This window comes from Brassica rapa, chromosome A09 (assembly GCF_000309985.2).
Source record: "Brassica rapa cultivar Chiifu-401-42 chromosome A09, CAAS_Brap_v3.01, whole genome shotgun sequence".
In the NCBI taxonomy this organism is placed as follows: Eukaryota; Viridiplantae; Streptophyta; class Magnoliopsida; order Brassicales; family Brassicaceae; genus Brassica; species Brassica rapa.
Window position 1 is genome coordinate 24570704 of NC_024803.2, and position 61983 is coordinate 24632686.

Consider the following 61983-nt stretch of genomic DNA (forward strand, 5'->3'; position numbering starts at 1 on the left):
TAAAAATATAATAAATGTTAAATAATATATATGAATTCTCTGTGCTACTCATAATAAAGCTTATTATAGTTAAGGTTCACTCTCATAATAGTAAAAATCAATAGATTTTTTTTAAAGTATATTTACAGCAAATTCAAAAACAAAATTTATAAGAAAGAAATAATCTATATTTTATGTGCAGAATCTCACTCATAATTCCAAATAATTTTGTTTGTTTATTATTATAATTAAAAAGTATTAAAATTTAAAATAATTACATGATTAAAATTAAAAGTTCTTTTTAATTGGTTTCAAACATTACTGTAAGAGTAAAAAAATATATTTTTTAAAAAATATATTAAAAGTCACTTGCATACCCGCCCGTAGGGCGGGTTTTACCTAGTTTGTTATATATTTTAGTACACGATACATGATTCAAAGAAGAAAAGATGCCCAAGCAAAGGAATATCTTCTTAAAAAGAAATTCATGTAGGTATTGTGTTGTTGTACTCTTCGTGAACGACATCATTTTTGTTCGGACAGTATGTTAGGCTTGGATTGGTAAGACTTGAGTGATCGCGGAAACATGGAAAAATTGTTAAGCTGCAAAAAAAAAAAAATTTAACTACGGAAAAATTAAAAAAATTATGGAATGACGGAATATAAATTATATTAATTAAAATTTTATATGATATTTACTTTATTATAACAAAAAACAAACCCCAATAGTTAAACTAATTATTAAAAATGCGAAATAAAAATACTTTGCTTTTTATTATAAATATTTAGCTTATTTTCAATATTGACATCTTCTAATATTTTAAAAGAAATTTTAGCAATATTATAAAACAAATTATAGTATAATTTTATTTACAACATTACTATTTATCATTAAAAAATTATTGATATTTATTTAAACTTTTAAAATGATATTTATCATATCATTGGTAAATAATCTACTAAAACTCACTTTTCCACTTAATGAATTTTTTTTTTTGTATTTGTAGCTCTGATTGGTAACCTTGCGGAATAGCGAAATGATGTTTCAAACGAGATTCCGCAAGGTTTTTTCCAATAAAAAATAGTTGCGGAATGAAGAAAAAAAACGCAATGTGGTATTATCATATAATTTAAAATGTGAAAGTGTTGATGTTGTAAATAATGTATTAAGACTCACTTTTCTACTTAATAGTTTTTTTCTTTATATTTTTGTCAGTGAAAAAATAACTTTTGTTGATTGGTAAAAAACTTGTAAAATCGCGATTAAATGTCATTATGCAATTCTGCAAAGTTAGCAATCATGGCCTAAGTTTCCTTTTCTTCTCTGAGAACAGAGCAATGGTTCATCAACCGATTTAGCTGATGAAAATGCCGTTTAACGTAAAGTGTTCGATATCGCAACCGGACCAAAATTCTCAAATATCCGAATGGTTACTATATTTCTGTATCCGAATAATCGAACCGAAATCAGAACCGAACCAAAAATCGAACGGGTACCCGAATATTTGAAAATCCAATTTTCATCTTTTTTATAGAAGATAAAATATTATCAACTCCACTCAAACCGGGGTTGGACAGGAAAAGTGAGAACATTGTAACCATCAGACCACGTTATCTTTAATTTACTCTCTTATATTATTAATATATATCTTATTTATAAATTAAAATACAATAAAACTTATAAAATTAGCACCTTAGTAATTCGTACATTGGTTGGATTGGTGAATATGTAAATATGTAACCAATATATTATATATATATATATATATATATATATATATATATATATATATATATATATATATATATATTAAATGGTTATCCGAAACCAACTCGAAATAGAACCGGAGTCAAACTGAAACTAAACTGAATTTCATAAGTATCTATTGGATATATAAATGATTTATCCGATACATCCGAAACCAAATGGTTCCTATCCGAAACCAAATGGTTCCTATCCGAAACCATTTGGGTTAACCAGAGCTATAAGGTACGAACCAGTTTTTCTCATGAGTGCTAATGTGTTTGATGATATTTTCAGTGCTGCTTTCTCATGAGTGCTAATGTGTTTGATGATATTTTCAGTGCTGCTTCTTACCCACGGCAATATGAACATTTGACATGGATCCACAAATGTTTTTAGTGTTATTTTATAGGTTATAAAAAGCTATTTCATTATATTAGTTTATCAAATAGGTTGTGAAATTATAATAAAAAGATCCATAATAATTAAACATGATACAAAGACAACAAAACAAATTATGTATAGTTTACCATTCCTAATTTTCCCATTTATAAAACCTAATTTTCATATAAAGATCTATTTTTCTAAAACAAATTCTTTTAATATCAAAATTTTTTTGTGGTTCAATTTTTTTTAAATGCAATGAAAAATGTTAGACAAAAATATCGGTAAAAAGTTCATAATTTATGTTTCGCCCAATGCTATTAAATTTTTTAAGCCGGCACTAGATACTTAGTTTATCTTCTCTGATTACCTGATTACCGTCTTTGCTATCGAACTGTCAAACCTTGTTTTTGCTATCGAACTAACGTCTTTTAAGTCTTTTAACTTCCCAAACATTAATAGATCATCTGATTACCGAATTTAAACCTTGGTTTTATGCAGAACCTCTAAGAAATCCCATTCCAAGAAGAGCATATTGTGAAGTTCGATAGCAAAAACAATAGCAAGCTTGATTAGTCAAACAAATGGATCACGGAAGCTTCTAATATTTCCACTAACATTAACATAAACATTTATATTCATCTCTACATCCTGTACAATTCGAATCCGTTATTAATTGTATCCCGAAACAATCCATCAAAAAACCCAAGACTCATAGCGTCTCTGTTTAAGGTTCTTAGGCTTTCGATTTCACCGACATAGACACAACCTGTCGGATCCAATCGATGGCAAATATAATAAAAGTCTTAGATCTGTCTTCATCAATTAGGACCCCAACAGCTCAAGTACATGACTGTCCTGAGAGAGTCCTCAGCTTGCTTGGCCTTGTCACCATCTTTACCGGAAGACACGACGGTGGTGGACGAAGAAGAGAACCTGTTCGCCTGAGTAGCAGATCTCACATTATTTCGGATACGTTGATTCACCGATCGGATCATGTAATTCCACCTGCATAGACCTAATTGGTCTTTGGAGGCCTCCACAGCTCCAATAGTTGCTGCCACTAACCATGCTTTGCTCCTTGAACTCATCTTTTCTCTGTGTTTATTTTTCTTAATCGCAAAAACTCTTGCTTTGTTTTTTGTTGTGTAAATAGATAATTGCTTTGTGAAAGTTGTCGATGAAGAATATGAGATTTGATGAGTTCGTTTATATAATAGAGAAGACGAGGATTAGATTTTGCCGCTTGTTAGTGCAAAACCAGACGCTGTCTTCCCCTGGTTTTCCCAAGTTTTGTCGTTTAAGTTCGGTGAATTGACTAGTCGAATTACCATTGTACCCAACTCAGAACAAGTCGGACGAGGGTCAATATTGTCTTTTAAGAGGTCTTTGATTACGGCAAGTGTGGCTTCGCGCACCTGGTTTTCCTGTACTTTATTTGGCGCTCGTGCAAATATACTCGATTGATTATTTTTTTTAAACTCAACTTCATACTTTGTATTAACCAAGCTGTTTACTCACTTTTTTTTTTGTTTTTTTTTTTAATTAAAAGTTTCATTTATTAATTCTTCCATAGAAGATATCACACAGTTACAAGAAAAAAGGAATTAAGCAAAATTGGTGGAACCTAAGAATTAATAGTTTTGATTCCTTAGCCACACTGCCAAGTTGTTGGGCACCAACTCCGGAGCTTCCGTCATCATCACTATTAGATATGGGCCTCGCTAAGTGCCAATGCCCAGAAGCTGACACGGCCCGATCCTAAAACTGAGCCTAAGACAGGAGCGACACGATGAAGCCCATAAAAGGAAGCAAGGTCCGCGCCGAATGCCATCATCACATCAGGGTGAGCAGTTCACCAACTCCCTGAGACGACCTGACAACACGCCACCGAACGATAGGAAGGAATAGGCCGAGGCTCCTACCGCGGCGCCGAACCTACTCACTGACAATCCACCGATCACTGTAGCGTGTCAGAAAGTAATCACGACGCACCCACAAAACCACGCAACTAAAATCTATAAAAGAAGGAAAAAGGATTACGGAGAGGGGAGGGAAAAATAGAGAGAAAAAGACTAGGGAGATAAAAGTAACGAGAATCCCAAGTTCGTCTTTACGACTAGGAGTTCTTCTTTTATTCTTCGCTTTGGCTTTTTGTAAACACTTCCTTAAACGAAACCTTTGGCCCCCATTAATTATACTTATATCTTTGTTTAGTCTATAAATTCCCTGTTACCGGATTTAGGATTCAACAATTGGCGCCCACCGTGAGGCTGAAAGGTTTCTAACGCACGAAATAGAGTCCACTAAAAAGCCGAAATATGCCGTCCTTACCGACGTCATACGAGTCATTTAAAAACGAATTGCATACTGGACCAAAAATTTTTTTTTTGGCTAAATCCCGTACTCAGCCGTGAGGCGGAGACAACCTCTCTCTCATGTAAAGTGTAAACCTTTGAATATTTTAGGAGTAGCAACATATACAGTAGAATCTCTATAAATTAATAATATTGAGACTATAAAATTTTAATAATTTATAAAGATATTAATTTACAAAAGTTTTCTTATTTAGATTTTTTATTTTAAAATACATTTATTTTAAGATAAGAAAAATATTTGATTTTAGTGTATTTTATTTTTTGAAATTTGACATTTATATTAATTTTATTATATTATTTGGTATATTTAATATATATTGCATATAACTTAACTGTCGGTTTAGATATTGATATCACTCAAATTACCTTAATGAGTGAATTACTCTCTCAAATAAGAGGTTCAGATGTAGTACTTAGTGATCAAATCCACATAGACTCTAGGGTTACATAATAGATTTACAGTCTTCGAAATAAAGTTAGATTAATAGGTATTAAGCAGTAAATGAAGTGGTGAGCAAGGCCGTTGCTCGATTGGTTTGATTTGAGGTTGTTAACAGTTGAGAAAATAGCTAGATTCAGGTATATTCTCATTTATGATAAGTAAGCAACTTAATTTGGGTTTTTAGGGTTTTATGGATATTAATTGTTCTCGAACTCAAACTTAAGTAAAATCAATTAGATTATATACAGTGAAACCTCTATAAATTAATAATGTTGTGACTACACCAAAACTATATTTTTTTTATTAATTTATAGAGATATTAATTTATCGATATACTAATTGAACCAAAAACTCAATTTGGGACTATAAAATTATAGTATTTTATAGATATTTTTAGTGTATATTAATTTATAGATTAATAATTTAAAGAGGTTATATTGTATGTCTGCAGCTCTGATTTCAACTTTCGTGTATTAATCACGAGAAAGTGTCGATCTATGATTCTTAAAGAATATCGATCAATACACCTTTCAAAATATTGATCGACACAACGATTATCGCGTCGATCGATGCTTTCTTCCAGAAAGCTTTACGAGCGGGTTTGATTAGTGTTCTCTAATTTATTAGACTAGTTCTCGTGTGTATCTAGTCAGTCAAATCATACGAGTTTAGTTTCAGATATTGAGTCAAGCTATGTTTTTTTTCAATTAATCCTAGGATCTAAGTTAAAGGATGATCAATCCTAAACTTAGCATTAAGAATAACTAAGTGAAGAACTATATTTTAAACATCCTAGCAACAGTTCAAGTTAGCGATACATATATCAATCTAATGAGAAACCTAAATCTAACAGTAAGACTACTTAGACATATTCATAAGAAACATAGTTTTGATGGTCTGAATAATACTTAAATAAATGAATAGCAAGAGAAACAATAAATAGAGTAATGAAAGCAAGGGAGTTCAAGATATTCTCTGTTATGCAGTTCTGATCTCTCTCTCCAATGGTAAGTTATCTCTCTCTCCAATGGTGGTTGGTTACTTCTCTCCAAAACTAGGTCTAAAAGGTCTATAGGTAAGTTTGCCTCTAAAATGGTACAAAAGCATAATAATATAGCCTAAAAGACGGTCAAGTACTTAAAATGTAATTATTGGAACTTTTGTAAGACTTGCAATCTTTTAATTTGTCATTAACTCACGGATGGCTTCGATGTCGACCGATGGTAGCAATCCACTGTCGATCGATTATTCTTGGTGATCGTCGGTCGACATTCTGACTCAATAATCGACTATTTCTCTGTTTCTAGCAAAGCTCTCAAAAATCTTCAAATTGCCCCAATTACATCATTTTCTTCAAGTAAGTACTTGAACCTTTAATTACCCTAAAAATGATCCAAATACATATAAAAGATTCTATAAACCTATATAAATCATGGCTAAAAATGTGTAAAATTCATGGCCTATCAGATATAATATTATTTAATTTCATCAAAAATATATTAAGTGTTAAAAAAATATAAAGATAATTTTATTGTGAATATAAAAAATAATATAATAATAAGTTTTTTACTTATATAAAATATGTATATATATATATAATTTATTAATTTTATAATTAGACCATATATTTACATAGAATTTTCTAAAAAAATATTATCTTATTATTTTAATAATTTGTGTCAAATTTTGAACCAGCCCAAGTTGGGAGTAGCAAAATTTATTAATTTATAGAAATTATTAATTTATTTAGTATTAATTTATAAAAGTTCTACTGTATCTACAAAAAATGTTTTTGGGTCAAAAACATATATATATATAAATAAAAATAAGAAAAATAAGTTCAATTACCCGATGTGACACTTTTTTAAACTGTGTTTAAAACTAAGTTCCTCACTTCATTGTTTCATTTCTCATTTAATTTTTTTTTTTTGACGATTGAATATACTAGATTCTAGTGCTAGTTACAATTTTTTCAAAAGAGTAATGGGAGTGGGCACTTTACCCGATATCCAAAGTGGTATCCGAACCCGATCCGAAAAACCCAAACCGAAATCCAAATCGAAGTAGTAAAATACCCGAACGGGTATTGAATAAAGAGAGATTGGATACCCGAACCCGAACCCGAATGGATATCCGAAGATAACCGAACATATGTATAATTAACCTTATATTTCTAGTTTACATCTCTCAGTTTATATAAAATATTTATATTGATACTAAACATACTTTAAGTTTATATGATATACATACAATTACGAAAAAAATGATTTGGCTACTCATTTAAAATGCATGTCAAGTTTTTTATTTCAAAAATTAACAAAAAGTTACATCCAAAAAAATAACTAAATTAATGCCTTTTTAGTTTTAAAATGTTATGTCCAAATCTATTAACCATTCAATCTATTAAAAATAAAAAAATTAGTTAACCGAAAGTTATATTTTTAAATACGAGAAACTTGAGAAATGAAAATTTTTTTTTTTTCAAAATCTAAATATCCGAACCCGATCCGAAATAACCGAATCCGAACTAAAAATATCCGAACCCGACCCGAAGTATAGAAATACCCGAACGGGTTCTACACCTCTATACCGAAATACCCGAAAATCCGAAATACCCGATCCGAACCTGAACGGGTATCCGAACACCCACCCCTAAAGAGTAATACAACCAACGACCACCGAATTAGCCGGAAAATCTACCAGAAAAGTCTAACAAATCATAATTCTGTGTTTTTTTTTTCCTTTTGTCAAAAAGTTAGTTCCAACAGTTAGTCCTTAGATACCTAAGATTGCTAGATGTGGGTACAATTAAGAAGGTAGAGTAATAAGAAAACAAAACTGAGGCTATACAATAAAACAAACGCCAATAACAACAAGAACTAGCTAACTGTTCTTATAATTCTAGTCATTGCTGTAGTTCTTTAAATATACTCCATCTGTTCTTTAATGATAGTTTTTTTAAAAAAAAAAGTTGGTTTCATAAAGATATATTTTTTGTATGTTTCTATGAAAAAATTGTATACTTCAAGAAAATTATTTGATTTTATTGAATTACTATTAATTAAAAATTATTAAAAATTAAAAATTACTCAAAACGATACATTTATTATAGTAATTTAATGTGTTTTTTAATATGTGTAAAAATATTAAAAAATTTGTTTTGTGGAGCAGAGAGAGTATTATTTTGGGCTTTTTTGCTAAATAACCAAAAAAAAGAGAAATTAGATTTTGGGAGAGAGAGTAGAAAGAGTTAGGAAGAGAAAGTAAGAGAAAGAAAAAAATTTTGGTTAGATTTTTAATTTTGTTTTTTTCTTAGCTATTTAGCCTAATTTCCCTATTATTTTCTTCCAGAGCTATAAGGTACGAACCAGTATTTCTCGTTGGTACTGATGTGTTTGATCGTAGTGTAGTTAATCTTCTCCTTGTGACTAATGTCTTTCAGTTATTTTAACTTCCCAAACATTAATAGATCATGTGATTATCGTATTTAAGGCTTGGTTTAATGCAGAACCTCTAAGAAAGGAAAATTAGATGATATAATCAAACAAAAACTCATAACCGAAACTTGAGAAATACCAGATCCTTGAGAAATGAAAATTTTTTTTTTTCAAAATCTAAATATCCGAACCCGATCCGAAATAACCGAATCCGAACTAAAAATATCCGAACCCGACCCGAAGTATAGAAATACCCGAACGGGTTCTACACCTCTATACCGAAATACCCGAAAATCCGAAATACCCGATCCGAACCTGAACGGGTATCCGAACACCCACCCCTAAAGAGTAATACAACCAACGACCACCGAATTAGCCGGAAAATCTACCAGAAAAGTCTAACAAATCATAATTCTGTGTTTTTTTTTTCCTTTTGTCAAAAAGTTAGTTCCAACAGTTAGTCCTTAGATACCTAAGATTGCTAGATGTGGGTACAATTAAGAAGGTAGAGTAATAAGAAAACAAAACTGAGGCTATACAATAAAACAAACGCCAATAACAACAAGAACTAGCTAACTGTTCTTATAATTCTAGTCATTGCTGTAGTTCTTTAAATATACTCCATCTGTTCTTTAATGATAGTTTTTTTTTTTTAAAAAGTTGGTTTCATAAAGATATATTTTTGTATGTTTCTATGAAAAAATTGTATACTTCAAGAAAATTATTTGATTTTATTGAATTACTATTAATTAAAAATTATTAAAAATTATTAAAAATTACTCAAAACGATACATTTATTATAGTAATTTAATGTGTTTTTTTAATATGTGTAAAAATATTAAAAAATTTGTTTTGTGGAGCAGAGAGAGTATTATTTTGGGCTTTTTTGCTAAATAACCAAAAAAAAAGAGAAATTAGATTTTGGGAGAGAGAGTAGAAAGAGATAGGAAGAGAAAGTAAGAGAAAAAAGAAAATTTTGGTTAGATTTTTAATTTTGTTTTTTTCTTAGCTATTTAACCTAATTTCCCTATTATTTTCTTCCAGAGCTATAAGGTACGAACCAGTATTTCTCGTTGGTACTGATGTGTTTGATCGTAGTGTAGTTAATCTTCTCTGTGTGACTAATGTCTTTCAGTTATTTTAACTTCCCAAACATTAATAGATCATGTGATTATCGTATTTAAGGCTTGGTTTAATGCAGAACCTCTAAGAAAGGAAAATTAGATGATATAATCAAACAAAAACTCATAATTCATTTTTTTTTTAACTTCATTATAATCTTATTCAATCGATGAAATTACAAAGTCATAATGTAACAGGGTTGTGATGAATCTAGGAACATAATTATAACAACAGAACAAATTTCCATATGGAATATGGGTCTTTGATAAGATATCTGCAACTTTATTTCCTTGTCTTCGGGTCCAAGTAATCTCCACAGCTTCAAATTTATTCATCCACCATTTTATCTCCCTTTTCCAATTATAAGAATCAAACTGTAGCACCTGCGAATTAAGGATGTTCACGACCTTGCTATTATCTCCTTCCATCTGGACCTTTTTATAACCCCTTATCCAACAATGTTGTAATGCTAGTAGAAAAGCTTGAAACTCGGCTTCAATAGGTGAATTTACTTTATGTCCAATCGCATGAGCTGCTTCAAGATATATACCTTTAGAGTCTCGGAGAATCCATCCTGCTTTCGCTGGTGTGTCTGTATTGGTGAAAGACCCATCATAGTTGCATTTAAAATATCCCTCTTGTGGTCTTTTCCAACGAGTAGCCGCATTTTCATTTACTACTGATATTCCTCCAAACGTAGAACCATATGTAGTCCATTCAACAGCATCAGCTCGTGCTTGTTTAAGAACTACCCCCCATTCTAGTGATTTTTGTTGGAAGACGAGTGCATTTCTGCTTTTCCATATTCTCCATAAGATACTAATTGGCAAATCTTTGATGTGTTGTAACATGGTCGAGGTATTGCATGTGAGACAGACTTCTATCTTTTCCTCTAAAGTTCTTGTCGGATCATAGAGAGTTGGATGAGCTATTCCTGACGCTCGCCATATACGTTGAGCATATGGACAATCAAATAAGAGGTGTTTCTCTGTCTCAGGACCTAGGCAGCATCGCAAACACTGATCATTTGGAGTGATGTGTCTTCTTCGTAGATTACTTCCCACTGCAAGGGATTTTGATAGAGTCTTCCATAGGAAATGTTTTACTTTTGGTGGTGAACTGCATTTCCATAGTTTTTGCTTGATCAACGGTTCTCCCCACGGAGGGATGATTGGATCTGAATGAGGTAAATGAGTATTTAACCAATATCCCGATTTAACAGTGTAGATTCCGGAATCTGTATAGTGCCAACCCAACAGATCTAGCTCCGCTTTTGAACTTATTTTCAGTCGCAGTATATGTTCCACATCCTCTGGTATCACCCTTGCTTGTATTTTTTGAATGTCCCACCCTGAACCATCTTTGTTGATATAGTCACTGACACTTTCCAATATATTGTTTCCATCAACTGAACGTGGGGGTCGGGGTGGATGTGTTGGAAGCCAAGGATCCGTCCACATGCTTACTGTCATCCCCTTACCAATAACAAATCTCATACCTTGTTTGAGTAAATCATGTCCATGAAGTAGAGATTTCCAAGCATATGATGCCTTCTTCTTCAAGACTGCAGTTAGTATACTTCCATCCGAGAAATATCGAGCTTTAAGCATTCTTGCTACTAGACTTTGGGGTTGTTGTAGAATGCGCCACACTTGTTTCCCAAGAAGAGCTTGATTGAATTTTTCCAGGTCCCGAAAACCCAAACCACCTTCTTTCTTTGGTACACAGATACGATCCCAACTATACCAATGCATGCCTTTCCTTTCCCCCGAGCTCCACCAAAATTTAGCTAAGATAGCATTAATTTCTTTACAGATCATCTTCGGTAGCCGAAACACATTCATCGTGTATATTGGCATAGCCAGAGCAACTGCTTTCAAGAGAATCTCCTTTCCTCCATGTGATAGGAATCTTTTATTCCACCCTTGAGTTGCTGCTTTAACTTTATCAATAATGTACTGAAACATCTTGCCTTTCTTGCTCCCAAATTGTTCTGGCAATCCAAGATACTTTCCATGTCCACCAACATTATGTATGCCCAACAGGTTGCGCATTCGCCTTTTAACATCCTCAGTCACCTTGCTGCCAAATATGATTGATGATTTTTGCAAATTAATAGCTTGCCCTGACACTGACTCATAGATGTTAAATATGTGTTTCAGTCTCTTTCCAGCTCTAGGATTCGCCAGTGTGAAGAAGAGAGAATCATCAGCAAACAAGAGATGATTCACAGCCGGCGCTTGCATTGCAATCTTAACCCCCATCAGAGAACGATCCATCATAGCTTGATTCATCAGATGAGATAACACTTCAGTACAAAGGATAAATAAATACGGGGATAATGGATCTCCCTGGCGCAGACCACGGTGCGGTGTAATATATCCTTCAGGTACTCCATTAATTAAGACTGAGAAACGGACTGAAGTAACACAAGACATAATCCACTTGATCCATTTTGTGTGAAAACCCATTCTAGTCATTGTTTCCTCCAGAAAACACCATTCAAGCCGATCATAGGCCTTAGTAATATCCGTTTTTACTGCCATATAGGAGGTAGCTTGTCGCTTACGTACCTTCAGTGAATGTAATATCTCGTGTGCCATGATGATGTTATCTGATATCATTCGCCCAGGGATGAAAGCCGCTTGATTCTCAGTAATAATTCCACTTAGATGCTGCTTCAGGCGGTTTATAAGTATCTTTGATATGATCTTATAGGTAACATTGCATAAAGCAATTGGTCGAAAATCAGTCATACCATTAGGGGGGTATACTTTCGGTATTAGACATATGTTGGTGTGGTTCATTGTTTCATCAAAACCATCTTCATGGAAGAACTGATTCACTTCGCGTATGATATCCTCCTTTACCACATCCCAATGTTGATGAAAGAAAACTGCAGAGAATCCATCTGGACCAGGAGCTTTATGCGGCCCTATTTGAAATACTGCATCTCTTATTTCTTCCTCTGATATATCGCGAACTAGATCTTCATTCATTGCCGCATTAACCCTCTGACCAAAGCCCTGAAAAACCTGAGGGAAGTGTCTGCTGATGTCATTCTGCGAGGTGTACAGATTGTCAAAGTAGTTCGTTGCGACCATTGCAATATTCGTATGGCCTCGTTGAAAGACACCATGCTCATCTTGTATCGAAGTTAACGTGTTCTTGATTCTTCTTGTACGGGAGACTGAGTGAAAATAGCTGGTGTTTTTGTCTCCTGCTCTTAGCCACATGATTCGACTTTTTTGCTTCCAAAATATTTCCTCTTCTATATAAGCCTGATCAAGGTCCTCCTTTATAACATTTGTTTCCTCCGTCGAGATGGAGTTCGAACTCATAGCATTATCTAGTTTAGCTCGTAGAACCTTGATTCTCTCCTCTGCATTTGTGCGATTACATCTCTTCCAGTTAGATATCTGTTGTCGGCATCTGCTTAATCGATGTGTAAGAGGTATTTGAAGAAAAGTTGATTGACCTGATCCCCTCCAACCCCTCTGAACAGCTTCTCTAAAGCCTTCTTTATCAGACATGCGACTATCATATCTGAAATGTCTTCTTGGTTGTTCTCTCTCAGATGATAAGTATGTAACCAAAGGCCGATGATCCGATTCTCCTAATTCCAAAAAGACTGTCTCTGAGGCTGGGAAGTCCGTAAACCATCTTGTGTTTGCCATAACTCTGTCTAAACAACAGTGAACCATGTCATTCCCTCTCTTGCCAGACCAGGAGAAACGATTACCAACTGCAGGTAAATCACTAAAGTCGCATTGTCTCATCATCATCTTGAAGTCTGTAAAAGAAGCCTCTGGTCTCGTTCTTCCTCCAACTTTCTCATGATTTCCTAATATTTCATTGAAATCACCTAGAGCCATCCAAGATACATTATATCATTTTTTTCCTCTTCTCTCTTCCTATCATTTTTCTACAAAACTAATTATTGTTGTAAAATAAGCAAAAGTCTGATGTTGTTCTTCTTTATATATTATTTTATGTTTAGTAATAAAAGAGAAAAATAGGCGTGAGATGATAATGAGATGATGGAGAGTAACGAGAAAAAGAGGTAAAAGCTAATCTAATTATATTCTTCTATCTCAATCAGATATACTCTTTATATAGTAGAGCAAAGTCGGTGGACGGTGTGAAGCGATTCGCTCCCTGTCTTCAACCTAAAGGTCTGATCGAGACCTTGTCCTTAACTTGCTTCTCCTTGACGTAACCTTGTCGCATGTTGACTTAGTCAATGTCGGGTGAATTTTATAGAACTTATGTTCTGTTCCCCGACTGAAGCTTTGGTTTCTTGCTTAAATTTGCTTGCGCTATTCACCATGGGAGGTATCAGTTTCAAGTTCTCTTCATCAAAGAGCCGATAGGAGTTTGGATGTCTTGTTGCTTAGGAGCTTTCATCACTGCTTTCATCTATGTTTGTTAGCTTTTATCTTTAGGTTTTTGCTTTTAATCGACATGTATTATGTTTCCAGGGATTGATCTTTATCCGCTGGTTTAAGACTCCGAGAGTTTGTTTAACTCGTCGGCTTTGGTTATCAGTTGTTGGCTTGACCTTCAGTTTGTTCTTATGTAAAAGATTCCAGTTAATGAATATAATCTTTCAGTGTTAAAAAAAAAGTAGAGCAAAGTCGGTTAAGAATCAGATATTTCACAAATAAATATTAAACAATAACATCAGTCAGTGATTTAATGGAGAAATAATAATATAATATGCAAAATGGATAATCATCTAAACCTTTATCTCATAACAATTATTACTCCTTTTTTTTTTAAAACCACAAATAAGCCTTTTAAGAAATCCCATTCCAAGAAGAGCATATTGTGAAGTTCGATAGCAAAAACAATAGCAAGCTTGATTAGTCAAACAAATGGATCACGGAAGCTTCTAATATTTCCACTAACATTAACATAAACATTTATATTCATCTCTACATCCTGTACAATTCGAATCCGTTATTAATTGTATCCCGAAACAATCCATCAAAAAACCCAAGACTCATAGCGTCTCTGTTTAAGGTTCTTAGGCTTTCGATTTCACCGACATAGACACAACCTGTCGGATCCAATCGATGGCAAATATAATAAAAGTCTTAGATCTGTCTTCATCAATTAGGACCCCAACAGCTCAAGTACATGACTGTCCTGAGAGAGTCCTCAGCTTGCTTGGCCTTGTCACCATCTTTACCGGAAGACACGACGGTGGTGGACGAAGAAGAGAACCTGTTCGCCTGAGTAGCAGATCTCACATTATTTCGGATACGTTGATTCACCGATCGGATCATGTAATTCCACCTGCATAGACCTAATTGGTCTTTGGAGGCCTCCACAGCTCCAATAGTTGCTGCCACTAACCATGCTTTGCTCCTTGAACTCATCTTTTCTCTGTGTTTATTTTTCTTAATCGCAAAAACTCTTGCTTTGTTTTTTGTTGTGTAAATAGATAATTGCTTTGTGAAAGTTGTCGATGAAGAATATGAGATTTGATGAGTTCGTTTATATAATAGAGAAGACGAGGATTAGATTTTGCCGCTTGTTAGTGCAAAACCAGACGCTGTCTTCCCCTGGTTTTCCCAAGTTTTGTCGTTTAAGTTCGGTGAATTGACTAGTCGAATTACCATTGTACCCAACTCAGAACAAGTCGGACGAGGGTCAATATTGTCTTTTAAGAGGTCTTTGATTACGGCAAGTGTGGCTTCGCGCACCTGGTTTTCCTGTACTTTATTTGGCGCTCGTGCAAATATACTCGATTGATTATTTTTTTTAAACTCAACTTCATACTTTGTATTAACCAAGCTGTTTACTCACTTTTTTTTTTGTTTTTTTTTTTAATTAAAAGTTTCATTTATTAATTCTTCCATAGAAGATATCACACAGTTACAAGAAAAAAGGAATTAAGCAAAATTGGTGGAACCTAAGAATTAATAGTTTTGATTCCTTAGCCACACTGCCAAGTTGTTGGGCACCAACTCCGGAGCTTCCGTCATCATCACTATTAGATATGGGCCTCGCTAAGTGCCAATGCCCAGAAGCTGACACGGCCCGATCCTAAAACTGAGCCTAAGACAGGAGCGACACGACGAAGCCCATAAAAGGAAGCAAGGTCCGCGCCGAATGCCATCATCACATCAGGGTGAGCAGTTCACCAACTCCCTGAGACGACCTGACAACACGCCACCGAACGATAGGAAGGAATAGGCCGAGGCTCCTACCGCGGCGCCGAACCTACTCACTGACAATCCACCGATCACTGTAGCGTGTCAGAAAGTAATCACGACGCACCCACAAAACCACGCAACTAAAATCTATAAAAGAAGGAAAAAGGATTACGGAGAGGGGAGGGAAAAATAGAGAGAAAAAGACTAGGGAGATAAAAGTAGCGAGAATCCCAAGTTCGTCTTTACGACTAGGAGTTCTTCTTTTATTCTTCGCTTTGGCTTTTTGTAAACACTTCCTTAAACGAAACCTTTGGCCCCCATTAATTATACTTATATCTTTGTTTAGTCTATAAATTCCCTGTTACCGGATTTAGGATTCAACAATTGGCGCCCACCGTGAGGCTGAAAGGTTTCTAACGCACGAAATAGAGTCCACTAAAAAGCCGAAATATGCCGTCCTTACCGACGTCATACGAGTCATTTAAAAACGAATTGCATACTGGACCAAAAAAAAAAATTTTGGCTAAATCCCGTACTCAGCCGTGAGGCGGAGACAACCTCTTTCTCATGTAAAGTGTAAACCTTTGAATATTTTAGGAGTAGCAACATATACAGTAGAATCTCTATAAATTAATAATATTGAGACTATAAAATTTTAATAATTTATAAAGATATTAATTTACAAAAGTTTTCTTATTTAGATTTTTTATTTTAAAATACATTTATTTTAAGATAAGAAAAATATTTGATTTTAGTGTATTTTATTTTTTGAAATTTGACATTTATATTAATTTTATTATATTATTTGGTATATTTAATATATATTGCATATAACTTAACTGTCGGTTTAGATATTGATATCACTCAAATTACCCTAATGAGTAAATTACTCTCTCAAATAAGAGGTTCAGATGTAGTACTTAGTGATCAAATCCACATAGACTCTAGGGTTACACAATAGATTTACAGTCTTCAAAATAAAGTTAGATTAATAGATATTAAGCAGTAATACTTTGTATTAACCAAGCTGTTTACTCACTTTTTTTTTTTTTTTTTTTTAAAAAAAGTTTCATTTAATAATTCTCCCATAGAAGATATCACACAGTTACAAGAGAAAAGGAATTAAGCAAAATTGGTACAACCTAAGAATTAGGAAGCATGATGCATAAGAACTTAACCAAATTGGCATAATCCCTTATATATTAAAGCATAAGTCACTTGAACACATATATCATTGTTTTACAATTTTTTTTTTTAAATTACACTGCATTCCTTTATTTTCAGAAAACTTTGTAATTGCCAAAAAAATAATCGAGGACCTCTTAAAAAACAAAAGACAATCAAAAGTAACAAATTCTTTAACCGCCAAAAAAGTAATCCATGACCTCACTTGTGTCCAAAATCAAGCAAGGGTAGATGCTACATGTTGCAGAGTGGAACGAGTTGCTTCTTCACTGGAAAATTTACCAAAGCCGGTGGCCGCATCCAAACTCTGAAGAACAAATCTGAAATTGATTCTATTTGCTTAAATGCCTCTGCCTCAAAAACTTCAACATTTACACCAGATGTGAATTCACCAAAAAGCTTTAAGCAATTGACCTCAGTCATTGTCGAAACACTTACGGAGAGTAAGCTTCAACTTTTCTTAAATTGGATCAACCGATGAAGACAAACATGCAATACTTGATTCTTTATCTTATTGAAATACTTTGGCCTATCACAATTTACAAGCGAAGATTGACTTCCTCAAAAGATAGAGATCAAGCATAACTGATAATAAGGTATAAGATCTCAGAAAAGCAATATGGATATGTAAAGATGAAGAAAGAGAGTACCCTTGAGATATTGCTGATCAAACAAGATCGGACCTTTATTGATTCAATCCGAAACAGAGGAAAACATCATCGTTGTAACCAGCTCTGTTTATGGTTGAAACACACACCAAAAGACTCGCCATAGCGAAGAGCTAGATCCGCATTCAGAAAATCAAGATCGATTTATTGATCGAAAAAAATTTACAAACAGAAAAGGGAGCTCAATTTCTTTCCCTTTGAAAATAGAAATCCAATAAGAGGGGTGAAGTAACCGAAAGAAAATAATTCATTACTCTATTTTTCAATTTCTAGCGGAATAAAAGGTTAATTTACTCCATAAATAAAATAATTCATTTTTATTTGTTTATTACTCTATTTTCATTTTTAAGTAGAGTAGGATTGAAGTAAAATTCAACTCTACTATAAAATTACTCTATTTTGGAAAAAAAAATTTTATATTAGAGATACTCTTAATATGTGCATGTAAGGTCAGCCAAAGTACAGTATCGAATTTATCGATAATTATTTTTGGGAAAAATGGCATAATATAAATGGCAATCCACGGGTAAAGATTCTAAAGAACCAATAATATAGTAAATCACAATTGTTCAATATTAATAAACGTCAAACTACCATTGTAAAATGTCCTTTAAATTACGTAGGAATTACTTTATCAATTGGCTTAGCAAACAAGAGGACCAAAAACGTTAAGCGGTACATTTTGGGAAAATATTCTGACATCTGTAAATCTTAAATCTTCGATTTGGTGTAAATGTTACAACTTTAATAAAACCTAGTGGTTGGCCCGAGATTCACCTAGAAAATTTGTATTTATGAAATATTTTATTTCACTTTTGTTTTTATTTAGAAAGTTGGATTATATATTATATGTGAATTATTATTTCCTTGGTTCATATTTTTTTAATACTTTTTTCGGTTGAAATTATTTGATATTATGAAATTCAACCTTCGTTTCGTTGAAGTTAACTAATTTTCATAGTACAATTCTTGGAAAAAAAATTAAAGGCCATTTTATCACGAGAAATTCTTGGGTTCACCCCCTAGAGTGAACCTATAGATTCACCAACCAATAGTGTTTGAGTATTTGATATTTGATATCTTTTAAAAAAGGAAACAAAATTGAATTTCCAAATTAGATTATATTTTAAAATAAAATAATAAAAATACATGAAAATAGTTACAAAAAATAAATTAATTAATATTGTTAAGTCTTCAGCAAAATACTAAACCCTATACCCTAAATCCTAAACGTTGAAACCTTAAACTTTGGATAAACTCTAAACGTTGAAAAATCTTAAACCCTAAATCATACATTAAAAACTAAATTTTAATAACACTAAACCCTAAATCCTAATCACTAAACCCTAAACCCTTGGGTAAACTATGAACCCTTGGATAAATCATAAACTCTAGGGTTTAATTTTAAATATTTTTGATTTAGAGTTTATGATTTATCCAAGGGTTCAGGGTTTAGTGATTAGGGTTTAGGGTTTAGTGTTATTAAGATTTAGTTTTTAATGTATGATTTAGGGTTTAAAATTTTCCAATGGTTTATGGTTTATCTAAGATTTAAAGTTTATAATTTAGGGTTTAGAGTTTAGGATTTAGGATATAGGATTTAGTATTTTGCTAAAGGTTTAACAATATTTATTTATTTTTATTTTGTAACTATTTTTATGTATTTTTATTGTTTTATTTTAAAAATATAATCTTATTTGGAAATTCAATTTTGTTTCCTTTTTTAAAAGATATCAAATATCAAATACTTAAACACTATTGGTTGGTGAACCTACAGGTTCACTCTAGGGGGTGAACCCAAGAATTTCTCTTTTATCACATAAACTTGATGTGATATGAATAATCATACCATAACAGAATAACCGACAAAACATAGAGCCTTATGAAAAGATCGAGAAATTCTAGCTAAAAAATGAGCAGTCTCATTATGTTCCCGAAGAATATAGGATATCCTGAAATCATTAAATCTTCTCTTCAGTTTTTGTATCTCGTTTAGGTCTGTCAATAAAGTCGGCCATGCCTGGGACTCATTTATCATCGGTATCAGGTCTTTACAATCAGTTCCAAAATGCTGACATGTTGAATGTTGCAACATGCTGTCCATTTCTCAGTTTAGCGCTTCCAGCTCCGAATGCAAAGCAGATTCTCTTCATCTTTGATTTCTTAACCCATAAGTTATGTGTGTCCAGAGCTATCTTCCAAACCCATCGACATCCACTGAAGATTGATGTAGAGGTCCAATAATCATCTATCAAGCATATATTCTCTAAGCTTAAGACCTCAGATGTTACTAATGATGTATGATTCACCCCATCAGTTGGTTCCTTTGCTGTGAACCATGCTTGACATTCTCCTTATGCATATCTGATAAGCTCAAGTGGGTCTCTACCAATCCCTCTGAATATTTATCATTACCTTCTTTCTATAGATACCAAATTATCTATGGATAAAGATCTCTGTCCATTTACGAGTCTTCAATACTTTTCTTCCTCCAAAAAAAGATAATCCATGTTAGTGTTTATGATGGGCACATGGGACATATTTTGATGAGAGGGTGTAAAGGCAAGAGTGTCGAGACCATGCTTACGTGGATATTTAAAGATAGCATGATTTACAGACTCATCAAGTTCTATACATCTTAGACAAATATCATCACCTCGCATATGGAGACGATTCAAATTCCTTGTCACTACTACATGTCATCTGATTAAATAAAATGACAGATTATTTGAAAAGCATTTACCTTCCAAGAAAAGGCTTTGAGTTTTGTGATACTTGGTTTTGTGTAGAGAACATCTTCTTTAGCCTTGAGTATATGTCTGGCAACCCATTTCCTGACTAAAATGTATACAGACTGTTAGGGAAATTTAATTCAGGAGCAAGAACATTCATGTTAGAGCAGGACGCCGATCTCTTGGTTATGGGTTCCAGCTTCTAGGTTCCGGTTTCCAGGTTCCGGCTTCTAGGTCAGATGATTCCTCCTGTCTCCTGGTAAAGAAGAAAACTTACAGACTCAAAAATGTCTAGCACATCGAACACTCTCGCCCTGCTAAAAGAAGGCCAATCGACAGCCAGTGCCGTGCGAAGGCTATCAGGGACCTAGAGCAAAAATAATTTATTTTATATCAAATATGCGTATTAATTTTTTTTAATACGAACCAGAAAATAAATTGTTTTCTTATCTTATATTTTAAAATTATTTTTAAGAAAAATTAATCTTATGAAAATTAATGACAAAAATTATATTTTGGTAACAACTGAAAATTGTATATACAAACTCAAATTATATGTAAGAAAATGTTTTCGACATTCAAAATAAAATATATACAATGAAATTAATATTCACAACAACTAAGTAGAAATGGTCATATTATTAAAAATTATTAAGAGATAATTATAGTTTTTATCATATTATCATATATTAATTATATGATTTATGAATATGAAGACTCCAAAATATACTAATGTGAGAGAGGGCTTGGGGCTAATGCTCCAAAATTGATAAGGTGAACACGGCTCTGTGGACAGCTCCCCGCGCAAATTACAAACCAAAGCACAGAGGCAATCAGATAAAGGCTCTAATCTTAAAATATCTGCAATCAACATCCATCTAGGGTTGAAATTTCCTATCGAAACTTCATTCACTTCAAATAAAAAAAAATACTTTTTTCTCCATTCATCTCTACGCGGAATCTCTATGAGGATTTTACAGTTCGTGTGAGGATAGAAATAGAAACTACCCTCGAACCCAAGATTCCTCTTGGTAGAAAAAATATTGATCACATTAAAAACAATCAACAGAACCTCCCCCCCCTCCCCACTTCTCGGGAAAGCACCAGCAGGCCCATGATGTGGCGTACCAAATTTGGGGTTATTTGGAAAAACATCTATCCTCAATCAGCATACGACTTCGGCAAAAGTGACATAATGGGAAACCAGCCGGCAATTTTTGAAGAAAATCGAGTGTTTGCACAGTAAATGCCTAATCATGTCACTTAATGGGTTAGGGGAAACTATTAAAGCAAGATTTATCACACAAATCTAGCCTAGTAAATGTCTAATCAAACAGATTGAAATGGCAATGAAGACATGATCATTCAGCGAAACCCATCTATTCTTGCCTAAAGGCTTACCTCGCAGCTTGAGACAACGAGCTCCGAGTCTACAAACAGCCAAGATCTCTAAAGCAAGGAAAGACACGTGCGCTCTAGATACACAAAGTAGTTGGAACAAACTGAGAAATATAAAATCACAAGACCAAGATCATTATTGATAGACTCTCGATCTTTTCGACTTACTCACCCAATATCTAAAGTACTTCCTTCTGAATTGTTTTATCTTTTGTTTTGTTCTTTGTATTTATCATGTTCCTTGTCATTAATATTAAGTCACGTTCTTGCAAGCTATTTTAGAGATCCGCTCATAAAAAACTTTTCCACCATTTCCCTAATTTGATTCCGTTCACATTAAAATTATGATTGAGGGTTTAGCTCCCACAATCATTAAACTGAATTGTGTCTTTACTTTTAAGCTTAATACCAAATTTTAGATAACTTGAACTCTAATTAATCTTAGGTCAAAACTCTACAGCATCAGCTTGAAGAGAGCAAATAACCTGAAAAAATTGCCTTAATTTTCAGTTTCGTTGTTGATCTCCACACCAAAAACTATAATTATAAAACTTATCATAGCAGTATGCAGTTTACAACTTACAACACAATTAAAGAGATACTTATCTGTGTCTTATGTGCGTGGAGAAATTAAATCAAATATGAGAAAATATATATGATCTCTTACGAACTAATGAGGAAAAGTTTTGTTAGTTGACTGACTCGACACTACTAATTCATCTGATAAAGGATCTAGTCTGTGCATGCTTCTTGTGAAAAAACCCGGTAATTGAGGCACTGGTAAAGTAACTGTGTTGCTAGCGAGCATTAAGATGATAGTTGATAACATTGGACGGTCATTTGGATTATCTTGAACACATAAGAGTGCAATATGGATGCATCTAGTGACTTCATTACCCTGATAGTTTCTTCCAATTGCAGGATTCACCAGCTCTAATGGTGACCCCTTCCTCCAAAGCCTCCAAGCCTAACAAAATAAAAAAATCAAGAACCTTGGTCATGTGTTTATAGATGTTAGATTGATGGAACATGAGGACTTTATTAATTTATGCTCACATAAGTGACCAAATTTCCACAAGTACTAGTTTCATCCATCTTGTAAACGCCACTATTTTTCTTGCCGCTTATAATCTCAAGAACTAATACTCCGAAGCTGTAAATGTCAGATTTCATAGAGTATTGACCATGCATTGCGTACTCAGGAGACATGTAAGCACTGAAAACGTAAAACTTTGGTTAATAAAATATATGCCATAGAAAAACGGCTAACAAATTCTTTGTGTGTTTCAGCTATTATGAAACTTACTAGGTTCCAGCAACTCTGTGGGTATTGCCTTGAGTTTGCTCCATTCCAAAGATGGTTGACAATCCGAAATCTGAAATTTTTGGGATCATGTTGACATCTAAGAGAATGTTGCTGGCTTTGAGGTCACGATGAATGATTATCAGCTGTGAATCCTGATGAAGATATAAAATCCCTCGAGCAATCCCTCCAATGATCTTGTAACGCCGAGTCCAGTCTAGCTGACTTTGCTTTTCAAAGTCTACAAAATTCCATGTACGACCAATCAGTCTAAAGCTGAGGAAGAATCCTTCGAGTTTGAAAGAGAATCATACCGAATAAGAAGTAGTCAAGGCTTTTGTTGGGAACAAATTCATATATGAGAATCTTTTCTCCTCCTTCCATACAGAATCCAAGAAGCCTAACCAGATTCCTATGTTGAAGTTTTGACACAAGAACAGCCTCGTTCCTGAACTCTCTTGTGCCCTGCCCTGAATTTTTCGACAGTCGCTTCACAGCTACTTCAGTCCCATTTGGTAACTTACCCTATATAACATTGAATAAAACAAAATACCGTACGTTGGTTACTTTTATGACACCTATATTAACTTAGAAAACTGTAAAACAGAGACCTCCTTACCTTGTAAACCTCACCGAATCCACCTTCCCCGAGCTTATTAGTGCTTGAAAACTTATTTGTTGCAGCTTCAATTGTCTTAAAATCGTATTGAGATGAATCCTCAGTTGAAATATCACTATCAGCTGTAAAGCAAGGGTGTACTAGTTATGCTTATTATTTTCTTCTGCTAGAGAAAACTATAAAGAGATGGAACAAGTAACTAACTTTCAATCTCAGTTCTTTGGTATGATTTTCTCCTCCGGCATAGAACGAGACCTAGAACAAGCACTATTAAGATGGTAACAAGAATCGGAACGGTAATGGCCGCGACAATTCCAGCTGAAATTCCTTTGCTACTTTTTTCTAACAAATACAGAAAATAAATGTCAAATATTTCAATTGTGTTTTAACAGTAATTAATTTATCTGTGAAAATACTTACCATTGACGGTCGTGTTTTCATCTCCATCGCCTGCAGCTTGTGGCACATTCACAGGAGGAGGAGAAGAAACCACCGTAATGTTTTCAAAAGAAGCCTTAGAGTATGTATACAAATCCCAACGGAAAAAGCAGCTTCGCCCCATAACAACGCCTCCTCGCTTCTGACCACAGCATGACTGGTAGTCTCTTGCACTCTGTCGCAGACAATATTCACAATCACCAGATGAAAGATCCGGTGTGCACTGCATCAATGCATATATATCCTGGAAAGTTTCTAAGACTGCACTATTCGCTGTATAATAGTTATTACTAGAGGACGGCGTGCTTTTTGGTGTAGACGCTACATCAATCATACGAACTAATAAGTCTTCCCATATCTTCGTGAACTCTGTTAGATTTGAGGTTAGATCTCCAGTGTTTGTGAGAGTTACACGCGGATCCAGATTTGCAGAACTGGAGATAGATTTGTTGGAGTAATGGACAAGGCAAAGCGTGGGCTCACCTCGCCACCAATATGCTTCTGTTTGGTTAGGACAACTCTCCATCAAACCATCAGATGCGGTCTTGATACAATCAGAACAGTCCTCCAAAGTTGATCCTGGGATGCACATCCCTCTTGCGTAGACACGGTTTGGTTCCTGTCCGATCAAACCGTTGTAGAAGAAGCCGTCTTGATCTGTGACATTGGAAGGAAGAGAGGAGAGGATGAGTCGGCGATTTGCATCGTACGTGCCGTTGGATCTAAAATTCCCATTGTTCATACATGTTTGTGCTGAAACTGATGAACCACCAAAGCTTATGAGGACAAAACAGAGTATTATTGGAAACAAACTACTCGTCTTCATTTTTCTTAAGAGATTACAGCAAAACCAAAATCAGTCTTTTTAGTATTTACGCATCTATGTACGTGTCTTACCAGCTTATGGAATCTCCGAAATTTCTATTGTTGATATCGACGTGAATCATGCACATACGGTCATCAAAGCGAGTGTCAAAAGTCAGATTTTGAAAGTCAAAATTCAAAGTTAAAAGTCAAAAGTTTTTTTCTTTGTTCACACAATAATGTTGAAAGTTTCAAATGTGGACTCAGAGTACGACACGAAGTAATTACTATACAGCGAAGCAGTGGCAGCCTCCTGGCAGTGGTAGGTGGACCAAAAGTATTGGGATATTGGTTAGAAAAATAGGCCCACAAATTAACCTCTCTCTACCTTTAGAGAGAGTTTTCTCTCTAATCCTTGTTAACACTTTCCCATCTTTCAGAAGGATTTAGAGATTCTACCTTTTTGTTTGTGATATAATTCAATCTCTAGACCGATTTTTTGTTGTTGTGTGTTTCAAGCTATAATCGGGCAGTGCAGTGCATTCATGTTTTTTGTTCTTTCTATCAACAGTCCATCTAGAATAGATCAAGTGGTGGTCAGACTCAAGAGAACTTTTGTCTGGCTGGGTCTGATCTATATGAGAAAAAATATAGTCTATGGTCCTTGTTTCTTTTACTAACGCGTACACCCGACTATTCCTACTCTGAAGAATATGAGACCCGCTTGAATTAATAAAAGTTCGCTTAGGCGAGTTTCGGTTTCGATCTTTGATCGATTTCAAGTTTCCGCTATATTGGGTATATCTTCCCGACAATCCTTTAGATGTGTTATGAATAAACTTATATTAAAGGGATAATGATACATTCCAATAGGGGTGGGCACTTTACCCGATATCCGAAGTGGCACCCGAACCCGATCCGAAAAACCCGAACCGAAATCCGAACCGAAGTAGCAAAATATCCGAACAGGTATTGAATAAGGAGATATTGGATACCCGAACCCGAACGGATAATACCCGAACCCGAATGGATATCCGAAGATAACCGAACATATGTATAATTAACCTTATATTTCTAATTTACATCTCTCATTTTATATAAAATATTTATATTGATACTACACATACTTTAAGTTCATATGATATACATACAATTACGGAAAAAAATGATTTGTTACTCACTTAAAATGCATGTCAAGTTTTTTATTTCAAAAATTAACAAAAAGTTATATCCAAAATTAAAAAAAAAATAACTAAATTAATGTCTTTTTAGTTTTAAAATGTTATGTCCAAATCTATTAACCATTCAATCTATTAAAAATAAAAAATTAGTTAATTGAAAGTTATATTTTTAAATACAAGAAACTTGAGAAATGAAAATTTTAGTTTTTTTTTTCAAAACCTAAATATCCGAACCCGATCCGAAATAACCGAATCCGAACTAAAAATACCCGAACCCGACCCGAAGTACAGAAATACCCGAACGGGTTCTACACCTCTTTACCGAAATACCCGAAAATCCGAAATACCCGACCCGAACCCGAACGGGTACCCGAACGCCCACCCTACATTCCTATATACTAGGGATTTATACTAATCTACATATTCCTATTCCTAGTTAGCTTATTCGATTCCTCTTGTATATATACTCTCTTTGGTTGATGAATAAACACACACTTCATATTACATTTTATGGTATCAGAGCTAAAGATCTCATATACCTAATTTTTTTCTGTTGATCTTCTTCTATACTACTACTACGGTTCATCAACCACCATGGCTGACATACCTACGTCAGCCTCCACTACTACTAATACTAGTTATACGCAGGCTACCTCCGGAAACTCATCTCCTTACTATCTCCATCCATCTGACAATCCAGGAGCTCTTATTACATCGGTTCTTCTTACGCATGAGAACTATACTGAATGGTCTACCGAACTTCGCAATTCCTTGCAAGCCAAGCAGAAAACAGGTTTCATTGATGGCACAATACCAAAACCAGAAGATGACCCTGAATTATCGCGATGGCTCGCTGCAAATTCGATGATTGTTGGATGGATCCGTACGTCAATTGATTCCAAGATTCGATCAACAATTACTCCTGTCCCTGAAGCACAAAAGCTTTGAGAATCTTTATGCTTCCGCTTCTCAGTCAAAAACGACAAACGTCTACATCAACTACAAGATGAAATCACCAACTGCAAACAGAACGGCAAACAGTTCTCGACTACTATGGTCGACTTACTAAGCTATGGGAAGAATTGCAGAATATGAAAACAACTTGTCCATGTACTTGTGTGGCTGCTGATGACATAGAAAAAGAAAGAGAAGACGCTAAGGTTCATAAATTCCTGTTCGGCCTGGACGACTCCAGATTTTCTAATATATGATCTCGTATTACTGATCTTAACATTGTTTACTCTCGAGTTATTCGTGAAGAACAAAACATGGCTTCTATTCGGTCTAAGGAGCAACGAATAGAAGCTTTAGGATTTTCTGTTAAAACAGAGTCTTCCCAAAACTTAACTCTTTCTACAACAGATGCTACTCCACCAAGATCAAGAGATCAGAACAGGTCATGACATAACAGAGTGTTTCTTAGTCCATGGATATCCCGAGTGGTTCCTTGAGCAACAACGGCTCATCTTCTTCTCGCGGTGGTCGAGGTGGTTGATCAAATAACAATCATGGACGTGGACGTGGGAGAGCGAATGCAAGGCAAAGCAACTCTCAATTCAACTCGGATCAAATCACATCGTTGATCTCTCTTCTACAAACTCAACAAAGCAATCTATCATCATAATGTTTGTCGGGTAAAACTACACTTACTGATGTGATTATTGATACAGGGGCATCACACCATATGACGGGTGATCTCTCATTACTACACGATGTCTATGATAGTCCATCCTCCTCCGTCACGTTTCCTAATGGCCGAGATTCCTATGCTACTAAACAAGGAACTTTGCGTCTTAGCAAAGATTACATGCTCCGCGACGTCCTCTTTGTTCCTGATTTTCATTGCACACTTATCTCAGTATCCAAAATATTACGTCAAACTGGATGCATATCAATATTCACTGATATATTGTGTGTTTTACAGGACCGTTTTTCGAGGATTCTGATTGGAGCAGGGAGGAATGTGAGGGGGTTTACTATTTTACTGGGGTTAAGGTTGCACGCAGTCATGGAGCTTCAAAGTCGAAAACCTCTACTTCAACTCTGTGGCATCGTCGACTTGGCCACCCTTCTTATAAAGTTTTATCTACTCTACCGGTGTTTAAGGATTTTAAGATAGATTTTAGAGATTCTCAATGCGATATCTGTTTTAAAGCTAAGCAAACTCATCAAGTGTTTCCAGATAGTTCTATTAAAGCTGATTTTCCTTTTGCATTGATTCACTGTGATGTTTGGGGTCCGTACCGTACCTTCCTCTTGTGGGGCTGTTTATTTTCTCACCATAGTAGATGACTACTCTCGCGCGGTATGGACATACCTGATGCTCAAGAAGTCAGAAGTTGCCTCATTACTTCGCAACTTTTGTGCTATGAGTGATCGTCAATTTGGACAGAAAGTAAAGGCAATACGTACAGATAACGGAACCGAATTCATGACTCTTGCCTCCTATTTCCGAGAAACCCAGTATCGAACATCAGACTTCCTGCACATATACGCCGCAACAAAACGGTCGAGTGGAAAGAAAACACAGACATATTTTGAATGTGGCCCGCGCTTGTCTGTTCCAGTCTAACTTACCTATTGAGTTTTGGGGAGAGAGTATATTGGCTGCAGCTCACATGATCAATCGGACACCATCGAATGTTCTGAATGGTAAAACTCCATACGAACTTCTCCACGGTCGTTCTCCTATATTTGAACAACTACGTGTGTTTGGCTGTCTCTGCTATGCTCACCAAAGACCAAGAGACAGAGATAAATTTGCTACTCAAAGTCGTAAGTGCCTATTTGTTGGTTACCCCTTTGGCAAGAAATCTTGGCGCCTATACGATTTAGAAACAAACGAGTTCATCATCAGCCAGGATGTCGTATTTTTTGAGGACCAGTTTCCCGGGGTCAAAACCTCTGTCTCTGTTACACCACCGGTTCTCCATACTGACCTTCCTATGGATGACTGGCTGCTACCTTCCGATACCTCGAATCATCAACATGAATCGATAAACCCTATACCTACCATACCTACCCCTGATCCTAGTGTAAACCCTACTCCTACTACACATGTCTCCGAAGTTCCTATTACACCTACATCGACCATATCTACAGATACTGAGCTACCAGCAGTTGAGCCGATAGTACAATGTACGTCTGAGACACCTGCTCCTGCACCATTACCTGCACCATCACAGTCTCCTCCTACATCACCTCCGACATCACGAGGCATTGAACCACCTAACTCAGGTTCTCCGGGTCTACTGGATCTTCTTGGTCGAGGCCATCGAACTAAGAAACCCTCTGTTCTTTTGAAGAACTTTCTCACTAATTCTGCGACCACGAACCCCTCTCACATTCACGCTCCACAAAATCAGAGTTCTTCGTCGATGGTCTCAGGTAAGACGTTGTATCCCATTGCCGATTATTCTTCTACCTCTGTCTTTAATGCTAAACACCAGGCTTTTCTAGCAAGGATTACTACAGATTATGTACCGAAAAATTACAAGGAAGCAGTTAATGATCCACGCTTTAATGGAGCAATGAAAACAGAGGTAACGGAGTTGGAAGAAAACCACACTTGGGATATTACAGCATTACCACCCGGGAAGAAGGCAATCGGTTGTGGCTGGATCTATACAAATAAATACAATGCTGACGATACAGTTGAACGACCTAAGGCGCGGCTAGTAGCTCGTGGAAACCGCCAGAAAGAGGGTCTTGATTACAAAGATACGTTCGCTCCTGTCGCAAAGATGAACACTGTAAGGTTTCTTCTCAAACTCGCAGCTGCTAAGCGATGGGAGATCCATCAGATGGACATCCATAATGCGTTTCTACATGGTGATCTTGAGGAAGAAATTTATATGCAACTTCCTCCTGGTTTTAAAACAGATGATCCTTCCAAAGTTTGCCGACTACGGAAGTCACTATATGGTCTCAAACAATCTCCACGCTGCTGGTTTGCAAAACTCAGTAACGCTCTGAAATCTTTTGGCTTTGTTCAAAGCTATGAGGATTATTCTCTATTCTCTTTCATTGAAGCCAATATATGCCTTCACATCTTGGTCTATGTGGACGATTTCATTATTGCAGGCAATGACATCTCCACTATTCACAGATTCAAGAATTATTTACACAAATGCTTCAAGATGAAGGACTTGGGCAAATTGAAATATTTTCTAGGATTGGAGATTGCACGTGGTCCTGAAGGCATATTTGTGTCTCAGAGAAAGTATGCCCTCAATATAATTACTGAATGTGGACTACTTGCTGCAAAACCGGCGCCTGTTCCTACGGAACTGAACCAGAAATTAGCTCTTGCAAAGGGTACAAGACTACATGATCCTGGCAAATACCGACGCTTGGTTGGCCGCTTGATTTACCTTACGTTCACACGTCCTGAACTTAACTACATTGTCCACATTTTATCTCAATTCATGCATAAACCTGTTGAGGAGCACTGGACAGCGGCCTTACGAGTGATTCGCTCTTTGAAAGGTTGTCCCGACCAGGGCATTATGCTCTCTTCTGACACTAACTTGAGTCTAACGGCATATTCTGATTCTGACTGGTCTGCGTGCCCTTTAACACGACGGTATCTTAGTGCTTATGTGGTTCTCCTAGGCGATTCACTTGTTTCTTGGAAGACAAAGAAGCAATGCACGGTGTCGCGATCTTCAGCTGAGGCAGAGTATCGATCGATGGCTGACACAACATGCGAGTTAAAGTGGCTTAAACTTCTTCTACTGCCCTTCAGGTTCACTCATACTCAGCCTACGAGACTCTTCTGTGACAGTCAGTCTGCGATTCATATAGCAAAGAACCCAGTCTTTCATGAACGAACAAAACATGTGGAAAATGACTGCTATTTCGTTCGTGCAGTTCGTGATAAGCTCATTACTACCGACCACATTCGCGATATGTCATTACCAACTTGAGAGGGGGGGGGGGGGGGTAAAGGGATAATGATACATTCCTATATACTAGGGATTTATACTAATCTACATATTCCTATTCCTAGTTAGCTTACTCGATTCCTCTTGTATATATACTCTCTTTGGTTGATGAATAAACACACACTTCATATTGTATTTTATATATCTCCGCTTCAAATCTGATGGGTTTTGATTTTTTGAAGCCTTCATATCCCAGTTGTCTCCTTTGATTTTCATCTTCTCCTATGGTCATCCTCATCCTCTATTTCCTCATGAAATCAATCTTTGCTGTTATAAGTCTTGGCAAAATGTTCAGAAGGGATACAGTTTTGAGTTTTGCAGATTAGCTTTTTCGATTTGATTCGTCTTAAGAAAAGCTAAGGCTTGCTTTAGTAATTGTTTTGGCAATAGTTAACTCTAAATCGACTGAAGCTATTTGCAGTTTTCATATCCAGAGGAAGAGACTGAGGATTATGGAAGACATATGTGCAAAGGAAAGTACTGGTTTCAGTTTCCATTGATGAAGTGTTTGCCGATCTACGACGAAGAGAAGACATACATAAAGAGGATTACTCGAATGTTACTTTATTTAAACTATTAAAAAAATCCGATATTTTATCTGAGTAACTCGAATTACCCGATATTTAAACTGAAAATCCTAAATTACCTTATATTTTATCTATAGATCCAGAATTACCAAGAACCCAGAATCAAACCAAAACCAAATTAGAACCAATTGTTTTTGGATATTTGTCGGTTCTCAACTTTTTTACTGAACCAAACCAAAAACCGAAATAACCTAACTTAACCCAAACTAAACATTGTAAATACATGAACAGTTCCTAAATTTCTAGAACCAAAAAGAAAAAATCCAAACCAAAATCGAATGTTGAGGAATAATAATGCATCTCCATTTAAATGGTGTGAAGAAAACATTCTTTTTTGTTACAAATTATTTAAGTCATTTTACTAGGGGTACATATACAGTTTATAGACTAATTATGATATAACCACTCTTTTCATATTTGATCGAGATCCACGGTAGAACTGGTAAACCCATTGGTCGTATATAATCCAGCCATGCCATTGTTCTTCATACATAATTCTATCAGAGATTCTACAACCTCATACGTTTCCATAAAATTTGGATTTAAGGAAAACCTATTAATTATAAAATGTATAAAATCCAAAATTTTGTCATTAAAATCCAAAAGTTTGTCATTAAGCTTCTTATATACTTAATAATAATACATAAAATTGAATAAACTATTTGATTTGTCATATAGAGTAAATACAATGTTTTTTTAACGCATTTTAGTTTATAGGAATGATCAATAGCTTCAATACTACTACAGTTTTAATATAGATTATTTATTTTGTTTAAAAACATTTTATGGTTTTATGTTTGTTAATAAAATTAAACTGATGATTGCTTAAATTAAATTAATGAATATGTGTATTCTAAAAAAAAAGAATAGTTTCTGTTGTTGATTTACAAATCGTATATATAATATATTCTAACAATCAACTTCCTTTAAAATGAATTTGAAAATCACTAAAATCTTAATCAAGTAAATGAATATAATTAGCATATCAACAATATATTTTCTTTGCTTTCAAACTGATTGTTAAATGTACTCAATATCAGCATTAAATTTTTTAATTTTAACAACTATGATTTCAATATTTTATTTGAATGAAAGGTTTCCAATATTAACATACGTTAATGAGCAAAAAGTAGTTTCTCTTTTAATAAAAGTATTGAAATAGACTTACGATACATGTTAGATTCATATAATGTTGTGATGAATAACCCATACTTGGTAGTGGGATTCAATATTCACGTTTTGGTTTTGCGATTTTCATTCACAGTTTGGTTTTGGGATTAATAAGTGACGTGTTCATATGAAATGTTTTAATAAAATGGAACTATGAATAATCCAGGCTGCATCAAATGATGTGTTGAGTTTAAATGAGATCAGTAAAATTAGCTAATGAATAGGTCCAACAATCTTGTTTAAGTAGATTTTTAGAATAGTTCTCTTATAATGGTATAGACTAGATGAATACATGTGTGTACACACATGAGTTTTTATTAAAATATATTTTATAATTTCATATATATGGGTTTAAAAAAACAAAAATTTCATTTTTTTTAAACATGTAATTTCATATGTTAATAAGTTGATGAATAATTGTTTTTTGATAACAAAGTCTAGCATTTATTTGACTATTAATTATTTTTAGAGAAATTGTTTAAATACTTTACACTGGTTACCATTTTCAAAAATACACATAATCAAAAAAATCAAAATATCTGAGTTTAGTGTTTAGTGATTATTTTTAGGGTTATCCGTTTATTATTTAGGGAGTGGGGTTAAGTTTATAATCTTATAGAAATGTTTCCTAAATTATTATTGAATATTTATAAATGATTTATGAGAGTTAATTTAGTTTTTCTATAACAAATTTATGGTATTTATGAAAACGATTATCCTTTAAGATTAAACTAGAATTTGACCCGTACGTCCGTGCGGATATTTTTTCATTTTATAAATATATTTTATATTTTTAAAAATTATTTAAATATATAATTTCTATTTTACTGTTCTATATTGTTTATATTTATTATTCGGACTTATTAATATATAGTGATTTGTTTAATTTATTTTACTTTGTTATTAACTTTTAAGTACTTACGAACATAAATTCTAGTTAAATACAATAAAATATCAATCTGCAATAATCAAATAGAGAACATCTTTCAAAATCTGTTTTTTCTTTAATTTATACGTTTTGCATATAATATATTTTTGAAATTTATTTATTTCTATTATAGAAAATATATATGTTTAATATAATATATATTTATATTTTGTGTTTAAGAAAAGAATGGTTTTTTTTTTGGTATTTTACGCGATTTATAAGTAAAAAGAATGTTTTTTTTAATAATATAGCATTATTATTTTGTAAATTTTATACATAGTATCATCTATCACATTATTTTAGCAATTTTATTGATATAAGATAGTTTTTTGAATGTTATGATATTACATTTTATTTTTTAATTAAGATTTAAAAATATTAGATTATTTTAAGTTTACAACATATATAGTTTGTTTTTCATAGTGCATTTTAAACTGTTATTCTGTATTCTTTTGTAAAATTTGAAAAATTATCATTTTGAGTTTGAATATTTATTTTCAAAATTTTATATTTTTCAAAAATAATTAGGAATATACATTTTTGAGTTTGGAATATTACATGAATTTTGAATTTATTCTTGTTACTACATTAATAAATTATTTTCTAGCTGTTTTTTAAAATTTTTGGTAGTATTTTATAAATTTTTCTCAACTGATTTTGTATTAAATAAAATTAAAATTCACAATTTTCTAATAATATATTTCTTAAATAGTATATGAACTAAAGGTTATTATATACTATTATTTTTTATATAAACATTTTTAAACAATATATTGTTGAGAGTTTCAAAATAAATAAAAAGGTAATATATAGTTGTAATTAAAAAAATAAAACTCAAATTTATAGTTAGTTTATTATTTATGTAGATGTGGGAACCGAAATTTGCATTGTCGATTTTCGTCAAAATAAGGAAAGTCAAGAAACCCTAACTTTTTCTGAGGTCCCGGATTCCTGTGAGAGCTAATAGCAAATGACCAAATAAATGCGGAAAATATGAAAAGACAATAAATGAGTTTAGAAAAAGTTGATCTTATTTCAAATATGCGTAAAGGCATTGCGATCATTACAAAAGATGATAAAAGCTTTAGCTGCAAGACCTGTCAGCGAGTTACATAGTTCTAGCAACCTAAAACCTAGTTGAGTCGCAACTCGATAACAAAAGACGAAAAAGTCACGAAAAAGTTTTGATTTGATTTCGGACTGAACCTTATGAAAGGCTGCCTACATACCCCTTTCGAGGATCAAGCCGAACGTAGTTCGATTGAAAGAGTAGAACAAGAGATCGAACTGCCTGGGCGAATTCGTCTAGTAATCGAGCGCCAGTCATAGAAACATAATATGCCGAGAACAGTGCCTAAAATTTCTAAGTGCATAGAGTTCTAAGAGTAAAAAGAATTGTATCCTCCTGCATCTTCAGCCACGACATCCTTATATACTCCTCCTAGAAGCGGTTTGCTATTTCCCTTTATGCACTCGGTCAAGTTTATCGTTTCGCAAAAATATTCCATTTTTCTTCGATCTTCATATTTATCTTTGGAAACTTCACATTTATCTTCCGAACTTAACATTTATCTTCTCCTACGGAATAGAAGATAAACCGTCATAACGATTGGGCTCGATTTCGTATAAAATCGTAAGTGGGCTTCTAACCGCGTTTTGGACCCTTTCGGACCATTTTCCGACTTAAGTGTTTTTACGATTTATCGAAAGAGCGCTTCTGAAACGACGTCAATTCGGAAGTTAGTTCGAATTTTCTCGTATAGTGGACGCAGTTAGAGGTGTTTAGTTAACCGTTGCCGTTTTATAGATCAACTCGAACTTCTTACGAGAAAATTAGTTCTCACGGTTTTTAAATCGTAAAGTTCCAACGGTGACTCCGATCGAGACGAAACAAGAGCATGTTCGATCCAATCCCGCATGAGGGTGCTACGTGGATGGGACGAAGGTATGTTAGTTGATCCGACTCGCCGAACTGGTAAGATGGATGACTTGCTCGATCCAACTCGCCCTTCGGCGAGCTGGATGGGTCAGACAAGACCGTAAAGGTCTGACTGGAAAACACAGATTGTAAGAATCTCAACTCCAGGACGAACTACGAAAGGCTTGATCCTGTCGACAAGGGTTTGTAGGCAGCCTTCACAAGGCGCAGCCCAAATCTTATCGCACTCTACTTTTAGTAGAGTGAACATACCACTTCCAACCATTAATTCCACCTAACTTACCTGACCTTCTTAACCGATCCCAAGAAAATCGCAAAAATTCTATCAATTTGGAGGGCAAACTGTTGGGGTCAAAATCGGTCACGACAGAATCAATGTCGAAAAGTTCTCATGAAAAATGTCTTGTCTTTAAAAAGAAAGAAATAATAGTTAAAAAATAGCGGAAAAACCAAAATCGAGTTTCGTAACAACTCCGAAACGGATTCACATGATAAGTCTTCGAGAATGGTTACTCCGGGCCTTGGACAAACAGATCCCGAACAGCGAAACATCCATCGTCCAACAGGCCAAAGCGGCGAGTTGGACCGAACACACAGTCCGAGGCCCGGAGTAACCTTTCTCGAAGACTTATCGTGTGAATCCTTTTCGAAGTTGTTACAAAACTCGATTTAGGTTTTACCACTTCTCTTTTCTTTTGAATTTTATCTTTTTTTTCAAAGAAGACACTTCTTCGGAAGTTTCAGACATTGATTGCGCCGTGACCGATTTTGACCCCAACAGTTAGTCCCCCAGCTCGCTAGAATTTTTGCGATGTTCTTGCAAGCAGTTAGGCAAGTAAGGTAAGTTAGGCGGAATTAATGGTTGGAAGTAGTCTGTTAACTCTACTAAGAGTGGAGTGCGATTAGATTAAGGCTGCACCTTGTGAAGGCTGCCTACGCACCCTTGTCGAAGGGATCAATCCTTTTGTAGTTCGTCCTGGAGTTGAGATTCTTAAGACTTGTTTTCCAGTGAGACATTCACGGTCCAGTTTATATGTCAGGTAGAGGTTATCAGGCATGTTGCTGCCGATGGCATTTTATATTAGTGTAGAGGGAAGACTACGAGTTGTCATCTTGTAATCTAACTCTTTGTGAACTGCTATATCCATGATCTATTTTGAGAGTTTTCCGTAGTGCGTAAACTTGGGGATTTCTGAAGACGCTCGAATATTAGCCAAGAGACAAATCTTGGGATCTCGTAACATGGTGTTTGATACTATGCCTAGAGATGTTAGAGACCAGTGTGCTGGGTTTAGGGAAAGACCAAGGTTTAATCACGGCTTTAGGGGGTGCAATGACTACTTCGACTTACGTTTCTCGTATCGTTGTCGGCCTAAGTTTCACGTATCCTTTTCGACATGATTCCGTCCCGCTTTAAAGTCCGCGATATGTTCTCGGCAAACATGACTTGTATGGTAGGTGTTGGGGTCAAAATAGGTCACGACGGAATCAATGCAAAAGTTCTCATGAAAAATGTTGCTCTTTAAAAAGAAAGAAATAATAGTTAAAAAATAGCGGGAAAACCGAAAGCAAGTTTCGTAACCACTCCGAAAAGGATTCACACGATAAGTCTTCGAGAAAGGTTACTACGGGCCTTGGACAAACAGACCCCAAACAGCTAAACAACCATCGTCCAACTCGCGGAACGGGCGAGTTGGATAGAGCAAGCTGTCTAACTCGCCCGTTCGGCGAGTCGGATCAACTAGCCTGCCTTCGTCCCATCCTCGTAGCTCCCGCCTTCGGGATTGAATAGAACCTGCTCTTGTTTTGTCTCGATCGGCATAACCATTGGAATTTACGATTTAAAAACCGTAAGAACTTGTTTTCTCGGAATTGATCATATAAAATGGCAACGGTTAACTAAACACCTCGTATTGACTCCACTATGCTAGAAAATTCGAACTTACTTCGGAATCGATGTCGTTTCAGAAGTGCTCTTTCGATATATAGTAAAAACGCTTAAGTCGGAAATTATCCCAAAAGGGTCCAAAACGCGGCTAGAAGCCCACTTCAGATTTTATACGAAATCAAGCCCAATCGATATGACGGTTTTTATCTTCTATTTCGCAGGAGAAGATAAATGTCAAGTTCGGAAGATAAATGTGAAGTTTCCAAAGATAAATATGAAGATCAAATAAAAATGGAATATTTCCGCGAAGCGATAAACTCGGCCGAGGGAAAAAAGGGAAAGAGTAAACCGACTCTAGAAGGCACTGTGCCTGTAGGCCAACGCTTACGCAAACGCCACAGTTCTTGAGAAAATAAAAAACCGAGCCGCGACTTTTCGCCAAAGAAAGGGCAACGAAACGAACTCGCGATTTTTTTGTCTAAACATAAAAGGAAACGGTAAATTTTATCGACCCCCATAAGATTTGGCTCATGACCGAGCTAAACAAGTCTCAACGCGTAAGGGTTTTACCAAAAGACGTTTTCCAAAAGCTTTTCGGAAAAATAAAACTTGATGTCCCCAAAACCGCGGAAAAACCCTAGGTTAATCGCGGAAAAAGGAAACATAGCAAATCGGGTATATAACTCACCGATGTACTTCTTCCAAATGACTTTTGGAGAAACGAAGTTGATTTTAATAGAATTACTCGAAACCTAAAACGGCTGACGAAGACTAAATAAAGCAAAACGGGAGATTGTATCCCCACCGCTAAAACGTTTTTTGAAACCTAAGATTTCGTAAGAATTCAAGTATCACTTCTATAGCAACAAAATTCTGCGAGTTCTCGATGTTTGTAAACTAAATCTTACTTCGGAAAAACTACTCAATACTCCCTCGGATCGATCCTAGGGAAATGAGGAAATTTCCAATGAAGTTTGACTGCAATAATAACTCGTCAACGCCAAAGTTTCTGATACTTGAACCCAGAAACTAAAGTTTCGGAAGAGCCGCAAAACATGACTTTTCCAAAAAGGACTCTTCTACAGCCGAACTCGAAAACATGTTTACGAAACAGCTTTCGTAAAATTAAACTCATAACAGTTTGCGGAATAAATACCATAAAATTAAGCTTAACAACATTTTATGAAACAGCTTTCTTAAAACTAAACTCTTTACATTTTGCGGAATAACTTTCATAAAATTAAAGCTCGACAACATTTTTATAAACAGCTTTCGTAAAATTAAACTCGACAATGTTTTATGGAAGATCATTCTCAACGTGAAAAAGTCAATATGTTACGATACAACTTTGTAGAATAAAATTGGGAGCATTTATGAAAAGACCGCATCAACATACCATCAAAACTCAAGTTGGACCGAGCAAACCATCCAATTCGCCCTTTTGACGTGTTTTACAGTTGTACCAGCCCCCAAGGACTCCTCCTATTCGTTCTCCTTTGAGTTTCAATCGAAACGTTTACCCACCCACACCCCCCCCCCCCCTCCTTCAAGCGCCAAACTGTGGGAACTGAAATTCGCACTGTCGATTTTCGTCAAAATAAGGAAAGTCAAGAAACCCTAACTTTTCCAGAGGTCCCAGTCCCAGATTCTATGCGAGATCCAACGACAAGTGATCAAATAAATGAGGAAAATATGTAAAGACAATAAATGAGTTTAGAAAAAGTTGATCTTATTTCGAATTTGCGTAAGAGTGTTGCGATCATTAAAGCTCGACAACATTTTTATAAACAGCTTTCGTAAAATTAAACTCGACAACATTTTATGGAACATCATTCTCAACGTGAAAAAGTCAATATGTTACGATACGACTTTGTAGAATAAAATTGAGGGCATTTATGAAAAGACCGCATCAACATACCATCAAAACTCAAGTTGGACCGAGCAAACCATCCAATTCGCCCTTTTGACGTGTTTTACAGTTGTACCAGCCCCCAAGGGCTCCTCCTATTCGTTCTCCTTTGAGTTTCAATCGAAACGTTTACCCACCCACACCCCCCCCCCCCTCTCCTTCAAGCGTCAAACTGTGGGAACTGAAATTCACACTGTCGATTTTCGTCAAAATAAGGAAAGTCAAGAAACCCTAACTTTTCCAGAGGTCCCAGTCCCAGATTCTATGCGAGATCCAACGGCAAGTGATCAAATAAATGAGGAAAATATGTAAAGACAATAAATGAGTTTAGAAAAAGTTGATCTTATTTCGAATTTGCGTAAGAGTGTTGCGATCATTACAAAAGATGATAAAAGCTTTAGCCACAAAAGCTGTCAGTGAGTTACATAGTTCTAGCAACATAAAACCTTAAACTTAGTTGAGTCCCAGCTCGATAACAAAAGACGAAAAAAGACACGAAAAAGGTTTTGATTTGATTCCAGACTAAACCTTCTGAAAGGCTGCCTACGTACCTCTTTTGAGGATCAAGGCGAATGTACTTCGATTAAAAGAGTAGAAAAAGAGATCGAACTTCTTGGGCGAGTTCGTCTAGTAATCGAGTTTCAGTTATAGAAACATAACATGTCGAGAACAATGCCTAAAATTTCTAAGTGCAGAAAATTCTAAAAGTAAAAAGAATTGTGTCCTCTTGCATCTTCAGAGTCGACATCCTTATATACTCTTCCTAGAGGCGGTTTGCTATTTCCCTTTCTGCCCTCGGTCAAGTTTATCACTTCACGGAAATATTTCATTTTTCTTCGATCTTCATATTTATCTTTGAAAACTTCACATTTATCTTCCGAACTTGACATTTGTCTTCTCCTATGGAATAGAAGATAAACCGTCATAACGATTGGGCTCGATTTCGTATAAAATTGTAAGTGGGTTTCTAGCCGCGTTTTGACCCTTTTCAGGCCGTTTTCCGACTTAAGCGTTTTTAGATTTATCGAAAGAGCGCTTCTGAAACGACGTTGATTCCGAAGTTAGTTCTAATTTTCTCGTATAGTAGAGGCAGTTCGAGGTGTTTAGTTAACCGTTGCCGTTTTATACGATCAACTCGAACTTCTTACGAGAAAACGAGTTCTTACGGTTTTTAAATCGTAAAGTTCCAACGGTGACTCCGATCGAGACGAAACAAGAGGATGTTCGATCCAATCCCAAAGAAGGGAGCTACGAGGATGGGACGAAGGCAGATTAGTTGATCCGACTCGCCGAACGGGCGAGTTGGACGACCTGCTTGATCCAACTCGCCCCTTCGGCGAGTTGGACGATGGTTGTTTCCCTGTTCGGGATCTGTTTGTCCGAGGCCAGGTGTAACCTTTCTCGAAGACTTATTGTGAATCCTTTCGGAGTTGTTACGAAACTCGATTTAGGTTTTACCACTTCTCTTTTCTTTTGAATTTTATCTTTTTTTCAAAGAGGATATTTCTTCGCAACTTTCCGACATATATTCCGTCATGACCGATTTTGACCCCAAAAGTAGATAATCAAATATGTCATATTAACTGATTCTTAAGTGGTCCTACTATGACTTGTTAATACTAGATAAAAATAGGACCCTAAATTAATAGATTAGATTCAAATTCAAATTCGACTTTTTTTTTAACAAACAATTATGGGATTTTTGCTTAAATGACCTACAATTTGAGATCAAATGCAAACATATCCCTTTTTGTCAATAAATATTTTTCCAAAACGTACCAACATAATCTTTAATTGTTCCAAATATTCACAAAAATGATATTATTTTTAGTTTCTTTTATTTTTGAATTTTTTTTAAAACAATAAACACCCTACATATTTCTACTTAATTACAATAATATCTTTATCATCAATACTTTCAACCACCATTAATAACCAATTTAGAGCCTCAAAACACAAACATTGAATTTGTATCTCTTTTTTTCTTCTTTATACACCAAGTAAAGTTCATTTTTTTCCCTCTGTATTTTCATCTAAAAACTCACATAAACTTCATTTTCAAGAACACAACTTTCATATTTTTGTGATTTTTCATTTAGAAATGCTAAAGCATCTTTATTTTGGTGATATTAAAAGTTAGGACAGTGGAAAATTTTAGAAACCAACTTACACTGGAAAAAGGTAACTTATCACTTGGTTTTCGTCACTGTTCAGATTTGGGTCGCAGCAGCTAACTTACATTTATATAACCAATTAGGTTTAAGACTTACTCGACAGTCAGTCAACGCACATTTGATTTTTATAATTGACCAATTTAAAAATTTAACACTGTGCAAACACAAAACAAATATGGTAGACTTTCAAAGAAGTCTACGTATAAGTAGTTAGGTTTTGTATTTGACCGTATCTTTGAGTTTTTATAGTCGACTTCATATGAAATCTGCATACATTAGACAACAACAAGTCTATGAGGAGTTTTTTTTTCCTTGCATTTGACCAAAACTTTGAGTTTTCGATAGAATGACACGAAGTCTACTCTACAAAGATAAGTTATTTTGGTGTTTGACTAAAAAGTTAAAAGATTGAAATCGCACAAAATGGCATTCACTAAAACTTTAAAACTTCAACTTATTTGACTAGCATTTTTAACCTTCAAAGCACTTTTTCTATCATAAAAAACCTCTAACGAGGTTTTACTTGTACTCCAAGTCAAATAGGTGATGGGTACTGTTCATTTTGTAGGTTAAAATGATGATAAGTTGTATTTTTTTTAAAAAATAATATATTTGATAAATGTATAATTAAAATACATAAAATTTTGAAAAAATGGAAATCTAAAAATTCAAATATAAAATCTGAAAAATTAAAATTTCAAACTTAAAAGACTTTCAAAGTTAATAAAATATTTTTAAAATTGAAAATAAAAATAAAAATGATAAAAGAAAAGGCATCATTGAGATCATTTCCCTTAGGAACTCTTCTGCTGGATCTTTTGGACTAAGAGCGTCGATCATTGGAATGATTGTTGAAATCTGCCTTTGAATTCTTGATAGAAAATTTTGGTAGGAAATTATATTTCCCTTTGATGTGCTTGACCTCAAATTTTCATTGTGAAAACCAGCTCGCCCATCTGAGTAATTGTGCTTTAGACAAGAACTTCTGCTTGAACTGTACCATCTTTGGAAAAGATGATATGTCCATTTCGATAACGAAATGATGGCTCACAAAGTGAAATTTGAATTATTTGATGCCTATTTTTACTGCAAGAATTTTCTTGTATGTGGAATGGTAGTGTTGCTCACGTTCTTTGAAAACTCCACTCTTGTAGCCGTAAATGTGTGGGTTTTTTTTTTCATTTCTTCTAGTAGAACATCAGCCTAATAGAAATCACTTGCATCTGTGTGGAGAATTCTTTTATCATTAGGGGGAATCTTCAGTGATGAAAGTGTCTTTAAAATCTGCTTGAGTTCTTTTACTATTTCAGTACACTTCTGGTTCCATGGAGGAGCATCTTTTTTTGAGTTGAGCTGACAGAATTGACCTAGATTTTGCAAGGTCATGGATGAAGTCAGCCATGTAGTTAAAAATTCCAAGGAATTTTTTTTACTTGGTTGATATTCAGTTTTTCATCTGGAAATTCATTTAGTTGTTACGCAATGTAGGGCTGGGGATGGTATTGCCCTTATGAGATATGCATGCCAAGGAAATCAATTTCTTTCTCTCCGATGACCATCTTCTTTTCCAAGAGCAAGATTCCATATTGTTGAATGATATCATGAAATTTCTTCAATAGGCGAGTATAAGAGTAAATGTCTTGAGAGAACAGAAGAATAACGTTAGTGTAAACCAATGCATTTTGGAGGATTGGCTCCAATATCTTGACCATGGCCTTCTATAATAGGGAAGGAGCTATCTTTAGACCAAAAGACATGACCTTCCAGTGGTAATGGCGAACAAGAATGCATAAACTCGTTTTAGGCATATCTTCTGGTTTGATTCCAAACAGCCAAAATCCTGCCTTCAAATCAAATTAAGAGAATACTTGTGCCTGAGATAGTCTTTTGAATAGACTTCTTGTTTTAGTAGAGGAAATTTGTCATCTTCAAAAAAGTGATTCAGTGGTTGGTAGTTGATGACCAGTTTCAGTTTTCCTCGAACTTTCTCTGCTCTTTTGTTGACATAAAAAGCTTCACATGCCCATGGTGGTAAAGTTCTATTCTCAATGAAATATTCTTTCAGAAATTGATTAACTTCCTCAAGTGCGAGGTTGTAGTGATCTGGATTCATGTCTAGGTCGCTTGCTTTTGTTGGATTGATATCTTCATTCTTCTTGAAGAGCAAGGATATGAAGAAGTGTGGAATCTTCCAAAGACGCGAAGATAACTTGGTGAGGAATTCATAGTGAGAGGTGGGACATGATGTTTTGGCAATCTCTTCTTTGATAAGATTCAAGATATCCATGGGGGTAGGTATGAGGGATGGTCGTCCAAGGTAAGAGGTGGATTTTGTGTTTAAGACCTTTCGGGTTCTATGATACTCTTTTGAGACTATGGAGGACGTCAAAGCTAAATATAAAGTATTTTACGGGTAGTTCGGACATGTATACTTTGGTTTTAACTGTATATCCACGAAAGAGTTGGATGTATATAGGCTTCCAGATGAGAGACATGGTGAAAGTCTGACCATTGGCTGCTCTAAATGGTACTGCGCATGAATTTCAGTGAGAGGATGGAAGGATGTCTAGTTTGAGGATGGAGGAGACAACACCAGTGTCAAAATAACCTATGACTGGCATGGGCTTGTCATACTTGGTTGGGATGATTATATCTTTGCAATAGGGGATAGTTGGGACACATATGCTAATTCATTTTCTTTGGTTGCTCCGCTTTGCAGATGTCAAGTGTGTATAGATCAAATAGTATAAATTGGTCGTCTCCGTCGCTCTCTTCTTTTTCAGATTCAGATTCATCGGAAGAGTCATTTCCTTTTTAGATTTCCATAGAAAGTACGGTTTTAGCACCTGGTTCATCATCGAGGAAAAATATTGATTCAACATCGGAGTCAGCAATATCTTCGATCTGGGCTAGATAACCAAGGAGGTTATATCTCTTTTGGTTATCCAGACACTGTTTGGCATAATTTTATTTCTTCTTGCATATGTATCACTTGTCTGATTTATTGAAGCCTCATCTCTTCTTCTATTTCTAAAGAAGTTATATTTATTTCCACTAGGCAGTTGATGGTACTTCTTCTGCCATTTGCTTCTGGATTTTCTTTACCAAATCTAGATAAGCATCCACACTTTTCTGCTTGCACTTGATCATGAGTTCAGGCAGCTCACATGCTTTTCTTAGAAGCTTCCCTTGTTCTTGTAGCTATTTGAAAAACTTATGGTGGTTACACAGTTTTTTGAGGGCTGCAAGTGACAATTAATATATTTCCCCCAAAGAGGCTTGATTAAGCAATATGTTTCTGAGAGATAGCATACGTGAAGTCTCGCTACCAAGATTTTATGAGAGAGAAATAAAGTATGTTTGTTTGAGGTTGACATCGTCACTCCTATTAAGAGCATTAAACCTTTTAGGCGTTATTTAATAATGTCTTTCAAGATCTTTTCTCTTAAAGGAGAAGCACTTCATGCTGAGATACTTTTCTCTCGCTTGGATACTGAAGTCATCCTATGTTCCAAGGAACGCATTGTGGATGCGGCCAATCAGTGCGTCAATTGTTGGTGACTGGCGTATTTGAATTTGTATATATTCACAAAGGCTTATCCACATAAGTCTGAGACGTCCATGCAACTTTGATACCATCCTGTCGATGATTGTTGGAAGACTTGCACCTGGTTTAAGAATTTGTTATGTCAGTCATCATACAATTCTCTCTCCATTTTAATTGGGGGGGGGGGGGGGGGGTGATTGCCAATAGTTTCCATATCTTCTTCTTCAACCACTGTTGGTTCATGCAAATCATGAAATTTGGTATAAAGACTTCTTCGTATGGACTTTCTCTCATGTTATTATCCATGCTTTGCAACCTTTTGAAGAAAGGTAATAATTGGAATACTTGCATGTTCGACCATGAACTAGGGCTCACTCCTCGCGGGTAGTTCTTGGAACTTTGAGATTCTGGTGTAGAGTCTTTTGGAGGTTTTGGAGGAACATGTGATTGTGTCTTTTTTAGGGAAACATACGATTGTCTTTTTTTGTGATACATATTTCTTCAACAACACTAGTTGTTAAAAAGGTGGAGGATCCCAAATGGTTTGGGTCTTGTGAGAAAGAGATGGGTTGTGTTTGGACCAAATATAGTGGATGATACATTGGATATGGGATGAGGAAATCATATAGCATTTATGTTTGTGTTTTGAGGCTGGTTTTGTAGGGATTGTAGTTGGGCTTTAAGAGATTTTAACTCTGGCTCTTTTTGTAATATGAGTGAAGTGGGTATGGAAACAGTGGTTGCCAGGCGGAGGAGTTCTTGGGGGAGAGATGATATTTTTTGATTATTTATTTATAGAAATGGCTAGAATAGTTACTTTTCAATCAACATGACTCAAAACATGGTTTAGATTCACTGAATTCTCTGTATGCCAGTTTAGAGTTGCCTCGGCTGCACTGATTTGTTGCATTGAACCATTCAAATTTTTGGTGTTTGGATTCTTGATTTTCCAAGAGTGCGTTACATTGTTGCGCTCAAACTTCAGTGGTGGAAACATTGGTTCTTAGAGGACGTCAAGGGGATTAGATTCTCCAAAACTTCATTTTGTTCAGGAGTAAGAGCTGGATATAATACATATTATTCAAAACTTCTTCCATTAGATTCTCCAAGAAGGCCAACTTCTGGATCTTCTGCTTCATAACGCTATTTCAGCTTATGCTGGGATGATTTGTGTCAACTCCTTTTTTTTGTTTTGGAGTTTCTTATTCATCTGAATCTATTAGGCATTGGTCGAAATCACATACATCAAAAAACTTATGCCTCGTTGAACCAGATAATACATATACTTGTTTCCGATCTGAATTAAATGAATGGATTGGGACGCCGGTTTAATATTCTCTTATTTTTGGAGGTTTTTCACATGGGAAGATCATATTGATGCAAGTGAAAAAATCGGAGGAATGAGGGTTTTCATCGTCTAGCTGTTTGAAAGCTATTTTGATGGCTTCGTCTTTTCCTCTATGGATGGAAGAGTCCACCGATTGAATTGGCATACTGCTTTCATGGATCTTCTCATTTGTAACCCATGACTTTTGAAATAGCTTGACAAGCTTGTTTCTAGGGATTTTCCGGGGATATGGATGCTTGGCAAATTGTGTTGAGATTTGAGTTGAATGAGGATGCCATCTTCTGTATCTCGCGAGAGACTTAAGTCCATCGCATGGTTTTGGACTCAGTAGGCCATTTAATGGTTAAATGTTGAAGCTAGGTGTTTCCAATTTGTTGAGCGCCAGGATTTGCAACTGGATTTTCATATTTTGGTAGATTCGGGGGTCTTTAAGTGCCACTTTCAAATTTGGGAAAAGTGTTACACACATTGTACCCACATTTAAAGTTGCCTGGAGAGTTACAATACAAGCATTCTGGTACTCTCTGAATCTCGTGTCAAGTAGGGTTACCCTTGTCACTACTGGTAAACCTTTTTCTTCCATGGAGAGTTAGCCAATCGAATTGCTCCATAGTGAAGATGGAAGTAACCATTAGCTCTCAATTTATGAATCATTCACTCATCGAGCTTGAGAGGAATCATCTATTCAGCTTCTCTAGATGAGACCAGATGTTGTTGTAATTTGAGGCTAGGACGAGTTCTTTAGCAATATTTTTTTTAAAACCAAACACGTGTTTTACGATTTTTGGTAAAGTGGAACAAGGTTGGTAAAATCTTTATATGTGTTGAGTAGGTGTAATTCTGAAATAGGGACTTTACTATCATCGCCCACATACTTCATATAAATAATCTATTTTACTAGAGGCCGTTCTTCTAAAATATGTTTAGGTTGACAAAGTAGAAGTACTATCCATGGTGTAAATGAAACAATAAACCAAGCAAATGCTTACGGTTTTTATCTATCACTTGAAGTAACAATGATGATCCATAAGTTGTTTCTGTTAGAGTTAAGCGCTAAGAATATAAAGTGAAGAGATTCATTAAGTGTTTTGCTACATAACCGAGGCAATTTATTTTTTCTTTTGAAACCTCTAAGGTATTCGAGCATTATGACCTTATGAATCTTTCTCTTTAACTTAGTAGGATTTCTGATAATCAACTAAGTGGAAACCACATAGCATACCTTCCATACTAGCTTATAGTTTGAAACAACTTACGGATATTAAAACTTTGTAGGAGAGATAAATACCTTAGCTTACACTGCCATGTCTCTGATACTAAATTACAAACACATAGTATGTACAACCACAAATGAAGTGTTTAGGATCAAAACTCTATCTATAAAGTGTTTAAAGATAAACACGCAAGGTTTACAACAAATGAGATTTTTATTTTATTAAGAACACTCAAGGATATTATAAAGGACTCGAAAGACTCTTTAGGACTTAGCCCACTCCACTCACTTGGCTTGGACCACAACACACTCAAAGCCTCCTTATTTATAGTACAAGGTCTAAAGAATATTCTATGGAATATTCTTTAGATATTTGATATCTTACAGTTCACACCACAAAATTCATATCTTACATTACACACCACACGTAGTTGGTGTTGACTCTTTTGGCTAATATATGCCACAAATTGTTGATGTTGATATAGATAATATCAACAAAACGATGAAAATAAAAACAAACATATTCTCTATGATTTACAACTTTTATTTATAGTTACACTCAAAGAAGTCCAAATCAATTATTGGTTCGATAACCATTTAAAGTGCAACGACATCAAGATTGAAGGTTTAAATCGTTAAATTTTTGTATTAAAAATAATCAAAAATATATTGTAACAAGATTGTTGGTTAGGGATATAGAGGATAAATATGTTTTTAATATGATTGATTTATCGAAAAATTTCTGTATAAAATAGGTTAGAAATATAAGGGTTGTGATCGGTAAATATAGGAGAAAATGAGGGACAGCGGACATTTAATACCCAACATATTGCAATATGTTCAATTCATACCCGACTTATATGGTCGTGCTAAAACATACCTGAACTTTTACAAAATTCAAATAACATACCTAATGTTTATTTTCTTAGTTAAATCATACTTCAGTCGCCACATCAGCTATAAAATAATGGTTGTGTTTATTTAAAAAAAATATGATATGTTAATTTAAATTCATTAAATTCGAATAACATATTCATAATTAATTATGGTTGTGTTTATTTAAAATATTTATGATATGTTAATCTAAATTTTTTTTATATAAAATATTTATGATATGTTACTTTTACTAAATGATAAATATTTATAAATTTTAGTTGGCTAAGTAGATCATTAAATTAACCTTATAAATACCATTTTCAGCTCTTCTCTCCGACTAATAACTATTTTTAGCAATCAAAATTTCACAAAGTAAACTAAGTTATATAATCTAAAATAGTTGATGTTTTACTAAGTTGATCAAAATTTTACAATCAGCATCATTAAAATTTTCACTTAGTTCGACAAACTTATACATTCTTTATCAATTAAAGTTTTACCAACTTATAAAAAGTTATATTATTCAAATATAATGATGGATAATTATCTCTTCGAGGCTGTTGAATTTACTACTTGTGTCTTTCCAAGACGTCCATCAAATCACACTTAAATGGATGAGTTACAACTTGTAGTTGGGTAAGAAAACCATTAAATTCAGGGATTTATCACTTTCTAAAAATAAATAAACCTTATAAATACCATTTTAATTTCTTCTCTCCGACTACTAACCTTTTTATTTTATCTCTTCATTACATTTTAAGCACTCATCATAAAATTTCATAAAGTATACTAAGTTATATAATATAAATTAGTTGATGTTTTACTAAGTTGATAAAAAGTTTACAATCAGCATCAGTTAAATTTTCACTTAGTTCGACAAACTTATACAATTTTAATCAATAAATGTTCTACAAACTTATTAAAAGTCATACTATTCAAATATAAGGATGGATGATTATCTCTTCGCGACTGTTGAAGTTACTACTTGTGTCTTTCCAAGGCGTCCATCAAATCACACTTAAATGGAGTAGTTACAACTTGTAGTTGGGTTAGATGATCATAATAAAACGGTTTATCACCTTCTCCAAATAAATAAAACGAATTTCTCTCCATATACTTGATAAAACGACTATCTCTCCATGGCAAACTTCAACTTGGCTTCTTTCCTTCTTCCATGCTCATAGGATTCTCTCCAAGGTAGCAACAACCATTATCCGGAACTTTGGTAGTGCAAGAATTGCTTTCCCCGGGTTTAATGCAATTGGCTGAGAAGATTACTTTTACAAATCTGCAAATCTCATTTTCTTGAATGACTAGACAGATGAGGTCAATTCTGTTAGCACATTCAGACTTAGGTCCTACAATTTGGGTAATCCAGAGGCCATATACTTGCAAGGTATGTACGAATTCTTCATCCTCCATTTACTTGATGAAGGAAGGGAAAAAATCATATTGCTGCTGAGAGAGAGTGCTTGTTGGCCAAATATGTAGATGGTATGATGAACTTAGCATTTAGCGTCGATGATAGAGGATTGGTTCACAACTATCCTGGTTTTATTCGTGAATATGTTGATCGGATGTATCACTTGATCACTAGTTGGGCACTCACAGGCCATTGGGGTTACGATAAACACGAGTTGTTTATGTCTCTATTGGAAAGAATAGATCCCAATGTGTCATATGATTGTTGGTGCTCCAGAATAATAGAACCAGTGTTTGTAGTCTCCATAGATGGATGAAGAACACAATAGAAATGCGATCATTGTTTCTGGCAAAGTGCAGCTTAAGACTTATGCAATGAAATTCATTTGACTGCTTGTGACTACCCAATTAGAGATTAGTTGTGTGCTTATGAGTTATGACATGTAATCTTTGTCTATTTTTACTAATTTTATGTAAAATACATTTCGTATTATGTAGTGTCTCTAGTTTTTCTGTATAAACTAATCTTTTTTTTTACTTTAACTTCAATAAATATATCAATAACAACATGATATCACTCAAATTACCCTAAGGAGTGAATTTACTCTCTCAAATAAGAGGCTCGGTGTAGTACTTAAGGATTGAATCCACAGGGAGCTAGGGCACACAATAGATCTAAGCAGTTTATGATTAAGCTAGGCTAGTAATTTAATAATGCAGTAAATATAGTAAACTGGGACGAACAAGGTAGTTGTTCTTAAGGGATTGGAAGTTGTTTGATAGAAGGATGGTTTGCTAAATCTAGGGTTTAGGTAATCAGGATTATAGATGTATAGAGACTAAAGCATGTGATATTAAAGAACTCCACTTAGTAACAATCTATCAACTTCTGTTTGTTTAGATTATCTATTCATAGTATCTCGGAGTCTCAACTTTCGCTTGCTGAGCCGAGCAAGCATTGATCGATGTTACCACTTGGTAATTGATCGATTTGCCTTTCAGAGCGTCGATCGATTTATCTATAGGATAATTGACCGATGGCTCCTTCTTATCAAGCTTTACCATCAGGTTGGACTAATGTTCACTAGATTGCTAAATCAATTCTGTCGTTTGTTTCTAACAGATCTAATTCAATAAGGATTTATTCAGGTTTATAACAACTTAGATCAATATTCTAGTTAGCTACTCTAGAACAAGCCATAAAAAAAATTCTATTGATGAATATCACAACTTAGCAATTCTATATTTTGGGTTAATCCCTCATGAACCTAATCTAACAGGTGGATCTATTTAGATATGAAGTTTGTTACTGAAATCATAGATGAATAACATAAAATATAAATAAAACCAAAACCAATTGAGTTCCAAGAAGACCATGTCCACAACTAGTATATAACTCTACTATCCACGCTTTGGTATCTACGTCCACACTTAATTTTGTTTACATGTTAATATATATATATATGAAAATGAATCTTAAAAAATAGATAATTTTATATATAATTTATTATGACAATTATTTTTGTTTAATACATTTTAGAATTTGAGATAAAAATAAATGAAAACATAAAGTGGAATAAGAAGAAGAAAGAAATTCATGTGATGAGAAGAAAATAAACATAAAGTGGAATAAGAAGATGAAAGAAATTCATGTGATGAGAAGAAAATAGTTTTTATATTAAAAACATAAAGGCAATGAGAGAAAGAATACAGTCTAGGGTCATAAGAGTCTTTTTGACATGAGAAAGTATGTCTCAAGCACTAAGCGTTCTATAGTGTAATTGGAAAGTGAAAAAGTGTCTCTAGGCGTAAAAAACTAATCAAATATCAATAGGAATTTTGGATTCACAAAATTTTTTCTTTCTCGTTACGGTTCATCTTCTTCTATCAAAGCTCCACTAGTCTTGAATCTGTGAATCTTTTTCTTTCTCCCAAAAATCTCAGGACGCAAGATAAATAATGATATATGCATTAATATTCCAAATGATATATGCATCTCCAAGTTGCATATACTGTTTTAGTCACTCATACAAATGTTTGTCAATCCTTTGCGAACATCTTTGTTCACAAGAAAGCCAAAGATGGTGGACATAACGATTAAAAGGAAAATTCAGATGCCTTGTCCGTCGTATGACTTCCATCTTTCTATCACTACTTTAAACTCCTCATCTCTCTTCCTAACCTGCAAATGGAAAAACCACAAGTTGTAAATTAGCCTATACAAGTCATCTTAGTACCATTAGAACATCTTTATGTACCTCAACCATGGGGTTCCTTCCTCGAAGCAACATATCAACACTCTTTTCAGTCTGCACAAGAGTAAGCTAAATAAGGTACTGAACGTCCACAAGATAGTGACTGCAGATGCAAGAACGGAGACTTATGAGAAAAAAAAAAGATCAAGTAGGAACTGTACTTGATGTGCAATCCAATAATCTCTTTCTCTCATCTCGATCAAGAAATAAAAAGTTGGGGGAGCTTTTCTCTCGAGAATGCTCTTCTGGCTCCTTCTCGCCCGCGCTTCTTCATCTCCAAGAGTGACAGTCTCAATACCACCAATCTACAAACCAACAATGAAAAAAGCTTTGTGGAAACCAGAAAGAAAAAGGACAAACAAATACAACATTCCAGACAGTTTATTGTTTTACCAAGTCTGAAAGAGTAGGGTTCTTAATGATGTTCTGGAGCTGCTCTCCATGAGCAGTGCCAATCAACATCACTCCCCTTTCAGCAATGGAACGACAGGCAAGCGCTTCAGCTTCTGTGCCGATCTCATCAACGATGATCACCTGAGGCATATGGTTCTCTACTGCCTCAATCATCACTTTATGCTGCAAAGATGGCTTAGGTACTTGCATTCTACGTGCACCTCCAATAGCCGAGTGCGGAATATCTCCATCTCCTCCAATTTCATTGCTCGTATCAATTATCACCTAAAGACACATTTCACAATAACCAAATCACTATTAAAGGCAGAAACTTTCATGGCTAAGAAGCAAAATTGCAAAAAAAAAAAAAAAAAACCCACCACTCTTTTCTGGAATTCATCAGACAAGACACGAGCCATCTCTCGCAAAACAGTGGTCTTTCCAACACCAGGCCTATGGATTTAACTCGATCAAAGAGTGAGAAATAAAGTAAGTGGGTTAAGATTAAGAGAAGCGAAAAGTACCGTCCAACGAACAAGATGCTTTTGCCGTAGTGAAGAAGATCATAGAGCATGTCAATGTGACCACTCACAGCCCTCCCAACCCGACAAGTTAGACCAACGATGAAGCCTTTCCTATTGCGAATGGCTGAAATCCTATGCAATGTACCTTCAATTCCAGCTCTGTTATCAGCCCCAAACTCACCCACCAGCTCTTGAGCATCCTCTAGCTCTTCCATGGATACCTAAGCTAGTGTTTTCATGAACACAAGAATCAAACACACACACACACAATAACAAATGAAAAGATTGGTTTACCTCGATGTTCCTAAGATACTGGCCTCCTCGTTCTCCCAGATAACGTGCTTCAGGTGGTCTCCCCAAGTCCATTATCACCTCTACCAGCTGGTTCCTGCGGGGATCGTTCAGAAGACGGTGACGCAGATCTCTCGGGAGAATCTACAGAGACGAAAGCGTTTAGGCTAAATAATATCAGATTCAAGTGTAGGTGATTTTAGACCTCAAGGAATGCACTGAGATTGTCGTTGACGATCATGGATGAGGACTTCGGAAGAGCGAACGAAACCGGCAGTTCACGGCGGATTGGGAAATGAAGGCGGCAAGCTTCGGCGCCCCATGGGACGCACACTCCGGCCATCTTTAACTGCAACCACCGAGTGGATAAGTCAACAAAGAATCCCCAGACAAAAAGAAACATTATTAAATAATGGGCCTTTGGGCTTAAGAAATTGGGCCTTTCTTTGTATAAAAGCCATTTATTTTGTATATCTTGACCTACAAAACAGGGGTTTAGAAGTAAAAGGACATTTGGATAATGCAAAATTTGGTACGGTACTGGATATGATTTATTTTGTCTATAAAATTTCATTGATGAAACAGCAGATACAATTACCACAAAGATCAATCATTGACTAAGCCATGCAAAGAGAACCATATCAACAGAAACGAAAACCTAATGAAGATTGTGTCTATGTATTTGTAAGTTGGTCTAGTCTCTTTTCTCCGTTCAATTGGGTTTTCAATTGAGTTTGGTTTAGTCAAATTGGGGTTTATTCTTTTGTTAAGGAAATAGGTGTTTTATGTCGTTTGTTGGTATAAAGCTAGAGTCTTTAGTATGCTCGGTAGTTGAGCTAAGGGACTAAGACGATCGGACTGTTACGATCAAAGAGATAGAGAGAAGAGACTAGGGTTGTAACTCATCGCTCGATTCGAGCAGTTCTTGTGAAGTTGCTGGTTCAATTCCAGCTCCGGTGAGCTATAGCGGCCTCTCCACATCAGGGAGGTGCGGTGAACACTGGACGAACAATTCTATGTGTCATTCTCTTGATTGCTTGCTGTTTAAGTTGAAATCAGGTTAAGATTCAAGTAAAAAATTGCACAAGGTGGTATCAGAGCCAGGTTACGATCCTGGGACCTGTGGGTTATGGGCACAAAGTGGTGACTTCTCTCTCTGGAAGCGAAGAATGTACGCTTACCAAAGCGTTTCTGGGTTAAAGGATGTGCTCGTCGAGAAGTCTCCGATCGTGGAGGCGAAGGAGACGACAAGCGATCAAGATCCCGAAGATAAGAATTAGATTCTAGAGGATGAAGAATCAAGATTGGAGAGATGCGAGAAGGCGATGAACATGATCTTTCTCAATATAGAAGATCATGTTTTAAGGAAAATCGAGAGGTGTACTACATCAGCTGAGAATCGGGCACTACTAGAGGCGTTGTACATGCCTAGGTCACTTCCGGATCGTGTGCATGATTCAAGATGAAGGAGCAACGCACAATCGACGAAAACATTGACGACTTTCTCAAGATTGTAGGTGACCTGAGTCACCTAAGTATTGATGTTCTAGAAGAAGTACAAGCCGTTCTTTTGTTAAACGCATGACCAGTGAGATATGATCAATTGAAAGAAACATTGAAGTACAACATGAATGTGATCAAGATGGAGGATGTTGCAAGCTCTGCAAGATCTAAGGAGAGAGAGATGAAGTCTCTCACAAGATCACGAGTGAGCTCTGTGGGTCATTACGTTCGAGGAAGATCAGACAATAGGAGCTTAAACCATGGAAAGAATAGGAATGGTAGATCAAGATCAAAATCTACAGAAATGAACAAGGTCTGCTGGATTTGTGGAAATGAGGGACACTTCAAGAAACAGTGCTACAAATGGCTAGACAAAAATAAGCAAAGATCTCAGGGACTAGATAAAGAAGAGTCAGCAATGGTTAGAGATGACGCTCAAGACTTAGTAGGACTGATTGCGAATGAGATTAACCTATCTCAAGAAGCTACAGATAAAGAAGAATTGGTAATGGATACATGTTGCTCGTTTCATATGACTCCTCGCAGAGATATGTTCCTAAGTTTCACGCAGACAGATGTTGGTAAAGTCAAAATGGCAAACAACACAAGCGCTGAGGTTAAGGGTGTTGGTTAAGTCATGTTTGAGAATCCTGATGGCACAACATTTGTACTTCATGAAGTGAGGTATATGCCGAGTATTGGGAGGAATCTCATTTCGTTGGGAACTGTAGAGAATAATGGTTGTGAGTTCATAGGCTCGAATGGATTGCTGAAGGTAGTAAAGAGTTGTACAATCATTATGAAGGGTGCAAGGAAGGAGAGGGACAATCTCTACGTACTAGAGGGTTTGGCTAAGGTATCCGGTTCCTGCAATGCGTTAGTCAAGAAGCAGAAGCTGCAGCTGAACAGAGCTATACACAACTTTGGCACAGTCGGTTAGGTCATGTTGGTGAAAAGGCGATGGATGTTCTAGCTCAGAAAGGTTGTCTGGAGAAGCAGAAGTTAAAAGATATTGATTTATGCGAGGATTGTGTGATTGGGAAGACACACAAGGTCAGTTTGGTCAAGCAAAGAACATCACGAAGAACAAGCTTGATTACATACACTCAGACTTGTGGGAATAACCTAACGTTCCACCAAGTCTTAGTAACTGTCAATAATTCATCAGCTTTACAGATGATTGGTCCAAAAATGTGTGGATTTACTTCTTGAGAACGAAGGATGAATCATTTGAAAGGTTTTTAGAATGGAAGAGGATGGTGGAAGTTCAGTCCGAAAGAAAAGTCAAGCGACTCCATACAGACAATGGGTTAGAATTCTGCAACCTGAAATTTGACTATCTTTGCAGAGAATAGGGGATTGTGCGTCATAAAACATACACCTACACTCCCCAAAAAGATATGGTGGCAGAAAGGCTGAATCGCACAATCGTGACAAGGTCATGAGTATTCTCAGTGAGAGTGGGCTGGACAAGATGTTATGGGCTGAAGCAGCTGCGACATTAGTGTATATTATCAACATGACACGTTCCTCGGCTATTGAGTTCAATATTCCTAAAGAAAGATGGACCTCAACTATACCAGATCTGTCAAGTTTAAAGAGATTCGGCTGTATAGCATACACTCATTCAACAGAGGGAAATCTGAATCCCATAGCAAAGAAAGACGTCTTTATTGGTAATCCGGAAGGTGTGAAAGGATACATGATATGAGTGATAGAAGATCTGAGATGTGTCATAAGCAGAAATGTAGTCTTTAAGGAAGATACGATGTTCAAGAGTTCTTCAAAGGAGGCCACTTCAGGTAATGACATAAATATTCGTTTATTGACTAATCAAACTTTGAGTTTTGATGATGCTGGACATCTTAGAGAAACATGTATTCAAGCTCAAAGTGGAGCTATTCAGAAAATTACTCAAGAAGAGGAGGAACAAACCGAAGAAGCTATGGATTCCAATGCTGAAGATCTAAGCAACTACCAATTAGCAAGGGAACGTAGCAGGAGAGAGACAAATGCACCTGTCAGATTGGAAGATTATCAGGTATATCCTAATGATGAAGATATTGCTGGTTATGCTTATCTTGTTGTTGAGGATGCAGGTAGAACTGAACCCAAGAATTATCAAGAAGCCTTGGAGGATCCAGACAGAGATTGTTGGCTAACAGCTTCAGATGAAGAGATGGTTTCTTTGAAGAAGAGGAAGACGTGGGTTCTAGTTGACAGGGTGAAGAGCAGAAACCGATAGGTTGCAAGTGGGTTTATAAGAGGAAAGAAGGTATTGAAGGAGTGGAGACACCTAGATACAAAGGAAGGTTGGTTGCAAAGGGCTATAGTCAGAAGGAAGGGATAGACTATCAGGAGATTTTCTCGCTGGTGGCTAAACACATATATATCAGATGTCTCTTGTCCATAGTAGCTCATCATGACATGGAGCTGCAACAGATGGACATCAAGATTGTCTTCTTACACAGCTACTTGGATGAGACGATATACATGGAGCAGCCACAAGGGGTATGTGGATAAGAAACATCCTGATAAAGTATGTCTACTCAAGAGATCTTCATATGGTCTGAAGCAGTCGCCTCGTCAGTGGAATACTCGGTTCAATGAGTTTATGGTGCAGCATGATTTCAGGAGAAGCAACTTTGATATGTACCTATACTTTAAGGAGATGAAAGACAAACAATGTGTCTTCTTGCTTTTATACGTAGACGATATCTTGATAGCGTCGAAAGGGAGAGATTATGTGAAGCAGTACCTGGAAAGGAGCTTCAGGTTCACTGCTGTTCCATAATCACCTAAGAAGGAAGAAACTCCAGGTAACTCCATTATCAACGCTGTCTCAAACTCGCAGAGACAGAGGAGGAGAAACAAGTCAGTTTCAGGTTTATATTGATAATGGAAAACTCAAGGTGGAGTTTAGAGAGTTACCTGTGAGCATAGATGCGAGGCAGAAGTTTCAGCTCAAGGTGGAGTAGCTGAAACACAAGAACAATTCACTCAAAGGTATTATGTAGTCGGATGAAGAAGTTTAAAGTTTAAGGATGACCTGAGAAAACGTCTTAAACAGCAAGAGAAGCTGAATGGAGACGAGTATCTAGGTCGGGGAAATAAGAAATGGATCACCGGAGAGGAGAGAACGTCGTAAACAGCTGCTATGGTGGACGATAATCACCAAGGAGAGCTGAAGGGAGACGAGTATTCCAGTCGGGAAAACAAACCAGATCATCAAATAAGTATAACATCACAGGCACCATCTTAATCAAGATAAAGAGAAGTGGATTAACTTTACCAGGAAGTTGAATGGAAACGGGTTCATGGGTTCGTCAGAGTAATGGAGGAGCCTCCAAAGGGTCACCTGAGAGAACGTATCAAACAACAAGAAAAGCTGAAGGGAGACGAGTACCTAGGTTGGCCTAAGAAGAAAGAGATCACAGGACATCATAAACATCGTCTTAAACAGCTAAATGAAGTAAATGACTTTACCGAGAAGCTGAAGGAAGACGAGTTTGAACAAGCGGAAGGAACAGATCACGGGAAACACATGAAAGAAATATGCGGTTGATGAATCACATCTCACTGTCAAGGTCAAAAGGAGATTAAGTTTATACGATCTCAAAGATGTCTTCAAGCAAACTCAAATCATCAGAGAAAGCTTACCAGAAAGCTGCAGTAATCCGACAAGGTTGAGCCATGGATCGACCACCTGAAACATTCAAAACGAGAACTTTGATAATTACCAGTAAAAGAAGAAATCGCGAGCTTCTTTTAGAATTACGAGTTCTCACAGTGAAGAACATTTAAAGGTAAGGTCGGAGTTTGCAGAAACGAGCTGGAGGTAGTTGAATTGATCTCTGAAATCAAGGCAAGAAAGGTTGAAGACGGAGTTGCGGCGTACGAGCTACATGAGTCGTCGAAGATAGGATTCATCGATGAGACGTCATCACTGTCTTAAGGATTCTCGGTGAAAAGGAGATGAGAAAGAATAGCCGTTTTGGCCTATTTTTCGTAAGGCATCAACAGGAAGGAAGGTGAGCATAGGATACTCATGGCGATGCCTGGTGAAGAAGCTCGGCAAATGTGTTACCGGATCAAATTGTTCTTTCAAATTGCAGAGGAAAGAGATGGAAAGCTTGAGTCGGCGTGTAGATATGTCGAAGAGAGGACGAGGAGCAGTGATTCATCGGAAAACCAACTTGGCTAAGTTGTCACCAGATCATCTCGTGAAGAAGAATTTTCAGTCTGGTTGATCGACTTTTACAAATTCCCAGTTCTGGCCCAGTACGAAAGTCCCAACAAGAAGTCCAACAAGGCATTGTGACTTCCTTTTCCTACAAGGAAATACAATAGGTAGTCAATTGGGAAAAATAAAATAAGCATAATGACGATGGTGACAAGAGTATAAATAAAGGAGGTGATCAAATCTAATGGGGCATCTGAAAGAAAAGCATAGAGACCTAGAGCTAAAGAGTGAGAGAGAGAGAGAGATCAAGAGAGTTACTAATTCATAAGTTCGAGTCTTGTGTTTTAGGTTTAACAAGCTGTGATTTCTAATTAGTTCTTGTAAGAAAGATATTCATTGATAGTGAATAAAGGGAAAGAGCTTTTGATATTGATTTCATTCTAAGTTCGAACACTAGGAAAAGGTTTAAAACCTAACAGTATTGGTCTATACTTATTAAAGCTGATTTGGTTTGGTAGTATCCTATAAACTATCCAAATTGTTAAAAACTAGTTGAGAAAAAAATACACTACAAATTTCTAAAAGACCTTGGAGATTCGAGATGAACACAATCGCATGGAATTGTTAAGGGGCGGGTGCTAACTTGACGAAAAAACATCTTAATGAATTGTACCACTGCTTTTTACCTACGTTTTTATTTCTTTCAGAGACGAAGAACAATCGGAATTTTTTACAAGATGTGTGTTAGGATCAAAATCGGTCATGACGGAATCAATGTCTAAAGGTTGCGTTTCTGTACGAAAGCTTTCTCAATACACTCTTGACAAAAACTCCTGAGAAAAAAACTCTAGAGAAATGGATCACGGAACCAAACATGCAGTCCAACTCGTTCGTTTCAATCTTTTGCTGCACAAACGCGTCAGATGTTTAGCTATGGATAAAGACTTTCCCATGGTTTGATTGAGTCCATATTTTTGACACAAGATAGATCTTTAAGTTAGCTTTCTAAAGTTTTTGGTCTGAGGTCAATCAGAATCATGTAGCATAAGGTATATCAATTTTATTGAAAGGTGGCCAGAGCACACCGTCCAGCTCGGCAGATGGCAGAGCTAGATCGACCAAAACGACCAGCTCGGCCATCCGCCGAGCTGAACCAGTCCATCTTCAGTTCGGCGAATGGCCGAGCTGGACCCAAGATGGATTCAGCTCGGCCGTTCACCGAGCTGAACCCGAGACAGATTCAGCTCGGCCGTTCGCTGAGCTAGACCAGTCCAGTTCGGTGAACGGCCAAGCTGGACCTGAGACGGATTCAGCTTGGCCGTTCGCCGAGCTGAACCAGTCCAGTTCAAGCTGGACCCAAGACGGATTCAGCTCGACCGTTCGCCAAGCTGGACCAGTCCGGTTCGGTGAACGGCCGAGCTGGACCCGAGACGGATTCAGCTTGGCCGTTCGCCAAGCTGGACCAGTCCAGTTCGGAAAACGGCCGAGCTAGACCTAACACGGATTCAGCTCGGCCATTCACCAAGCTGGACCAGTCCTGTTCGGCGAACGGCCGAGCTGGATCGATCCGAGTCCGTCTTCTCCTTGTCCTCGTAACTCCTTTCCCAAATAATGCATTGAACTCATTCTTGTTTCATCTCTATCGGAGTCACCGTTGGAACTTTACGATTTAAAAACGGCAAGAACTCGTTCTCTCGAATAATATTCGGATTGATCGTATGTTAGGTTGGACTAACCTAATATCAGATTCAACACGTCAGGAATATAAAATACTTTATTTCATATATATATATATATATATAAAATATATATATAATGAAGTTCACAAGCCCAAATATGATACATATGGTCAATGGACGCAGCCAAAAGTAAAACATACATTCATATATCTTGAAAACGAATCTTTAGTAAAAGATGTCCAATCTACACCAGCTCCTATAGTTCCGCGAGCACTATGGTCCTTTCTACTGGTCACCTGCAAAAGGATGTGAGGAGTGAGTGAACTAGTTTCACTCAGTGAGCCAGGATTCCCTATCTAGCATATACAACTACCCGTCATTCTAAACTCAACCCTAAACACAAGCAAGATGGGTAGTTCAACAATCAAAAATCAAGATAATAAAGCATGCCCGATTTAAGCAATAAACCATTAAACCATAATAAATCAAAAAACTCTTTAGGAGTGTCACATCAATCAACCATATATATATATATACTCCTAGGGCGCAACAGAATCATTCTTCCTCCACATAAGGAACACCAGCAATCCCTTCACTATTACACCACACAGGCGTAGGCGCTCGGGAATCGCCCGGTCACGGTCCTCAATCGGAATCGCCGTGCCCCGGTCCTCTATCGGACTCGCCGGGGGCTGCCACATCCACGTGTGACACTCAGCCTTGGTGATCAAGCCAAGTTAAGCTGAGCCCACCACTTTCCGGACAACGACCGGCTTAGTGGTACCATTTGAGGAAGTAATGACCTGCAAACTACTACTAGAACCACCACGAGGTTCTCACACAATAGTACCAACACGAGGTACACACCATAACAATATATAATAATCATACAGTCACAATAATCCGGGTCCTTTGACTAGTCTTGCTATCCACTTAGCCCAGACATCGTCTCAAGCCTCAGATCCACAAACTGCATTAAAAATTTGTTAACAAACAATTAACCGTGACTCACAGTGATTAACCGATGTGGCTTGACTTTCTGATTTTGGAAGTTGACCAAACCCTTTTTATTCCCTCCAAATCTTCGTCTTGGTACTGTGATGTTAATCCCCAAAACCCAACCTCCATGTCTTGAATGAACTGGTCTGGACTGATCAGAACTTGGAAATAACCTTCTTTCTCTTCTGGACAGTTTTTTGGAATTTTCTGCGAGTTTATCGGTCTTCGGAA

At 35.9% G+C, this 61983-nt stretch overlaps 4 protein-coding genes and 1 long non-coding RNA gene across 7 annotated transcripts; 1 reads left to right on the forward strand and 4 right to left on the reverse strand.

The window, feature by feature from the left end:
• Positions 1–2679: 2679 nt before the first annotated feature.
• LOC103840074 lies at positions 2680–3369 on the reverse strand. Its single transcript, XM_009116557.3, has one exon. The coding sequence runs from the start codon at positions 3196–3198 to the stop codon at positions 2929–2931; it is 270 nt and encodes an 89-aa protein (XP_009114805.1). The 5' UTR covers positions 3199–3369; the 3' UTR covers positions 2680–2928.
• Positions 3370–14351: 10982 nt separating this feature from the next.
• On the reverse strand, positions 14352–15041 carry LOC103840076. Its single transcript, XM_009116558.3, has one exon. The coding sequence runs from the start codon at positions 14868–14870 to the stop codon at positions 14601–14603; it is 270 nt and encodes an 89-aa protein (XP_009114806.1). The 5' UTR covers positions 14871–15041; the 3' UTR covers positions 14352–14600.
• A 4100-nt stretch (positions 15042–19141) lies between these two features.
• On the forward strand, positions 19142–21909 carry LOC117128304. Its single transcript, XR_004451583.1, has 2 exons — positions 19142–20577; positions 21032–21909. It is a non-coding gene; the product is annotated as an uncharacterized LOC117128304 (long non-coding RNA).
• A 259-nt stretch (positions 21910–22168) lies between these two features.
• LOC103840079 (cysteine-rich receptor-like protein kinase 11) lies at positions 22169–25764 on the reverse strand. Of its 2 annotated transcripts, XM_018654516.2 has the most exons (8): positions 24891–25764; positions 23976–24752; positions 23760–23897; positions 23556–23677; positions 23251–23461; positions 22940–23177; positions 22690–22849; positions 22169–22600 (listed from the first exon to the last, which is right to left on the reverse strand). In XM_018654516.2, exons 2-8 carry the CDS (start codon positions 24733–24735, stop codon positions 22304–22306), a joined length of 1926 nt encoding a protein of 641 aa, XP_018510032.1. In that variant the 5' UTR covers positions 24736–24752; positions 24891–25764; the 3' UTR covers positions 22169–22303. The 2 variants fall into 2 exon arrangements, with proteins under 2 accessions (XP_018510032.1, XP_009114807.1); XM_009116559.2 differs by lacking the exon at positions 24891–25764 and having other exon boundaries at positions 23976–24884.
• A 26105-nt stretch (positions 25765–51869) lies between these two features.
• Positions 51870–53821, reverse strand: LOC103840080 (uncharacterized protein ycf45). Of its 2 annotated transcripts, none has more exons than XM_009116560.3 (8): positions 53594–53821; positions 53392–53532; positions 53098–53318; positions 52954–53026; positions 52574–52858; positions 52342–52485; positions 52184–52234; positions 51870–52107 (listed from the first exon to the last, which is right to left on the reverse strand). In XM_009116560.3, the coding sequence occupies exons 1-8, from the start codon at positions 53789–53791 to the stop codon at positions 52036–52038; spliced, it is 1185 nt and encodes a 394-aa protein (XP_009114808.2). In that variant the 5' UTR covers positions 53792–53821; the 3' UTR covers positions 51870–52035. The 2 variants fall into 2 exon arrangements, with proteins under 2 accessions (XP_009114808.2, XP_009114809.1); XM_009116561.3 differs by having other exon boundaries at positions 51877–52107; positions 53392–53485; positions 53594–53799.
• Between the last annotated feature and the right edge of the window lie 8162 nt (positions 53822–61983).

Excerpts from the sequence above, each read along its gene's own strand:
- LOC103840074 (XM_009116557.3), bottom strand. The coding sequence starts at position 3,198 with ATGAGTTCAAGGAGCAAAGCATGGTTAGTGGCAGCAACTATTGGAGCT.
- LOC103840079 (XM_009116559.2), bottom strand. The coding sequence starts at position 24,819 with ATGAAGACGAGTAGTTTGTTTCCAATAATACTCTGTTTTGTCCTCATA. Across the intron at positions 23,462-23,555 it reads GATTCGGTGAGGTTTACAAG|GGTAAGTTACCAAATGGGAC; the intron begins GTAAGGAGGTCT and ends AATGTTATATAG. Across the intron at positions 23,178-23,250 it reads CCTTGACTACTTCTTATTCG|ACTTTGAAAAGCAAAGTCAG; the intron begins GTATGATTCTCT and ends GGAATTTTGTAG.
- LOC103840080 (XM_009116560.3), bottom strand. The coding sequence starts at position 53,791 with ATGTTTCTTTTTGTCTGGGGATTCTTTGTTGACTTATCCACTCGGTGG. Across the intron at positions 53,319-53,391 it reads AGTATCTTAGGAACATCGAG|GTATCCATGGAAGAGCTAGA; the intron begins GTAAACCAATCT and ends ACACTAGCTTAG. Across the intron at positions 52,859-52,953 it reads ATGAATTCCAGAAAAGAGTG|GTGATAATTGATACGAGCAA; the intron begins GTGGGTTTTTTT and ends ATGTGTCTTTAG.
- LOC103840076 (XM_009116558.3), bottom strand. The coding sequence starts at position 14,870 with ATGAGTTCAAGGAGCAAAGCATGGTTAGTGGCAGCAACTATTGGAGCT.